The sequence below is a fragment of the Lepidochelys kempii genome, chromosome 6, assembly GCF_965140285.1.
Source record: "Lepidochelys kempii isolate rLepKem1 chromosome 6, rLepKem1.hap1, whole genome shotgun sequence".
NCBI classification, from domain to species: domain Eukaryota; kingdom Metazoa; phylum Chordata; order Testudines; family Cheloniidae; genus Lepidochelys; species Lepidochelys kempii.
In genome coordinates, this window is record NC_136385.1 from 5,022,658 (window position 1) to 5,093,618 (window position 70,961).

At 47.2% G+C, this 70,961-nt stretch overlaps 2 protein-coding genes across 6 annotated transcripts in view; one reads left to right on the plus strand and one right to left on the minus strand.

Annotated features, from left to right (window-relative positions):
* The window catches only part of LOC140912351 (apoptosis-associated speck-like protein containing a CARD), a 5,501-nt gene extending 4,857 nt beyond the window's left edge, over window positions 1-644 (minus strand). For both annotated transcript variants that reach the window (XM_073346605.2, XM_073346603.2), the window contains exon 1: window positions 324-644. In XM_073346605.2, the coding sequence (XP_073202706.1) occupies window positions 324-600 (277 nt within the window). In that variant the 5' untranslated portion in view covers window positions 601-644. The remainder of the gene's footprint in view (window positions 1-323) is intronic.
* A 16,232-nt stretch (window positions 645-16,876) lies between these two features.
* LOC140912346 (NACHT, LRR and PYD domains-containing protein 1b allele 2) lies at window positions 16,877-56,901 on the plus strand. 4 transcript variants are annotated; one of them, XR_013635889.1, is made up of 13 exons: window positions 16,877-17,195; window positions 20,463-20,534; window positions 20,987-21,055; window positions 23,628-23,684; window positions 24,615-24,691; window positions 26,559-26,623; window positions 30,631-30,854; window positions 32,286-32,536; window positions 35,993-36,121; window positions 37,371-37,512; window positions 38,505-38,546; window positions 39,400-39,821; window positions 56,714-56,901. XR_013635889.1 is itself a non-coding variant. In XM_073346588.2 (12 exons), the coding sequence occupies exons 1-12, from the start codon at window positions 16,961-16,963 to the stop codon at window positions 39,654-39,656; spliced, it is 1,620 nt and encodes a 539-aa protein (XP_073202689.1). In that variant the 5' UTR covers window positions 16,877-16,960; the 3' UTR covers window positions 39,657-41,690. The 4 variants fall into 4 exon arrangements, 3 of the variants coding, with proteins under 3 accessions (XP_073202689.1, XP_073202692.1, XP_078709230.1); XM_073346588.2 differs by lacking the exon at window positions 56,714-56,901 and having other exon boundaries at window positions 39,400-41,690; XM_073346591.2 differs by lacking the exon at window positions 56,714-56,901 and having other exon boundaries at window positions 20,475-20,534; window positions 39,400-41,690.
* Window positions 56,902-70,961: the final 14,060 nt, after the last annotated feature.

Genomic DNA, 70,961 nt, shown 5'->3' on the forward strand with positions numbered 1-70,961 from the left:
TGCAGGGAGGGGAGAAACAGAGAATAGAGGCAGGACTTACAAAGAGAGAGCGATGCAGTCAGGGGCAGAAGATAGAGAGTAGAGATCATCCTGCAAACTTGGTGTTTCTGTCATTTTCTCTTAGCTGGGGTAAAGCTCCATTTCCTAGCTAGCCTCCTACACGTGAGTAGGAGGGAGAGCTCAGGGGCAGGCTCAGTGGGGCTTCCCTAATAATAATACTGCGCTCTTCTATACAACTTATCATCCATAGATCTCAAAGCACTTTACAAAGGAGTTCAGTATCATTATCCCCGTTAATGCTCTCTCCCTGCCCCGATCCTTACCAGTCCCTGTTGCCTTGCGGAATCTGTCTGCCAGGTCCCGCTCATTGATGTCTGTCAGGAGCTTCACAGTCACCTCCACCGCATACTCCTCCCGATAGTAGCTGATCAGCTTGTCGCACACATCCAGGACATCAGCTTTCTCCAGCCAGCCCCGTGGGATGTTGCTGTAGCCCTCCTTCACTGGGAACACATTCAGCTTGGCCTTGAACCTCTTAAATGCGTCCTGCCCCAGCTCCTCCAGGGTGTCCACGAGGTGATCCCGCACCGTCTTCCCCATCCTGTCTCCTCAGCAGCTGAGCAAAACTGCCAGGGGGGCAGGAACAGGGCTGAGGGAGCAGTTCTTTGCCTTGAGAAGCGATTGGTGCTCAGAAATGGGGCGGGCCGCAGGCAGCCGGATCTGCTTGCTAAAAATGGTCCTGGCTCTTTCTCTGCTTTGTCCTCATTTCCTGGGAATGATTTTTGTCCCAGGGTGCCGATCTAAACCAAGGTTTCAGAGTAGCAGCCGTGTTAGTCTGTATCCGCAAAAAGAACAGGAGTCCTTGTGGCACCTTAGAGACTAACATATTTATTTGAGCATAAGCTTTCGTGAGCTACAGCTCACTTCATTGGATGCAAGTAACAACAAAACACACTCGCTTCTTGGCTGTAACAGATACATGCAGAATCGAAACTCCGGTGCACCTTAGATCCCCAGCCAGCATGAGAAGAGGGTGGTGCATTTGTAAAGCATGTTATCTGCTCCCTTCAGGAGAGCCCCTGCTTGTGCTGCCCTTTGACAGAGGGAGGAAAAGTTGAAAGAACGAGGCATGTTTAGCCCAGAGAAGAGGAGGACTGAGGGGGAACATAATCTTCAAATACGTAAGGGTTGTTATAAAGAGGCCGGTGATCATCTGTTCTCCATGTCCACTGAAAATAGGACAAGAAAGTGGCTTAGTTTCCAGCAAGGGAGTTTCAGGTTCGATGTTAGGAAACACTGTTTTTTTAATGTAACCCTTCTACCCCTCAGAGTTGGCAGCAACAAGGGCTGGGTTCAATATCTAGGGGATCCATTCCAATAACACAATGCAAACCGGCTCGAGCCCCCACCCAGTGACCTGGGACAAATAGATACCACCCCTGCTGGGCGCCTCCAAGAGGCAATACTTCCCCTCTTGCAAGCACATAGTCTGAGTGTAGCAAAAAGCCTTTTAATAACAAAGAGAAACAATGTGGCATTATGTTGGGGAAACACCACCAACAGGATTCATAACACAACCCATGAGCAAAAAAACCCACCCCAAGCAAATTGGGGAATGTCCTTTCCCTTTGGTTCTTGAGTCCAGCAACCCCAAATCACGCAAAGTCCCAAAAGTCCAATGACCGAAAAGTCTCTGTCCCTGGTCAGGGCAGCCCCAGAGTTCAAAAGTTTATCTACAGAGCTTTACCTCCCAACCTGGGTGGAGATGGGGGTGGAGGTAAGAGGCACCGTACATGATCTGAAGCTGACCGCCCCACAGCTCCATAGGCCTTCGCTCAGCTCTGCTCCGCCAGCCGCCCCACGAACTGCTTCGCTCAGCTCTGCGGCCCACATGCAGCTCCTGCCGTCCCATGAACTGCTCCACATCCCACCAGCAGCTCCCGCTGTCCTATGAACTGCTCCACCAGCCTGTCCACAAGGCACTCCAGCCGTCCCGCAAACTGCTCCACAATATATCTTCAGGCTCCCCCACTACTTAACACAACACTCAGTGATTTCAGCTCTTAGTCAGTTCAACTCTTTGGTGAATTCAGCTTGTAGCAGGGAAGCCTCAGTGCTGGTGCACCATTAGCCCAAAGTGAGCTCAGCAGCCTGTAACTAGACTCCTAATGGAATCAAAATTAGCTCTGATATTCCACAGTGGAGAGAGGAGGAAGTGCAATTAGCATGCAAGGCCCTCACCAAGAGGCCCATGCCACCAAGTATTAATACTTGTCCCCAGCCTCTCTCCAGTCACAGAGTTTTGGAACCCATGACCCTTGCCTAGCGAGTGCCACTTAGTTGATGGTGAGTCCCTCCATCATAACAAAAGGCCAAGTACAGTTCCAAGCACAGTTCCCATAATAACAATTTATTCTTCCCGCCCCAATGACAGAGACACTGGGGATCCCACAGCAGCCAAAGTGACCATTTGGGCAGCTATGGCCTCATTCTAGGCGGGGTGGGCGTGCCTATGCAAATGAGATCGGCCCCTGAAGTTCTTTTCCACAACTTGCCACACCTCACCACCAGATGTCAGGGTGGAGCTCATCCTGACACTGCTTACATCAATTCTCTGGATAGTTAAGCTCTGGAAGCAGGGCCGGCTCTAGGCACCAGCCAAGCCAGCAGGTGCCTGGGGTGGCACATTTCCAGGGGCGGCGTTCCGGCCACCCTTTTTTTTCGGGGCAGTAGTGCTCTCGGAGCTGCGCCACTTCGATGGGGCGAGGGCGCCGCGCCCCCGGCCGCAGCAGGAAGGGGAAGCCCCAGCCCCGGGATGCTGAGCTCCCAGGGCCCCGCCGCCCCCTGGGGAGGAGAGGTCGAGTCCTGCCGGGGAGCCGGGGCTGCGCTGCCTTGTGCCCAGGGCTGGTGCAATCACTAGGCGGTCGCCTAGGGTGCCAAGTGGTTGCGGGCGGCCAAAAGCGCGCTCTGGGGCGGCGGTGGAGCGGAGGTGAGCTGGAGCAAGGGGGCGTGGGGAGGGCCGCCTGCAGCAAGTAATGGGGGGGGGGGTGTGGCATGCAGGGGAACCGCTCCCCGCCCCAGCTCACCTCCGCGCCGCCTCCTCCCCTGAGCACGCCACCCCGCTCTGCTTCTTTCCCTCCCAGGCTTGCGGCACCAATCAACTGATTGGCGCCGCAAGCCTGGGAGGCGGGAGAAGTGGTGTGCTCAGGGAGGGGGTGGAGCAGAGGTGAGCTGGGGCGGGGAGCTGCCGCACGGCTCCCGGGGCCAAGGGGGAGAGAGGGGGTGGTGGGGAGCACCTGCGGGGGGGCCTCAGGGCGGAGGGTGGGGCAGGGAGCTGCCGCAGGGCTGGGGGGGGAGGCGGGCGTAAGGTGGAAGTTTCGCCTTGGGCGCGAAACATCCTTGCACCGGCCCTGCTTGTGCCACCCCATATATCCGGGCTTCTCTGCGCAGGGAGGGGGGGAAAGCCCCTGCAGGCGCTGGGAGAAGATAACATCACGCCCTCCACTTCCAGCGCCGCCTGCGAGCCCCAGCCCCACCTGAGCTTGGGGCGGCAAAAACCCTCGAGCCGGCCCTGACTGGAAGAGGTTACCTGGGGAAGTTGTAGAATCCCCATCCCCAGGAGGTTTTTAAGACAAACAGGGGTGGTCCAGACTCGAGGGTTACTTGGTCCTGCCTCTGCACGGGGGTCATGGGGGGACAACTCTAGGAGCTCTTGAGGTCCCTTCCAGTCCTTCATTACTATGATTTCACTTAAAAAATGTTTGGGTTTTTTGGTTCAAAACAACTTTAGGTGTTTTTTTTTTAAAATTGTTTTTGATTTTTAAAAATGGTTGAAGCTGAAATGAAACATTTCAATGTTGTCAAAACACAATGTTTCCCTTGACCCAATATGGATTTTTTTCCCCAACGTTTCGGTTTCCCAGGAGTTTCACTTTTGCTTTCACCGGAATTTTTCCCTCCCAATTTTTTCAGAATTGCCCGTGAATTGACAAATCCATTATTGGCCCAGGTCCTGACATAATCAAATATTATGGATGGAAAAACAAAGGCAAATAAAATACAGAACCAAGAAAATAAAGAGGAAAAAGAATGAATAAATCATAAAGTCACAAAATAAAACTCCCCAAAAGCAAAACAAACAAATACTCACTCCTGTGAAGAGGCCCCCATGGCTGGAGCTTTATGCCTGTGTACTCTGGATATGTCTACATTTTGAGCTGGGGGTGTGATTCCCAGCTCGAGGAGACTTTCTGAAGTCACCAGGGTGTTAGCGGTCTGGCCTAGCAGGCTGAAGTCTGTGTCGTTGCCCAGACAACTTCCTAGGGCAACCCCTGGGATTAAGTAGGAGCACTTGGCCCATCAGAGGTCCTCAGGGTACTGCCACTCTGGGTTTCTTGGTCGGTACTTCCTGCAGTGCCTACTTCCCACAGTGCTCCCCAGCTGTGCCTCTGCAGACCTGGGTTCTAGTCCCTGAATACTTATATTTACCCCCTATCTTCCCCCCTACATGCCCCTTCAGGGGCATCCCTCCTCTGGGGGGTGCCAGGCTGGCTTTAGTTGGGTGATTCTTGTTGAAACTTTTCTACCAGGTCTGGGGCGTGGAGATTCGTAGCAGGTTTCCAGGAGTGTTCTTTAAGACTATAGCCCTGCCAGTTGACTAGGCAGTACAGTCTCCCCTTCCGCCGTTTAGTGTCGAGGATTGCGTGGACAATAGATTTCTCATGTCCTTGGATCTGGATTGGCAGAGGCGGGAAAGGGGTCCTCTGTATAAGGCTTCAGGAGGGATACGTGGAAAACAGGCTGTACCTTAAGAGATTGAGGGAGCTGCAGTTTGAAGGTGACCTGGTTGATTTGCTGACAGATCCGGCAGGGTCCGAGAAACTGGTGGCCTGGCTTACGGGATGGCCTGTTCATACGGAGGTGCTTTGCGGCAAGCCAAACTGTATGGCCTATTGCGAAAGCTGGACCTTCCTGGTGTTGACAGTCTGCTTGTCGCTTATAGTCCCTTTTCACATAGTTGCCAACTTCCCTTCTGCCTGGTGGGTGCTCGACCGCCACCCCACCCCTGGCCCCGCCCCTGCACTGCCTCTTCCCGCCCCTGCACTGCCCTCACCCCGCCCCCATTCCACCCCCTTCCCAGTAGCGTAGGTGGGGGGGAGCGGGGCAGGAGCTGCTCCCCCACCCAGCACAAGTGGTGCCTTTTTAATTTGTGGTGCCTTTTTAATCTTTACTCAGTTTGGCGGCGCCCCGGGTGTTCGGCGGCGGTTCAGGCGAAGTGCCTCTGAAGACCCGGAGCGCCGCCTGACCTGGCACTGAACGCCCGGAGCGCCGCTGGGTGAGTATAAATGGGTGGCGCCCTTATTATCTCCGCTCCCCCTGTTTTCTCCGCCTGGCTATGCTGGGAAAGTCCTAAGTGCTGCCAAACAGCTGTTAGGTGGTGTGTGTGGGGGGGGGAAGAGCTTGGAGGGGGGAGGAGGCGGGGCAGGAGGAGCTTGGCTGCCGATGGGTGTGGAGCACCCGCTAATTTTTCCCCGTGGGTGCTCCAGCCCCGGAGCACCCACGGAGTCGGCGCCTGGGCCTTTTCATATCTTTGAGGTGGTCTTTAAGTTCTTCCTGAATATGGTGAATTTATTGGACCCAGTCAGCGGTTGTTGGGTTTGGGGAGGCTGCTGGCAAAGCTGGGTGGAAGTGAGGGTGGAAACCGTAACTGGCAAAGAAGGAACTCTGCCCTGTGCAGGTGTGGTCGGCATTTTTATTAGAGAACTCGGCATACAAAAAGAGGGAGAACCAGTTGACTTGATGGTAGTTGACAAAGCACCTCAGGTATTGCCCTATTACTTGGTTCACCCTCTCCGTCTGCCCACCTGTCGGGGGGTGGTATGCAGAGGTGGGGTAAAAGCATTAATGTCCATTAGCTGGAGTGTTTCTTGCCAGAAGTGTGAGACAAAGTGTGGGCTACGGTCTGAGGTGATATGGTCTGGAAGCCCATGCTGTAGGCAGACCACATGAATCACTAGGAGCCCAGCTGTTGTTTCAGCAGAGGGCAGTCTGTTACAGGAGACAAAGTGTGCCATTTTGGTTAGTTGGTCTAAACCAGTCAAGACCGTTGTGTGGCCATCGAGTCAGGAAGTTCTATTATGAAGTCCAGGGTCTGGACGGGGTCTCCAGGGGACCTAGGGGACTGAGAGGCTTAGCACATGGCATCTTGGTGTATGCACACAGGTCACAGGAGTTAATGTAACCCTGGACATCGGCTGCGAGAAGAAATAGGAAGCCGTGTGGAAGGTCTTGAGGAGTCCCAAGTGGCCTGTCAGCTGAGTGTCATGGCGGAGATAAAGCGCTTCTAGCAGGGGGCACCCTGGTGGCACGTATATGCATCCATTGAGGAAGGCGATTCCATCCCGTGTGGTGCATTGCATCTTGGTTCTGGCGGTCATTTGCTCAGGCTGTTCCGTCACCTCCTGGGCTAATGGATTGCCTTGTGAAGCAGACCAGATTAGATCAGATTAGGTCTGGTGTGTTGTGGTACTGAGGAAGTTGTGAGGTTTTAGTAGATAGGGTAGTTCTTGGCTAGGCTCCTTGCCTTTCCCATTCCTGGTTCCTGGGTGATAAGTGATAAAGTCAAATCGAGAGAAGAATAATGCCCCCCCAGAGCTATCTTTGGTTCAAGGCTCATGCCTTCCGCAGGTATTAAAGGTTCTTTGGATCTGGTTCTTTGGCCAGGTTCTCCTGGATGCATTCATGAAGAGCTGCCAGTCCAGGCTGAGACATCACATAGGTAAGGGACCTTCACCCTGGGTTCAGATCTAGGGGGCAGTCAGTCTCAGTGTGAAGGTAGTGCATCTGCGTTCTTCCTTTCAAAAACATCCGTGTAATCCCAATACTTTTCAGGGAGATGGGGATTCAGGCTTGGGAGTGATTGCTTCTGACTAGCTGTTGTCAGTGGAGGCCCCTCAACAGTGCAGTTGTTTCTGATAGGCCACAGGAGCCTGGGACCAAAAGGTTGAGGCCAGCTGCACACTAGGCAGACCCTTTGGCAGTATTCAAAGGGAAAGTTGATCCTCTTTTCTCTCCAACAGATGCAAGGGACGTGCTTCTCCAGCCACGTGGCCCCAAGAATTTGGGGGAAATGTGGGGAATGGATTACGCTGAACCTCCCGACGGCTCCAGATTACAGCCTCAAGGGGTACTGTTTCCTGAGACACTGGCCCCGGGGACAGGAGGCACCCATCTATCATTTCTATGAGAACTGAAGTGGGATTTAAGTGGAGGGGGTTCATAGTGCTCGAGCGGCTTTAGCATCTATGAAGTGATCAGTAGCCCTAGAATTGATCAGGGCCCACTGGGCTTGGCCCCATTTATCGTGCGTAACTCTGTTTATACTTGGAAGTGTGGGGAGGACCCACATGTCCTGGATGGGGTTTCTTTTGAGGGCTGGGGGGGTAGTTCCAGAGCATGGTGTCCAGGCTGGTTCCCCCTGCATGCCCTGGGCTTGCTCATTTCCCAATTCCTCATGGGCCAAGGTTCGCAATGGGCACATGGCAAGGGAGTGTCCTGATGCTCCACTACAAAAACCTAGATTATTGCTCCATTGCTGTTCCTTTTCTTCTTGGGTCAGGTGTCCGTGGCCCCGGTCAACCTGCATTGGTTTGTGGTTAGCCTTGGTCTTTGATGTGAGGTGTGGCTGAAAGATAGCAGGGTGCCCCTACTCTCCTCCTTTCGCTCACAGCTGGTTGTCGGTGAGGAGAGAGAAGAGTGATAAATGCATCCAAGCAGGTTGGAGGGTCTCAGTGTGGGGCTAACTCGTCTTTACTTCCTCACTAAGCCCGTGCCAAAAAATGATGCCGTTGGGCTTCCTTGTTCCACTCAACATCATTGGTGGGTCGCCAAAACTGGGCAGCATGCCAGGCTGCTGGCCCTGGAGCCTTTGTCGAGCGCTTCCCCTGAGCGAGTGTGATGCGGGCTGTCGGATTGCAGAAAGCGTTCGCAGAAAGGCAAAGTTCCAGTCCGTTAACACCAGGCGGCCTCGTTCCAGCAGTGGGGAGGCCCAGTCCAGTGCTTCTCCAGTAAGCAAACTGATCACTCGTCCCACCTCCGCTGGCTTGGTGGGATATGCTCGAGGGTGGAGCAGGAAAAGGAGACCACATTGGCTGAGGAAACCCCGCAACTTCTGGCAGTTCCCATCAAAACGTTTGGGTAGTGATACTGCGGGGCTCAGTTCAGCGAGCAGGGGCCCAACGTGGGCCCAGAGCATGGCATTTTCCTCCCAGGACCGTGCCAGCTGTTTGTGCCGTGTCTGACTTTCTGCAAGGAGCCATGCCTCTTGGGACTGCAGCAGACGGTTCTCAGTTTGGAGTTACACAACCTGCTCCTGGGGGTCCAGTACCCTATGGGGGCCGGTCGGTGGTGGTAGACCCAGCCCTTCCACTTCTGGGAGCCCCTTACCAGGGATATGGGGCTGGGAAAACCGTAAGGGATGGGGCCATAGGTGGTCTGGCCTAGCTGTCACAGCTGGGCTGAGGTCTGCCCACCGGGGACGGGAGTCACCGGGCAGTAGTTGGAGGAATCACAAGGCCAGGTCCTGTGAACAAGAGGCAGGGTCAGAATTAGGCTGGTGTCAGAGACCAGAGATCAGGAGATGAGGTGGAGTCTGGCATTGCAGCAAGCTAAAGTCTGTGTGATTGCCTAGTCAACTTCCTGGAGTTAAGTAGGAGCACTTGGCCAATCAGAGGGCCACAGGGGGGGTCTCTTGCGCAGAGGGTCACTCTGGTACTCTTGCACAGTACTTCCTGTGGCGTTTAAAAGTGCTCCCTGGCTGCAAATCTGCAAGGTCTCCCAATAGCACTGTGGGAATATCAGCCCCCGTCTCCCTCTCCTCCCCCCAGCTTTGCAGATCCTGCTTCTAGTCCCTAGGTCCTTGCAATAGCTCTGATTCAAGTGTAGCCACATCAGTCTGAGTGGCAGTGGGACTGGCCACTCAGTATGTGCCTGTCTGAGACATTATGCATGCCGCTTACTTGCCGTGCTATGACGACACTGTATTCTTAGTGCATTAGCTCAATGAAAGCTCACATGGGGTTTGTCTCCTCAACCTGGGAATTACATCTCCAGCTCAAAACATAGGCGTACCCTGTGTGTGGATGCAGAGGTCTGTCCATATTGATCCCTTTGCAGGATGCAAACTGGAGTCTCCCAATGCATCCAGTTGCCTCAGTATCTGTCTTCTGGATTGTCAGAGGTCTGGGCAGGGGCTATTTTTACCCTTGAGACTTTTAGAGGGCCAGATCTGAACAAATAATATTGATTTGTTGCTCTTATATAGCACTTTACCTCTGTAAAGTACAATTGATATGTATTGATTAAGAGTAACATTACTTATTTCATTTTACAGATGAGTAAACTGAGGACAGGGAAGGGACTTTCCCAAGGTCACACACACACACAGAGTTACCAATAGGGCTAGGAAGAGACACCCAGGAGTCCTGACTCCCAGCCCCCCTGCTCTAACCCAGTAGACCCCACTCCCCTCCCAGAGCTTGGGATAGAACCCGGGAGTTCTGACTCCTCAACCCCACTCACCTTCTAAAGATGGGAATAGAACTTAGGAGTCCTCACTGCCCATTCACAATAATAATAATAATTGTCAAGGTTCCTCCCCCACTCTGAACTCTAGGGTACAGATGTGGGGACCTGCATGAAAACCTCCTAAGCTTACTTTCACCAGCTTAGGTTAAAACTTCCCCAAGGTACAAACTATTTTACCCTTTGCCCTTGGACTTCCACTGCCACCACCAAACTCTAAGTGGGTTTACTGGGAAACGTAGTTTGGACATGTCTTTCCCCCCCAAAATCCTCCCAACCCTTGCACCCCACTTCCTGGGAAAGGTTTGGTAAAAATCCTCACCAATTTGCATAGGTGACCACAGACCCATACCCTTGGATCTGAGAACAATGAAAAAGCATTCAGTTTTCTTACAAGAAGACTTTTAATAAGAGTAAAAAAGAATCACCTCTGTAAAATCAGGATGGTAGATACCTTACAGGGTAATTAGATTCAAAGCATAGAGAATCCCTCTAGGCAAAACCTTACGTTACAAAAAAGACACACAGACAGGAATAGTCATTCTATTCAGCACAGTTCTTTTCTCAGCCATTTAAAGAAATCATAATCTAACACATACCTAGCTAGATTACTTACTAAAGTTCTAAGACTCCATTCCTGTTCTGTCCCTGGCAAAAGCAGCATACAGACAGACATAGACCCTTTGTTTCTCTCCCTCCTCCCAGCTTTTGAAAGTATCTTGTCTCCTCATTGGTCATTTTGGTCAGGTGCCAGCGAGGTTGCCTTTAGCTTCTTCACCCTTTACAGGTGAGAGGATTTTTCCTCTGGCCAGGAGGGATTTTAAAGGGGTTTACCCTTTCCTTTATATTTATGACAATAATAATTAATAATAACCAGAGGGGATCAGAGAAAGAGAATGAGTGTGCATACACACATACTGACCGGGACATTAAGATTGCAAAAGTGAAATTAAGGTAATTCATATAAATAAGAGTCAGAATAAAGCAAAGTTAAAGAATAACTTTGACTCTGTCCCTTTGTGAGCCTGCACTATGATACAGGGCAAAATCTGAAGGTTATTTTGTTCTTAGTAAGTAAGTGTAAATCCAGAGTGACTGCACTGAATTCAGTGGCATCCAAGCTGGATTCTGATTGCAGTGACCCCCGTGTAACTCTGGAGTCTCAAACCCGTTTTCATTTAGTGTTGGTGTAAGGGATATATGGAACAGAAGACAATAATAAAAAAAAAAGTTCACATCATGTGAGACACTATCTATGGACCCACAAACCAGCCATTCAGTAGCAGAGCCAGAAATAGAACCCAGGAATCCTGAGCCCCCCTCCAGGGCTTTAACGATGAGGAACTCTCCCTCAGCTTAGCAGGCACTGAAATTGAATGAAAATAATGCTTTGTTTGCATAACGGCAAGACACGCGGTTAATTTACTTCCCTCTACAAAGGGAAACCATTATTTTGAAATCCAGCCCGTCAAATCCTGTGGCACCTTTGGCATGGCAGATGGGGCGAAGGAGCCTGCTAAGCTGGCAACACCGGCGGGGCACAGCAGAGAGAACCTCTGGCTAAATCTCTGCAGTTAGCCCCCCGGAGTCCTGCTCAGGCCCCAGCTCCCTCCCACCTGTCTGTGCCTCTTCATTACACTCAAGGGCCCAGTCCCTCAACTTTCAGACACCCGCCATGCACACGGATTCGCTGCCTCCCTGGAAGCAGTGCCCCCCGGTTCACTAGCTTCACCTCAGTTCAGCGCTCTCCTTAGCCGACAGCGCTCAGGTGTCTCTAGTAAAACCAAATCGTTTATTTGATAAAGATTCAAATAGACGCAAGTATAAGGCGTACAAACGTATGGTTACAGATCAAAGAAAAATATAAAATGCAATCTGGCAAGTGCCTTTCTCGTGCACCGTGCTTGTCCAGTCGAGAGAGCTGGGAGACGCTCATGCTGGCAATGCGCTGCCTCCCTCGTGGGTGCTGTCTTGTGCCTTTCTTTCTCCTATTATACCATTCCTGACCTTTTGTCTCTTTCCATAAACAGGGTGTCTCCTTAACTTCAGTTTGCCCCTATTCAGGGTCTTTTTCCTGGGCTCTTTTGTGCTGAGTCAAGGCCCAACCCTTCCCCTTGTCGACGCAATCACCTGGTCTAACCCTATTCCGCTGCACTGCACGCTGAAGCATCAGGAATGGAGTCCTGGTTCCCAGTTCCCAGTCTGGTCTAACTCACTAGATCGGCTCCTTCCCAGAGCTGGGAATGGAGTTTCATAACTCCACCCCGTCCTCTCCCTGAACGGAGGTAGAACCCGCAATCCAGTGTGACTTTTCCAGCTCCTTCAGCCCAGTAGGCCCCACTCCCCTCGCAGAGACAAGAACCACGTCACGTCCTAATTCCAGATGAGTCACCTGGCTGCGTGAGGGTATGATTTCTCTACAAACACCGCAACGGCACTGCTCTAGACATCAGTGTGGACACACACGACAGCGACGGCAGAGGGTCTCCTTTGGTTGTAGTTAATCCACTTCCCTGAGAGGCGGTCGTTACGCTGATGAAAGAATTCTTCCATCTGCCTAGCGCTGCCGACACCGGGGCTTAGGTCAGCGTAACGGTATTGCTCAGAGAAGTGGATTTTTCATATTCCTGAGTGACATCGTTGGGTCGACTTAACTTCTTCGTGCAGACCTGGCCTGAGTCCATCACCTGACATCAAGGACTGTTAAAATCTTCTGCCCCTTGACACTCCTGGGTAACCTGTCCTGGTGAATGTTTGTGTAGTGACAGTGGGTGGCAGCAGGACTCCTGCAGCTCTGACTGGGAGAGGAGTACGGTTAGAGCTGGGGGGGGGGGGCAGGGGGAGTCAGGACTCCTGGGTTCTATTTCCTGCTCTGGGGAGAGGAAGGGTGTTTAGTGGTTACAGCAGCCAGCTAGAAAATAGAAATTGCCAAATCAACATACCCCCCTACCCCCAGTTCTCACACCTCCCTACTGAAACCCCACACCCAAGACTTCCTCAAATGTTCAGAGATGGACTTTGCAGTGTGAGCTGAATATAAATGGATTCCTTCAAACCAAGCTGAGCAGGAGTGAATTCCAAAGTCATAGGTTCCCCTCAGAGATTGCTCTGCTGGCAGCTCGGTCTCTTTAACACCTCTACCCGTCACAACGGTGGCCAGTTCACACAGGGTTTTAATAACAGACATTATATTCATCTGCCGTGAGGAGGACATGGTGGAAATGAGGCCTCCCGCTGGGAAAAATGAAGATCACCAGCTCAATGTAATGCATTTAGACTGCATTGCTGGCTACTAGTGTATTAATATTTTTGCCTTTTGATCTAAGGGACTTGCTGCCTATCAATCTTAAGGATTTACAATACCCCAGTTTCCATAGTGTCTGAGCACTTCCTAATCCGTTCATCCTCAGGTAGGGAAGCACAGCTTTCCCCATTTTACAAATGGGAACTGGGGCCCAGAGAGACTAAGTGACATGCCCAAGGTCAGACAGGGAGTCGGTGTCAAAGCAGGGAACTGAACCCAGGTTTTCCAAGTCCCAGACTGGACTGGGAGCAGGAATTGAAGCCCAGAAAGACAGTTGAGGAGTCCTAAAGTTTTTCCGCCTTTCTTAGGGGCTCTCAGCCAAGCCGCTACTGCGGCACACAGGCAGCAGGCTGCCACTGACAGGGTTCCCAGACCTACCTAGTGGGAGCTGCTCAGATGTCATGAAGTTTGACCAATGAGCTACCTTTCTGGTCACACATGGGCGGAGTTAATTCATTCCCCCGCTCCAGTTTACTGGGCCTGCTGCTTCTCAGACTGTCCAGTTGTGTCCTGGGTTGTGCTTTGCTCAGGGTTTTTCATACCGCTGCCCGATATTTCCTTGAAACACAGGTGCTCTCTATTGGCAAAATCTTCAGTCGGGGTTGCTCAGGTGTTCTGCTCTCTTGCATTGCTTTGCCAGCTTCTTTCCTGGAGCGTCCATGTTATGACTCACCCTCTCCTTCGCCTTTGATGGCCTGCAGGGATCGCTTTTTTTGTCCTGCTGAATCAAAGCATCAGGCAGTTTCTGCTGAGCTAGAGTTTGCCCTCATGGCCTCAGGACATCAGCTGTCTCATCTCCAGCTGGAGTGCCATTTCAGATTTTGGTAGGGGCAGGGGCAACTTTAACCATGATTCCAGGGACCACTTAGAAATTAGCTGACAGGAGCAAGGTGTCTAATTTCTATATTTTTCAAAAAGAGAATGAAATAAATATTAGACCCACTCAGCTCTAACAGGAGTTCTCACATCTTGTGTCAACTCACTTAAGGGACACTGGTTAGGTTTAAAATTTTAATGTGTACTCTGACTTTGTTACTAACGCTTGAAGACAACAATTGAAACAACTGTAGAAAAATCTAGATGACTTTCTATCCCTTTTTTGCAGTTCACCAAGCGTGGAACAGATCACTGAACTTTGGAATCAACCTACTAGGGCAAGGCCCTGTGAGTTTATACTGCACCTGCCTCAGGCTCTCGGGGTGTTACCCCACTGCGAATAATAGACGAGAAACTGACCTTATAAAGGAGAGAAACCGACACTTTCGAGTCACCTTTACAGTATTGCCAACCCCAAATGTTCAAAACCATGAATCAGGCCCATCAAAATTCATGAGATTTGCTTTGAAATCATGAGATTATGTAAAAATAAGCTTTGCAGTTAATAGCTTTGCCGTTCTTTTTATTTGCCTTCTGCTCTTTGAGCTTGGGGGTCTCATTTTGAAGCTTTCTCCACAGCCACGAGGGCTAGAAACTTTGTTTTTCTTTACGACCGAAGGCTGAGCTCACACATCCACCTGACTCCAGGAGCTGGGGCTTGAAGGAAAACAATCAGTGTCATGAGACTCATGACAAAATCACGAGAGTTGCCAACACCGCTTTGACTTCTGTTTAAAGGCTAGTTACTTTCCGGCAGGCTCTTAAACACAACACGCCAGTGATTGAGTTGCGGTTCTCACAGGAGAATATTTAAAACCAAGCACCAAGAAAAGTCCACATTTTAAAGTTGAGGGAAAAATGGAGACTTCTGCGGGTAGTTCAGGGCCACAGTATGCAGGAAAGGAAAATAAACAGGCACAGGAGATCTGGGCCGCTCTTTGTCGTGAAAGAAAGTTGGAGGGTTGAATCTTCTAGTTCTTAATCAAGTAAAACTTCTGTTGCCATCAGCGCCTCCACTCACAGATATTAACATGTACTCAATAACTATACACTTCATACTTAAATATCTGAGCCATCTTCTCCAGGACAAATCGGTGAGATATTGTGAGGCACTCAGATGCTAGGGTGATGGGACCACATAAGTATCCCAGGTAGAGTGGGAACCTCTCTGTACCACTGCTGGCCCTTCCCTGGGTTTTGGCCCCTTCTTTTCACTTATCCCCCTCAAATCTTCCTCTTTTCAGAATATAACCTTGGCTCTTCTGAGTCCCCTGCATTCTCTCTCCAACATCCCCACCCCTTGCAGAGGGATTCCTGTTTTACAGGCAATTACCAGCCCTTTCTGATCTTAAATCACCCTGCCTCTGTTTGGAAACAAAATACTGACTCCCTGCCCCTGGAGCACCTGTCCTCTGCAGAATTCACGTTAACGCCCATGCTGCAGTTAGGAGCTCTGACTCGGCTCATACCTCCTGTATGAAAGTCACCTGCCTGTACCCCAAATGGTGCCCCTACAGATAGCTTGCAATTCCTCTCTTGTTAGGCATTCCTGATGCAACAAGAAACTGTTCAAAAATACCCGACTTTCTAGAGATGTTACGGGAAACACTGACTAACCACTGCCCTACAACTCTCCAGTTACAAGCTCTCTGCTTTAATTCCCCTCCCACTGCTAGGTCTTCCTTTCAGGCAGCGGTGGCTTCTCTCGCCCCGCACAGCCCTTTCCCCAATCTCCAAAATGCGGCTGTTTCTGGCTTTGGGTTTGCAGCCCTGTTTCACTGCAGAGGCATGTCCCAAGGGACTTATTTTGTCTCCCTATACAAGCTGGAGGGGGATTTCATCCCAGATTCTCAAAGGTGCTAAACTCCCACGCAAATCAGTGGGAATTAGGTGCCTCAAACCTTTGCGGATCTGGGCCTTCCTCTGTCTTCTTCCTGCTCAGCCTTTTCTGGGGGCTGCTTGGGTGCTCAAAGGTGAGGACCACAAACCCTCACACTGCAGAGGACTCTCACTTCATCTCTCCTCCTTTATTCCTTTTCCATTGCCTCTCTCTGTCGGGAGAGATGGGGTCCATTCAGTTCCAACCGCCGGTCGTGTTGTGACGCAGGCAGGAACAAGGGGCACAGAGATCAGAGCTTTATTACAGGCAGCCTGGTACTGAGTTAGTATAGTTAACTCTTTCAGTGCCTTACAACCCCCCCCCCCCACCATTGCACCCTGTGAATCCACACACTAGCTAATTCTCTCCAGTGTCTCCCTGAGTGTAGCTTAGTGCTCAGCGACAGAGACAGCAACAGAGCTGGTGGGGTGGCCCATCGTTTTTAAAAGTTCTCCAAAACAGAGACAAATGTGGTGCTAGGAAGCAGGACTTCTTGGGTTCGAAGACCAGCTCTGTTACTGACGTGCAGTGTGACCTCGGTCACTTCCCCTCGCTCTCTACCTCAGTTTCCCCATTTGCAAAATGAGGTTAATGATATTGATCTACCTCAAAGGGGTGTAGTGTGGGCCAATTAACTCGGTAACTTATGCAGAGTGTTTAAAAAATATGCAGTTGTCACGAATCTGATCTCAGTGACCCTGGTGTAAATCCAGAGCGACCCCGCTGAAGTCAATGGAAGCAGGGCCCGATTCTGATCTCAGTTACTCCAGTGTAAATCTGGAGTGACTCCACTAAAGGTAATAGTCATGACCTGATTATGGTTTCAGTTACCCAGCTGCGAATCCAGAGTGACTCTAATGCAGTCAGTACAGTCAGGGCTGGATTCTGATCTCAGTGATCCTGGTGTAAATCCAGAGTGAATCCTCCGCTGAGGTTAGAATGTGTCCCACAGTCTGCTGATTAAATCCCCGTATCTATAACGGCACAGTCAGTTAAACAGCCGTGATCCAAACCAGGCATATTTGGGAGAGAGAGAGAGAGAAACACTACACTGATCTCTGGACAGGGGATGTCAGATGTGAGTACAGTGACAGGCAATACAGAGGCGAAATTGCCACCTAACCAGCACCCTGATTGGACAGAGTGATCTCACTAAAAGAGCAGGAATCAGGAAGTGTTGGAGGGTGTGTGGTGTAATGGGGCGGTCTCCTGCAGCCTGAGTCCTTCCCACTTCTCAGGGGGCAACAATCTCTTTGCTTCCCGTGGCACTCAGCACTGAACTGCAGTTTCCTGACTCTCTCTGCTGACCAGGAAGCTGCATGGAGGCCCCTGGGAGAAGGGACCTGCTGAGGAAGCTGAAAGCCCTGGGCAAGGAGGAGTTGGAGGGGTTCAAGGATAAGCTGAGTGAAGTCCTGCTGGAGAGGGGATCTGAGCCCATCCCCGTAACACCAGCTGACCCAGCAGCCCTAACCGACCTGCTGCTCAGACACTGCAGAGGGGACTCAAAAGTGGTTCTGAAAGTCCTGGAAGATGTGGAAGCCAGACTCCGGAAAGGTAAATCGAGAGCTGTCTCGATTGCTCTTCACTTGAGTTACAACACATGCACATACATCTTCTACAGGGTTAGCTGATAGGCCCCCGTGGCCCAGGTGCAGTGGTTTATGGGCAAACATCCCAGACAGACATGCCAAACCCACACAAAACAAATGCAGAAATTTGGCTTGTTTTTGGCTTAATTGGCTGGTGAGTTGCTTGTTAGCTGGTTTTTGGCTTGTAACTTGTTGCTTGTGGCTTCTTCTTTTTTGATTGGCTCCCAGCAAGCAGGAGCAAGGGGGGGAGAGAGTCGGGGTGCACAGTGGGCCCACCCCAGTCTCAGACTGCACCCTGGGGGGATCTAGTCACATAGAGTGTTGGGGTTCTTAGGGATTGGCTTGTTTTGGCCTTGTTTTGAAATGGGATTAGCTTGATTTTTGGCTTATTGTGAAAGTCGGGGTGCTTATTTACCGCGTAAAAGTTGGCACCTGTGATTCCAGAGTGCCCTGGGCCTGGCTGACTTTTTTTTTGCATGGCCTTATGGGAGAACTTGTCTGTGTAAAGGCAGAGAGTGGGAGAGCTGTGGATGGAAAGGTCAAATGAGTAACAGCTCCCATGATCCAGCCTTCTTCTGCCTATTCCAGAATTCCACTTTCCCATGATGCTTGTGAGTATGGGTTATTCACTTGAGAGCAGGGGTGCTGCCCAAACCCTGATGGAGATTGGGGGCGGGGCAGTTGTGCTGGGCCCTGGACAGACACGCTGAGAGACAGTCCCTGCCCCAGAGAATTTCCTATCTAAACAGACAGGGCAGAGAATGGGAGGTTAATAATGGGGATCAGAGGCCCAGACAGTCAGTGACTTTCCCCAAATTTCACATGGGTCTGTGGCCAAACTGCAAATGTAACCCAGATTTCGAGGGCCCTTTGCTAGTTCCTTAACCACAAAACCAGCCTGCTGTCCTATCAGGATAGGGGCCCTGCATGCAGGGTGGATTTGATTTAAATCACTAGTCAGGAAGATTCCATTTAATCATGGCTTTCTACACAAAAGTGCATTCTGGTTGGTTGTTATAACCTTAATACATATTCTTCACAACTCAGAGATAGGTGTAGGTTTCATTTTTAGAAGGTACACACTGTACATTTTTTAAGTGATTTATTTTGAAAACTTTTCAGATGAGTTTTACAGCCATATGAGAAAATGAATGATTGTTTGGTTATTTCATTTACCAAAGGTAATTGAAGCAGATATTTATGAAGTCATTGGGAGGTGAACTATCTCCAATTCAACAGGTTAATCAATATTTGGAGGATTTTTTTGCCATGCTGTATTAGGAGGAGAACACCATCAGACAGACATTTAAATTGTTTTATTTAACTAAAACAACAAAGTTAAGTATTCTGGATTTTTTTCTTCAACATCAGACATATAATATTTTAACAAAACAAGCATATGTCCCTCGCTTCTCACATTTCTCTCCAGACTTCTTCTCCTTGTCCAGATCTATTCTGCCCCCAACAATCTTCTATTCATTGAACTTCTTGAAACTTTGCACTTTTAGAGAGAGGTAAGGGATTGACTGTGTGTACACAAATTTGCAGAGGGACAATAAAGTTGAGGTCTGTTATTTCTCACCTCTATATATTTATTTATTTAAAAACATTTTTGCCATTAACAAGCATGTTACCCCTGGAGATACAAATCCACAGTTTGAGAACTGCAAAACTAAGCATCTCTAACGGTATCTTCCAGACTGAGCCCTGAGTCTCAGTGGGTAGATAGAAAGAGTAACCTAAATAATCTCTACAGAAGCCCCTGGAACCCCATAAGATTGGTTCCCTAATCCATGAACCATTGGAACTCATTTACAAAACTTTTCTAAAACATTATATGAATATATTGTCTCATACTATAAAATAAAAATTTATCATCCCTATTCCATGATAAAATACATTATAGCTCAAAGATAGTTTTAATTGAAATATCTTTAGATAGGTTTTTTCTTCAGAAAGCATTTTATCAAAAACATCCGATTTTTTTAAATTTTATTTTTTTAAAATCATTGATTTTTATCCACCCTGCCTGCATGTATAGGAGTATTTCCTCTTTTGTAGCAAATGTTATACAAGTGAGATTTCAGTTCTCAGTGGCTGACACTCTAACTCTCATTTTGCTCAGTCCTGATTCAGACGAATCCGAGTGGAACTTAGTAAAGGGAAGCTACTGGTCTAGTGGATTGTGGGGGCTGAGGGTCAATGGAACTAGAGTATAGCCTGCCAAAATTATATGACCACAGTGAGCTGTAGCTCACAAAATCTTATGCTCAAATTAATTTGTTAGGTGCCACAAGTACTCCTTTTCTTTTTGCAAATGTTTTAAAGATTCCTTCCTTTAGCTCATTCCTCCTTATCTTAAGCTTTTGTTTCCTTCTGCTCTTAAAGCTTGAAGTGCCCTGTCTTGCTTTGTGTTGTAATTGACACCTCTGCTCAGGTGACAGATGAAGTGAGCTGTAGCTCAGGAAAGCTCATGCTCAAATAAATTTGTTACTTTCTAAGGTGCCACAAGTCCTCCTTTTCTTTTTGAGAAACTATCTGCTGTATCATCATCAGCAGTGTAAACAGCTATTATCCATGTGAATGGAGAACTGATTTGACAGCACCAGGCAGCAAGGAAGTTTCCCTTCTTTCTCCTTGCAGAGCCTTGGAAACATAACTGATATAAACCAACTACTAGGGGCAGACTTGATCTAGTGTTGTTCCTAAAGATCTCAGGTTATTCTGGTCCTGTGTGGAAAAATAGTTTTTTTTGGGTGGGGGGGAGGTTGCTGAAAAATTCTGAAAAATCGGGGCTGGGGGATTCCTTTTGCATCAAACTGAAAATTTAATACATTAATGGCAACCCCAAAAATGTAAAAATGTTCATTTTAGGTTTGTTTTGACTTGAAACTTTGTTTCACTTTTGGCTGTTTTAAAGCGTTTTTTGATTGCTTAAAAAAAAAAATTAAAGGACGCTGGAAACAAAAAGTTTTGTTTTGAAGTGAAAAATCAAAATGTTTCCAATATGTCAACGTGAAATATTTCAGATTTCTTTGGAGTTTCTTTTTAAAGGTTTTTTTTCTAAATGAACAAGTCAGCCAAACTGATACCAATTCACAGAACATTTTGGTGTGGCCTGAAGCTGAATATATATATATTTTTGGGGGGGCCGACAAAAAGTCATATGAAAATTTTTTATCCATCTCTAGTCCTGGCCTGTTTTTACCTTTCAAGTTCACTCTCTCCTAAGTCTCTCCCACAGCTTCCAGCCACCCACAAGAAGCGCAGAAGCCATCCTCTTGCACTAAAGCAGGAGATTCAGGTGAGTTGTGCTGAGCACACGAAAATCTGGCCCTGTGGTCTGTTGTATCTCTTTATCCCAAGCTCACGGTGGAGGTACCGGAGTATCTTACAGAGCTGTGTGTCTGTCATGTAATGCTAATCTTTGGCTGTCTCCCTCTCTGTCTGTCTGGGTGTCGGGGGGCTAGAAGAGCGTCACTCCAGGGTTTCAGAGTAGCAGCCGTGTTAGTCTGTATCCGCAAAAAGAAAAGGAGTACTTGTGGCACCTTAGAGACGAACAAATTTATTTACTGTATGCATACGATGAAGTGAGCTGTAGCTCACGAAAGCTCATGCTCTAATAAATTTGTTCGTCTCTAAGGTGCCACAAGTACTCCTTTTCTTACTCCAGGGTTAGTGCGCTCTCCCTGATCTGGGAAGCCAACTCTCTAGTACCTCTCCATGGAGAACTCCTCTTCTCTCTCTTATCTTTAGGACCAAAGAGCCACTTCATGCATTCAGGCGATGAGATTCCCCCTGGTGAAGGAGGGACGCTAGCATCTGGTGAGTTGAGAATCGCTCAGGGTGATGACAGGGGCCCTGGGGGAAATTCACTGCTGTGATGGACCATGACAGCCTCAGGGCTGTATGTCGGACCTAAGTCATTGCGGGGGTTTGGGCCTGTTTGTTTTTCCCCTCAGGGAGGGGCCACATGGGGGTTGTTGTCTGATTTTAGGAGGTTAATATTATTAATTTGGATAGTATGGGTTATAGGCTCGCTAATCAATCTGATCAGAAGATAACAAGGTTCTTGTCCCAGAATCTGGCTACACAGAATATGCACAGGACCCTCGGGGGCATGACAAGACGCTCACACCGAGACCAATATAGTCTTAAAGACTTTTACTGAGATAAAAAGGAATTATAATCAAATAGTAATCAAATGGTAAAATAACCAGAGTTACAAATGTGATACTATTATTTTAAATATACATATGATATTATATACTATAAAGTTTTTGATTAATATACTCACACCGTTCCTGGATGACCTGGTTATAAGAGACCAAGGACCAGCCTCGCCTCGGGTTCTTCAATTCTTTTGAGTGGGAGGTGCAGATCTTAGCTCCACCTTCTTTTAAGAGCTATTGAAGCTGACTTAGAATTTCACTTAACTAACAGACTAATAAACTAAGAAAGATGCCTGAAGCTTAGATTCGTAGACACTTAGATTATATTAGATAATGGTGTATTGTAGCATGGTGTGTCATCCCTTTTATAGGACATGGGTGCTTGAGCCCTCCTATGTCCAAACTTAGTTTCCTCACCCACCAAAATGTTGGGGTACACTTACTCCATGGGCTGATATGTGTGTACGTATTGATGACATTTACGTACATATTAATGACATTAGATCATTCACACCTTTGTTATTTTTGTTCTCCTGGTTATTTCGGTTCTTTCCTTGTGGTGTACCTGTTTACAGAGGGCATGAACTTCGGAAAGCCCCTATGCCCCCCTGCTTCAACGCATCCTTTATCTATCTAAGTTAAAGGTCGCTACCATATATGGACCTTATGCTTTAACTTATCACTATCTATCTAGGTGAAAGCATACATATGTCTGGGACCTAACTTTGCCTTCGCATAACATATAGGGTGTGGCCTGTAGGTCTCTTGTGTTACAGCCAAACTACTTTAATATACATCTATAAACTTATTATTATAAAACAAACAATCAAAACTATAAGAAAGGAGATACAGGCAAGCAAGGTAGCCTTATAGGCTACAGGGTTGATAGAGGAAAGCAAAACCTGGGGTTGGCTTCCTGGAGTAGGTGCTAAATTTCATTCCCCTTTTCCTTCCAAAACATGCAACTTAAAGAGCATTTCAGTGTTGGGTGGATGATCTCTGTGTGGAATGGCTGCTATCCAGCTGATATGCCCCACCCCAGAGGTGGCTACGTTTCAGTGTATGGGTGAATAATATTTTCTGCATGCACAAGAATCATAGTTCCTTCACATATACATATAGACTGGCCTCATCTGGAATACGGTTTTACTGCATGTTCACTTTCTTTTTTCTTACTGTAACAGGTTGGTGAGAGACCCTCACAAGAAATAAACACTTCAGGTCAGCTTCTGATCTCCGTTACCCCAGTGTAAATCTGGCTTTGGCTCCAGTGAGATCAAGATAGTTATTCTGGATTTACACCAGGATAAGTGAGATCAGAAGCTGCCCCTAACCTCATTAATTTCAGCCGAGTCCCTCTGGATTTACACCAGGGTTGCTGAGATCAGAATCTCTCCCTAACCCAATTGACTTCAGTGGGGTGGCTCCAGATTTAGCCAGATTCATAATGCCTTTATATAAATCAATGGTGTGGCCTCACTGGGGATACTTTGTGCAGTCCTGGACACCCCATCTCCAAAGGGATATTGCAGGAGTAGAGGGGGGGTCACAGGCAGGTGATAACAATGATCAGGGAGCTGGGAAAACTCTCCTATGGAGAGAGATTGAAAAGACTGGGATTGTTACATTAGAAAGGAATTGAATAAGAGGGGACATGATAAAAATATGTAAAATAACAAAGGGCATGGAGAAGAGAGATCAGGAGCTTCAGTTCTCCTCTCCTCCTAACACAAGAACAAGGGGCCATTCGATGACATTGGAAGATGGCCAATTCAAAACCGATGAAATGAAATCCTTTCCATATAAGGTGTAATTAGCTGGTGGAACTTACTGCCACAGGAAGTCACTGAGGCCAAGAATTTAACAAGATTCAAGAAGGGATTTAAGATCTCTTCATATGGATCACAAGAATATCCCGAGTTAGCATAATTCCTAATGATATATATTTTGTAGGGGATATTGAGCCTCCTGCTTCAGGGTTTAAGCCAGTCTCTATTAGAGCCCAGGATGAGACTATGTGGGAGACAGATTATCCAACATCTGCGACTACAGGGTTCCTACCCCTGCCTCTGGAGGTGCACCTGATGCTGGCCACTGCCAGAGGACACTAGGCTAGATGAATCCTGTGTTCTTACCTGTGAGAAGCACTCTGGGCCAAAAGGTGCTAGGGACCTGCGTTAGATATTCATATTGATTTATTCATACTGTAATTCCACACTCCCCAGCGATTGCCTTCATGAAGAGGCATCTTTCCTTCACTGGCTCCAAGGCTGAAGCTGCAGGTGAGTGAGGCTGAAATTGACCGGGCGAAGTGGGGTAATTTGAGGGGCCTGAGTGCATAGAATCCAGATGCTGCCTTGGCCTGCTGCGTGGACCATCCGCACAACGTCCCCCTTTAGCCGCGCTGGATTTAATCTGTTGATTGCTGGCACCGTCATCAGGCTGCCTTTCTTCCCTGCACTGATTGGCTGTTGGTTCCAATCTCTCCCTCACGCTCTCTTCCCCTCCACATCTGCTCCTCACCAGGGGTGAAAGTAACTTAAAGGACTTACCGGTACTCCGGAGTCCTGAGCAGGGGCGCGTGGCCTCAACCGGAAGAGGCGGGGCCGGGCCCTTTAAATCAAGATTTAAAGGCCTCAGGGCTCCGGCTGTGCCTGGGAGCCCTGGGGCCTTTAAATCACCCCAGAGCTACCAGCTGCAGAGGCGGCTGGGAGCTCAGGGGCGATTTAAAGGGCCCCGAGCTGTGGCCACTGCTACCGCAGCGGATCTCCGGGCCCTTTAAATCACCGCCGGAGCCCTGCCGCCGCTACCCCAGCAGCTCTGGAAGCGCTTTAAAGGGCCAGGGGTTCCGGCGGCTGCAGGAAGCCCCGGGCCCTTTAAAGCGCCAGCTTGGGGAAGCCGGTCAGGTCCCGTCACGGCGTACTGGCTCTTGACCGGTATGCCGGACCGGACCGGACCAGCTTGCTTTTACCTCTGCTCCTCACACCCTCCTCCATCACCCGCTCCCCTGTTACCTTTCCCTTTGTCTCTTTGTTTAGCTAATCTCTACCTACATTTTTTTTTTTTAATTTTTAATATCCTCCAGGCTGCAGAATCTGCCTCTGCTCTGGTCTCATTTGCTTTTCACCAACCCCAAAAAACCCCAATGGCACTGAAAAACTAATCCCCTGCAGAATGTGTTACTTGAAATAATATCTCCCTGTCTGCTGCAGGAAAACAAAGCAGGAAGGAGGATCCCACTGGGGACAGCTGGGGAACGGACAAATGCAAACTGTGTCCCAGGGAGGAGGTAAGGGATTAGGTGTAATTTTTTCCCCTTGCTCATTGTCCGTCAGTCTTTTTCCCTTCTCTGTGGTTTCTGGCTGTGATTTCACCCTCGGAGCTGAGCCAGGGGTATTCTAACACCTCCACTGTTTAGATCAGAGAAAGTTTATTTAGGCGGGATTGTGCCTGGTGGGCCAGTCAGGTGATGGCAAATGGAGGAATCGGAAACTATTTAAGGATATGTCTTCACGGCAGAAATTCTTAATTACTGTTATTTATTAGGTGTATTACGGTAGCCTGTAGGAGCCGGGGTTATGAACCAGGACCCCATTGTGCTGGACTCTGTATGTTATTTATTAGGTGTATTACGGTAGAGCTCCAGCCATGGACCACAGAACAAAGAGCGTTCAACTCGGGTTAAAATAGCAGCGTAGATATGGCCACTCAGCTTTAGATTCAGATCAGCAGCTCACGTTCAACCCTGGCTGCCCTGTAGGCTTCAACGCGAGCTACTAACCTGATTTAAAAGCCGAGGTACTGTGTGTTTGCCGCTGTTTTTACCTGTCGGCTAACCCAAGTTAATACAACACCTTGTCTTTGCAAGGAAGACGTGTTCCCCGTGTGCCTTTGTCAGTGTCTGTCTGTTGGGGTACGTCTACACAGCAGCTGGGCGGTGTGATTTTCAGCTCGGTGGACGGACGCATACTGGCTCTGCTTCAGCTCATGCCCCAAAATGGTCATGTGGCCGCGGATCTTGGGCGAGATTGTATTCGGGCTAGCCTGTGTTGCCACAGTGTTACTTTTTAGGCCCCCGCTGCTGTGTAGACTTAGCCTGAGCCTGTAATATCATAGATTCACAGATTTTTTTTAAGGCCAGAGAGGACCATTCTGATCATCTAGTCTGACCTCCTGCATAACCCAGGCCAGAGACCCTAACCCAGTAATTCCTGCATCAAGCCCATAACTTCTGTTTGCACTAGAGTGTAGCTTTTAGAAGACATCCAGTCTTGAGGGAAAGATTGCAGTTGATGGAGAATTCACCACACCCCCTAGGTCAGTAGTTATTCCAGTGGCCTTATGTATAGTCTGAATTTGTCCAGCTTCAGGTTCCAGCCACTGGATCTCATTGTGCCTTTGTCTGCTAGATGATCAGAATGTAGACTGGGGAGAGCGGGGTTGGAAACCCGCTGTCCCCTTCAAGCACGTCTAAAGGGATCATGTCAGTTGCATTTATTAAATGCTGGGTTTCAGATCTCTCTCATAATGCATCATCAGAATGGGCAGTGCACACACCATTTCCCTTCATCTTTTGGTGTCTGCTGTGCTATTTGTAACAGAGCCTGTTTTTACATCAGGAGTCTGGCCAAATGCAGGTCAGAGGCCAAATCAGTTGTTTACATGCAGCTCTTCTTAGCTTCAGTGGGAGATATTCATGTAACTAAGGGAATAGCTGAGCCCTGGATTGAATGACTGAATCGATCCGGAGTAGTCCCATCTCTCCTGGCAGAGGTGTTTATCTCACCCACCTCAGTGCAGCCGGTAGCTTAGAGAGACGATTCATGACTCTACAGAACCTCTCTTCCTGCAATCCAGAGTGTGATCACACCTGACAGTTGTCAGAGAGGATCCCACCTCAACTAGCTAAAGATAACCAGGCATCGTAGTTGTGACCTGGGGCATCTTGGTCACCTGGGAAGCATCCGACCGTGGAGCTGGAATTCAGCTGATCACTGAGTCCTCTCTGCCAAATGCACTGCAAGGGTCCCAGGCCACAGCAACAGCTCCCAGCTGAATACTAGGCTACAGTAGACAAGATTCCCTCCTCAGAGGGAAGAGCTCTGAAGTGGGAAATCCCCAGTGATGCTGAGTTAATGCCAGTTCCTGTGTTTTAGGATCCTCCAGAAGAAATACACCCTGAGACTGTTCGGGGCACAGATGGGAACCAGGAGACGTACAGGTGAGGACTGGGGCTGGGAGGTTGAAGTCACCCCCTCTGCAGGCGTCTCTGTCTGTGTGCACAGGCCAGCTCCTATCGCACCTGAGACCTTCTCCACACTAGAGAATTTCACAATAAAATTCTCACTGGTGCTAAACCCCATTTATTTGCCCCCGTGGGAACGGTGACCTAGACAAGGTTCTTCTGGCTTTCGGTGTGTCAATTAAATAAGCAGTGAAATTATCGAGGGATACATGGCAATAACCACAGGAATCGTGACCGTGATTGTGAAAGGCTCAGGCAGATTAGAGAAGCTACAAAGGCAGAAAACGCAATAATAATGGGGGATTTCAACTACCCCCTTACTGACTGGGTACGTCACCTCAGCACAGGAGGCTGAGATAAAATTTCTAGACCCCGTAAATGACTGCTTCGTGGGACCGACCGGGGGAGAGGCAATTCTTGATTAAGTCCTAAGCGGCGCACAGGATGTGGTCCAAGAGGCTAATATAGCTGAACTGCTCGGTAATAGCAACCATAATATAATTATGTAATTAAATTTAACATCCTTGTAGGGGGAGAAATGCCAGAGAAACCCACCACACTAGCAGTTAACTTCAAAAAGGGGAACTACACAAAAATGAGGAAGCTTGTTAAATTAAAAGGAATAAGGGTAAAATGCCTACAAGTTGCATGGAGATTATGTTAAAAACACAATAATAGAGGCTCAAACTAAATGTATACCCCCAAATAATAAAAGTAAAAAAACCCCAAACAAAGAAACAAACAAAACCCAGAGGACCAAAAATGCCACCATTTGTAAACAGCAGAGTAAAAGTGATGGTTAGAGGCAAAATGGCATCCTTTAAAAACTGGAAGTTAAATCCTTCTGAGGAAACTAAAAAGTCTGGCAAGTCAAGTGTAAAAGTATAATAAAGCAGGCCAAGAAAGTTTTTGTGTCCTTAGCTAGTTGCTCTTCAAATTCTAACAGCAAAATTGTTTTTAAGTACATCAGAAGCAGGAAGCCTGCCAAACCGTCAGTGGGATCCCTGGATGACCGAGGTGCTAAAAGAGCACTCAAGGAAGACAAGTCTGTTGCAGAGAAGCTAAATGAATTCTTTGCATTGGTTTTTACTACAGAGGATGTGGGGGAGGCACTCACCTCACAGCTGTTCTTTTTGGGTGACAAATCTGAAATACCGTCCCAAATTGATGTGTCAATAGAAGAGGGTTTAGAACAAGCTGAAATCTAAGCAGTATTAAGTCACTGGGACCAGGCTGTATTCATGCAAGAGTTCTGAAGGAACTCAAATATGAAACTGCAGAACTACTAACTGTGATATGTAATCTATCGCCAAAATCTGCCTCTACCAGAGGATAGCTAATGTAACACCTACTTCTAAAAAAGGCTCCAGAGGTGATCCTGGCAATTACAGGCTGGTAAGCCTAACTTCAGTACTAGGCAAATTGATTGAAACTATAGTAAAGAGCAGAATTATCAGATACATAGATGAACATGATATGTTGGGGAAGAGTCAACATGGGGAATCACGCCTCACCAATCAGTTAGAATTCTTTGAGGGTGTCAACAAGCACGTGGACAAGGATGATCCAGTCAATATAGTGTTCTTGGACTTTCAGAAAACCTTAGACAAGGTCTCTCACCAAAAGCTCTTGAGCAAATTAAGAAGTCATGGGATAACAGGGAAAGAGCTCTCATGGATCAGTAACTGGTTAAAAGACGGGAAACAAAGAGTAGGAATAAATGATCAGTTTTCGCAATGGAGAGATAAATGGTGGGGTTCCACAAGGATCTGTACTGGGTCCTGTACTGTTCAGTATATTCATAAATGATCTGGAAAAGGGGGGGTGAACAGTGAGGTGGCAAAATTTGCAGATGATACAAAATTACTTAAGATAAGTCCAAAGGTGACTGCGAAGTTACAAAGGGATCTCACTTGACTGGATGACAAAATGAGAGATGAAATTCAATGTTGATAAGTGCAAAGCAATGCACATTGGAAAACATAATCCCAGCAATACATACAAAATGAAGGGGTCTAAATCAGCTGTTACCACTCAAGAAAGAGATCTTGAAGTCAGTGTGTGTAGTTCCCTGAAAACATCTGCTCAGTGTGCTATGGCAGTCAAAAAAGCTAACTGAATGGTAGTAACCACTGGGAAAGGAATAGATAATAAAACAGAAAATATCACAATGCCACTATATAAATCCATGGTAGGCCCACACCTTGAATATTGCATGCAGTTCTTGTTGCATCATGTCAAAAAAGATATATTAGAATTCAAAAAGGTATGGAAAAGGGCTACGAAAATGATGAGGAGTTTGGAACAGTTTCCATATGAGGAGAGATTAAGAAGACTGGGCTTGTTCACCTTAGAAAAGAGATGACTAAGTGGGGATATAATAGATGTCTGTAAAATCCTGAATGGTGTGGTGAAAGTGTTATTTACCCCTTTACATAACGCAAGAACCAAGCGTCACTCAATGAAAGTGATAGGCAGCAGGCTTCAAACAAACAAAAGGAAACTTCTTCACACAACGCACAGTCAACCTGTGGAACTTGTTGCCAGGGGATGTTGTGAAGCCCAAAAGTATAACTGGGGTAAAAAAAAATCAGATAATTTTGTGGAGGATAGGTCTGTCAATGGCTATTAGCCAAGAGAGTCAGGGACACAGCCCTGCTCTGAATGTCCCTAAACCTCCAACTGCCCAAAGCGGGGACTGGGTGCTGGGATGGATCATTTGCAATTGCCCCTGTTCTGTTCATTGCCTCTGGTACAGGTCACTATCAGAAGACAGGACGCTAGGCTAGATGGACCGTTGGTCTGGCCCAGTATGTCCGTTCTTATGTTCTTGTAGTGGTTCCTCCTTGTCAACCTTGGAGGGAGGCCACTCCGCCTTGCTATGCCACCTAGCGGCCGATAGCCAACTGACAAGGGATTAGTGTGATAAGGGTCAGAAAAGAGTCTAGGGCCTGGCTCCTTTGGCAGGGCAGCAGAGCGGGCAGTCTTTTAGCCCAGCTCCCTGGCTGGGGCAGACAGCAAACAATCAGGCTCAAGCCCTCTGGGTGGAGCAGAGCAGTAGCAATCTACAGTAAACACAGACAAGCCATCCGGCCTAAATTGAGTAGGCTGCCACCCCGGGGTGGGGTTGGCAGTAGGGGGACCCGGGCCCACTCTACTGCACTGGGTCCCAGTCCAGCACCCTACCAGTGGCGAGTGGTCCCTCCAGTGGGTCAGCAGGGGTTCTACTGAAACATGCTGACTGTCGGCATGCAACACAGCCAGACTTATGTCTGGTTTCAGAGTAGCAGCCGTGTTAGTCTGTATCCGCAAAAAGAAAAGGAGGACTTGTGGCACCTTAGAGACTAACAAATTTATTTGATCTTAAGCTTTCCAATGAAGTGAGCTGTAGCTCATGAAAGCTTATGCTCTAATAAATTTCTTAGTCTCTAAGGTGCCACAAGTCCTCCTTTTCTTTTTGCAGACTAATGTCTGGTTTCCCTGGGCTACTTCCTACCCCTACCTGTTCGTAGGGCTCAATTGCTTGCAGATCCTCAATCTCCTTGGGGTACTCGGCAGCCGGCAGTTCCGGCGGCTCCTGGGGTTATTCCTCCAGTGGCAATCCTGGCGACTCCTCAGGGTATTCAGCCAACGGCAGCCACCGCAGTTTTCCCTCCCTCAGTGTCCTGCTCCAAGGGCAGGGGTTGGCACAGCTTGGTCCCTGGTCCCGGGCCCAGCAGCAAGTCCGACTCCTTCCCTGGCTCCGGCCAACTGAGCTGGAGGCCCCGGTTCTTATGCTTCCTGTTCTGCCCCTCTGTTTCTGGCATGAGGGGGCGGCCCGGCCTGGCTCTGCCCACCAGAGGATGGGGAGTGTTTCCCCCTGTCAGCCTTGGAGGGAGGCCACTCTGCCTCGCTACAGTTCTTATGAGAGCAACCGAGTTAGTCCAGGAAATGTGGGCTGGTTCCATCTTTTCTTTTATTTTTTCCCTCCCCGCACTGTGCAGGGTTCACCTCCCCGGGGCAGGCTCATTCCGTTGCTCTGAAACCGAACTGGGGTTTGAGGCGAGGGCAGCCGTTACTGTCCAATACAGATACGGCTTCTGGGATCAGCATCTGAGTGTGTGGAGCACTCCTAAATGGATGATCGCTGGCCCTCTGTTCAGCATCCAGGCAGAACCGGCCGGGGCCGTGGCAGCCATTCACCTCCCGCACTTCCTGTGTCTCAGAGGTACGGTAGCCAAGGGCAATAACTGAACTTGACACCTTAACGAGAACTGGGAGGTGGAGCCCAAACCATGTGCCCCAGACAGAACTGTTCGCCTCCCTCTTTTCATGTGTTTCAGAGGCAAGGTAGGAAAGTAATAATTGTAATCCCAATCATACCTATCGCAAATATAGGTGTATTAATATTAATTGGCCATTCCTCACAGCTAGAGCGGGGCAAAATTCTGTGCATTAACCTTTGTAGATTTGGCAACACCAAAAAGTTTCACTAATCTTTATCCCTCCCCCCCGAATTATTTTTTTTTTGTGCTGGGGGGAGCCCAAAACAAAAAATTATGAAAAAAATTGAAATGATTTATTTTAACATTTTTGAAAATAATTTTTTTTGGTTTTTCATGTGTTTTTTTTTGTTTGTTTCTAAATTTCCTTTCATTTTATTTTTAAAAGTTCAAAATCCTTTAAAAATGGTCGAAACTGAAACAAAATGTTTCATTCCATCCGAAACAATTTTTTTTTTACTTTCAAAATTTCAACAAACTAAAATATATGTTTTTCGCCCACCTTTAATCACAATGCATAATCGCTATCATGACGAGGGTCACAGTTGTGACCCTATCAGACACTATCAGAAATATTACTGCAATCCCAATGGCTATGTTAATCATATTTACAACCATAGTTGCAGTCCTAATCAATCACAATTATAATCAAATAATAATCACACCCATAATTATAATCTTAACTGAAACAACAGCTGTAATCAGAATTTTAGTAATTATTGCAATCTGAACGGAAATGACAGCTATAATTACAATTACAGTCATTGCCACAATCTTAATTGAAATTTCAGTCCTGATCACTGTCACAATTGCTGTCTGAATCAGGATTATATTGATTGTTACAATTTTAATTTTTATTGTAACATATTTACACTGATGGCAACAAATTTGACTAGTACCATGGTTGTGATCATGATCATGAATGTGGTACTGAGCACTATTAATACGGGGCTTTTCATCCATAGATCTTTGAGTCATTTACCAAGGCAGATTGGAGTAGAAAGACTGGACTGTGAGTTTTGATTTAGCCCTTGGAGTGTAGATTCTACAGGGCTCTTCTTCCATTTCAGGGATCTGTACATACGGACCGTGCTACACTTGACAGCAGCTGCTTGGCTGTCCAGGAGTAAATACAAACCCAGGCTAGCAGGAGCTAAGGGAGCAGGCTGGGAGCTCCCAGGGAGCGGGGTGAGACCGAGCAGAGGGAAGGGGGGACATTTGGCGCCAGCATCAGAATCCAAGCAGCCCCCAGAGCTGCTTCCGTAGAGGGGGCAGGAATAGGTGTTTGCAGAATTCAGGTGGATACGTGGCCTCTCTGACAGCAAGAAATCACAACAAGCTAATGGAGCATCATTTGCTTTGTGTCCTATTGACAGGGGCTGACACCTCCCGGATGCAAATCGCCCATTTCATCGAGGAGGGGATGACCCTGGAGAAGCCAATGCAAGTGAGGCCGTTCCATGCTGTGCTGGAGAACCCCAGCTTCTCCCTGTATGGAGTGGTCTGGGGGAATCGCTCCAAACCACCAATTCTGATCCACTCCATTGTACTGCTCTACTGGGCACTCAAGATGGCAAAGACGACTCTTCACCTCTACATCATCCCTAACGACCACTCCCGGTTCAAGGTAACTGAGAATCAGCTACAACCTACAAGCAGTGTGAGCCACCCTGTAGCAGAGAGCATGGAATAATTCACAAGGCATGCAACTGGTGTGATAGCTGTGCACTGAAACATGTTTCTAAAGACCAATTTCTGCCACTGTGCATTTCACTCCAACAATTCCCTGCTCTAACACTAGTGTGCTGGCTGACCTTGGGCAAGTCACTTCCCCACTCTGTGCCTCAATTTCCCCGTATTTTTAAAATGGGGATCATGATGTAGACTTCCCTGTGTAATGCACTTTGAGATCTACTGATGAAAACCATTATATAAGAGTTAGGTATTATTTTTAATAATATTTTGTTACGTCACCCAGAAAATGACCTAATAGATTATCAGTGAAAAAATATAAGTTGCTTATGCACCTTCTGTTTTGGTCCCAGATTTATTGTGTTCAGATAACCTTAAACTAGACACTTCAAACTTGGCTTGTTCTGTAGATCTCACTGAGACCGAAGCATCAAGCCGATTTTGAAATAAACCAGTTCAGGAGCTTTAAAAATGATAACTGTCTAATGGCAAATGATGATGAAAAATTAATAAATGTGGACTTCTGGGTTGGTGTTCTTGTTTCAGCAGCCTGGGTTATCCAGAAGTTCTTGCTGATCCTTTGTAGTATAATCTTATAGGTTCAGAAACGGAGTCCCAGGCGTGGTGGAACTTCTGCGTGGACTGTGAGGCTGCTGGTATCCTCATGGAGAATCTGGAGCTGTATGTTGGCTATGTCTACCTTTCCATGTCCTACTACTTTGATAGTCATGAAATGGCCTAGAGGCCCACAGCTCAGTTCTTGAAGAAGCAGTCCCATGAGCAGGGGGAGCATGCAGAAAAGTTCCTGAAATGCCAGAACAACCAATTGTGCTGCAAGCCATCAAGAAGCCAGAGCAGGGTGAGTGGGGGAAGAGAGTGGAGGCCCTTCATGGTTCGCTGCAGCTGGAGAAGTCTGGGAACATGTCCTGCTACTCCTCAGTGTCTGAATACCCGGATGAGCAAGTGAAGATTATCAGGCGTCAGGGAGTACCCTGATTTGTGAGGCATCAACCTGTTGTCAGGCTTCCTGGGAGTACCCTGATTTGTGAGGCATCTCACTACAATGTGCCCTTAGCATGAGGAAGTCTTGTCTGTGCCTGCCAGGGTCAGCTCCCCAATTCCACGAGCAACACAAGCACTGCCTTTCAGGCCTATATGGGCCACACGCTCTCTCTGCAGGTTAGCTATAAGCACACTCCACCCTTCGAGCCCTCCAAGCATTCTCCTGGAATGTCCGGCCCCTGTTCCAATGAAACACTTGCAGTATTCAGATTTGCTGCTCCCAAAGAAGCAGTACGCACCAGCTTACCAGTTCCACCTCAGATCACCGCTCCACTTAATGCACGGCGCTGAGATATGTCCATAGTGAAAACGAGTACAAGTTTATTTAGCAAAGTAGAGAGATTTGAGAAGTATCAAGTAAAAGAATTGGAGACAGATGGTTACATGTGAAGCAAAATCATCGCCTGCCTTCTAGAGCCTAGACTTAATTAATAAGATACTTTGCTGTTCGTTGAAGTTTAGCTCACCCAAAGTCTTCGCAGCATTCTCCTGCCAGTTTGTCTGTGACCCTGCTTTTATACGACCAAACACCCTCACCATTCCCCTCCTCAGTGAAGTATCCATGCTGTACCTCTGTACCCCTCTTTATACTCCCAAAATCTGTTGTCTTTACTCGTAAACAGTCTACCCCCCCAGCTGTTTTTTGTTTTTCCCCTCAGCTTTCCTCTCTTGCTGCATTTGCAATTTCTGATTAACATCAGGCTCAGTAATGCACATAGGCCTCCACTGTGAAGCCGACTAGACAGAGAGAGAGAGAAACCTGACATGAGTATGTTTATTACCTTCTGGTGACCTGCCTTAACTCGCATATCTTAAGAAGAGAACTTTCAGTACAGATGCTTAATTCCTGAAGCATTGTCCATGCATACATTGCCTGACGATTATGATGACCAATGGGCTTCTGGCTCTTGGTAAACTAAATAGGCATACATCTGACCCAAAGGATTCCTGGAAAACTCTATGCACCTGCTGTGTCTTCTGCCAGTTGGCACCAAGAGGTTCCCAGGTCACACTTGGGAGTGTTCCAGAATGGCATGGAAGAGCACCTGTTTGGCAAGCACATACTGGAGGAGAGCAGCCAGTCTCTCCGTTAGGAAGTTTTGTCCATCGGAGAGACTATGACACACCAGTAAGCTCTTGTTCCTCTGCATATGGTTTGCTGAGAAAATGATGATCTGCAGTGGGAAATTTCTGATCAGAAAAAGAGGTGTGCCCTGGGGTGGCTGGCCTTTTAAGAGGAGATGGATCTCAGCCCCATCTCAGCGCCTCTCCCCAAATGGGGAAAATGAAGATACTCATGATGTGGGTCATGTGACTCAAGTAGGCCTCTGGTGTAGGTAAGGTAGTGGCATGGGAATGAACCGGAGGTTTGTCTGCTGGTGTCTCCAAGCCACAGAGAAGACCAGCCCAGGGAGCGTTTTGGATCTTTTCCTGGGGGCAGCAAAGACTCTAGCTAAAAAGGGCTGGAAGTGGCTGCGCCATGAAGAGCAGAGTTGGGACTGTAATGTGTAAATGTTTAAGCGTGAGGGTATCTAACCCCTGGGACAACTTACCAAGGGCTGTAGTGGATTCTTTCTCACTGGATGGAGAGGGTGATGTTTATCTAAAAGATCTGCTCTCGGTCAAGCAGTGTAGTTGTAGCCATGTTGGTCCCAGGATACTAGAGAGACCTGGCGGGTGAGGTCATATCTTTTGTCCAGTAAAAGATATTACCTCACCCACCTTGTCTGCTCTAGTTCAAACAGGAATGATTTTAGGGCAGTTCTGTGTATTGCAGGCCACAGGAGGTCAGACTAGATGATCAAAGTGATCCCTTGTGGCCTTGGAAGCTATGAATCTGTGCAATAAACCAGCTCCAAGCAGGGGTGTTAGTGGCCATGAGGAAGAAGCAGTGGAGTTCTTGAAGAGAGGGAACTGAAGGTGGGGTGCCTACAGGGCCACCCCGTGCCATGAAGGCATGTTCTGGGGGTGGTGTCCCTGTTCACAAGGGGAAATGAGCTCCTTGGGACAGGGATTGTCTTTGTACAGCACCTGGCACAATGGGGTCCTGGCCCATGATTGGGGTTCCTGGGTGCTACAATAATACAAATAATTAATCCTAACAATATATGAAATTAATGGATGCAAACTATTCCCCCAGTTCATTATAAAACTAACCTTTACCCGAGAGGAGTCTGCCCTCTTAATGCAAGATACAGCTTTTCTCGGTGTTAGTAACAAAGACCCTTCTTTCGGAGGGCAGCTGTGTGGGAGGGAAAAGGGAACTTGGCAGCCGCTGTTGTGTTTTCTCTGTGTAGCTCCAATAAAGGATGGTGCTTGTATGTTACAGGCCGTTGATGATTATGAAAAGAAGTGCCCATCAAGGCTGGTGTCGACATCTCTTCAGACCCATAAGCCCCTGACCTTTGATTCTCATTATGTTGTGTCCAGTCAATCAAACATAGAGGTGACACCCAAGGTAAGTGAGATGATCCTCTTTTCTTCCATAGAGGCCGGAAAAACATCCTGGTTCTCTGTCCTGATGGGGAGTGGTTAGAGCGGAGGACTGGGAGTTAAAACTCTTGGATTTTGTTCCTGCACCTAATAGGGGATTATGTTATAACGAGTCAGAATAGGGCGCGCTGTGAGTCAGGACTCCCATCTAGTCCCAGCTGTTGATGATAATTTGTCTAGTCAATTGCTTGACCAGGCTTGGTTCATTATTTCGCTATGAAATATACTCAAGAGACTAAATAAACCACGTCAATCAGGCTTATTAGTATGGTACAGGGAAAAGGCTCTGTACGACCCCAGTCTTCGAGGAGCCGGTCTGCGCAGCGATGTTACGTTCACCTGACACAGAAGATGTGCTCCTCAAAGTTACACATTTCAGCTGGTATTGTTTATGTGATCTGACAGTCTACACATCTCTTTAGAGCTCACTAAAGTCCAACCCATCAGTTTGTTCCAGTCCCCTAACTTCTTTTGTTCCTTTCTTTTCTTGGTTTTGGATAGCGTTCCAGGTACTGGTCGGTAAAGGTCCTTCCCTAGCTTATATTAAGACAAGAAACAAGGGTATCTTGATCCTGACAAGTTTCCTATCTGTTTGTGCCAAATGCTTACTTCAGCTACTGCAAGGTGTTATGGGACACGTAGCATAAGTGAACACGATTATGGTATAGACCAGTTTAGGCTACATCACTGTTGCAATATTTTTGCTAATGTTATTGGTGTGTAATGCATACTAATATATATGGTATGGATAATACATATTATTATGATTTTTTTTTATGCTAGCCAGCATATATTAGTCAACACCGCTCTGGAAGAGGAGTGAGGCCTACTGTTTAGAGCAGGGGAGCCTGGGAGTCAGGACTCCTGGCTTCTTTCCCCAGCCCAGGGGGGAGTAGGGTCTATGGGGTTACAGCAGGGGCCCTGGGAGCCCAGACTTGTGGGTTCTATTGTCAGCTGTGGAAGAGGAGTGGGGTCTAGTGGGTTAGAGAAGGAGATTTGGACTCAGGACCTCTGGGTTCTATTCCCAGCGCTGCCATTGTCTGCTGTGTGGACTTTGTGCCTCAGTTTCCCCAAACACAGGACTGGCTGGAGAATGTTTTTGCAATTTAAAAATCTTCTTTGACCTGCTCTAACAAACATACCTTATCCCCTTTCTGAGCCTTGCTGGCTCAAGAGGGGGTTGCCCTGAATGCAATTCATTTGTTTTCAATCAGGAGCTGGAGTTTTGTAACATCCAAGCAGAGTGTCTGCAGTCGTTTATGGAAATCTACACCAAGGACATTCAGGGGGGACTGGAGTTCAGCTTGGTAGAGAAAATCAACAAGGGGCCCATCTGGGAGGCACATGTGAGACCAGGTAGGCTCAGCTCAGCAGGAGATCACGGCAAGGGGAGAGGTTTGTGCCTGGTGCCCCAATCTACTTCTGCTGATAGCTAGTTCAAAACCTTGGAATAGGATCTTAGTTTTTCACCTTCCTCTGTAGCATGGGGCACGGGTCACTTGCTGGAGGAGTCTCTGCACTTTGAAGTCTTTAAACCACGATTTGAGGACTTCAATAGCTCAGACATAGGTTAGGGGTTTGTTACAGGAGTGGGTGGGTGAGATTCTGTGGCCTGCGTTGTGCAGGAGGTCAGACTAGACCAGGGGTCTTAAACACGCGGTCCGTGGAGTTATTTTCTGAGGCCCGCCAGCTCCCCGTGGCACCTCCGCCCCCCCAGCCCCCTGCCTCAGGTTCCCCGTTCCTGGCCAATGGGAGCTTCGGGGGAGGTGCCTGGAGGAGTGGCCAGGGCAACACGGAGATCCCTGTGCCCCCGCCCCTCCCTCAGGTCCCGGCCACTTCCCAGAGCAGCGTGGGGCAGGGCAGGCAGGCGGGAGCCTGCCCTGCCCCTGGTGCACGCCAGGCCAGACCCGCCCCCTGAACCCGTCCTGCAGCCGAACCCCCTGCCCTGAGCCCCCTGTTGCACCCCACACCCCTCTGGCACCCCGACCCCCTGCCCTGAGCCCCCTGCCGCACCCTGCACCCCTCCTGCACCCCCTGGGGTCAGGGAGGGGACGGAGTTGGGGTGGGGATTTCAGGGAAGGGGTTGGAATGGGGGCAGGGAAGAGGTGGGGCAGGGGCGGGGCCTCACGGAAGGGGTGGAGTGGGGGCAGGGCCGGGGCAGCGGGCGGGTGGGGGTGGTCAGTGGTGCGGCCCTCGGGCCAATGTACTCGTCCTCATGTAGCCCTCATGGTCCTTTGAGTTTGAGACCCCTAGACTAGATGATCATAATGGTCCCTTCTGAACTTAAAGTCTATGATTCTTTGGATCCATCTCCTGTCTGACTTCCCATTTTTCTCTCTCTCTTCCAGAGGATGTGACGCTTTCTGTGTCATCTGCCCAAACTCAAACAGGTCAGTAGAAATGTACTCCAGCTCCAGTACCTGGAGAGAGTCCAGCGAAGGGCAACAAAAATGATTAGGGGTCTGGAACACATGAGTTATGAGGAGAGGCTGAGGGAGCTGGGATTGTTTAGTCTGCAGAAGAGAAGAATGAGGGGGGATTTGATAGCAGCCTTCAACTACCTGAAAGGGGGTTCCAAAGAGGATGGATCTAGACTGTTCTCAGTGGTAGCAGATGACAGAACAAGGAGTAATGGTCTCAAGTTGCAGTGGGGGAGGTTTAGGTTGGTTATTAGGAAAAACTTTTTCACTAGGAGGGTGGTGAAACACTGGAATGCGTTGCCTAGGGAGGTGGTGGAATCTCCTTCCTTAGAAGTTTTTAAGGTCAGGCTTGACAAAGCCCTGGCTGGGATGATTTAATTGGGTATGGGTCCTGCTTTTGAGCAGGGGTTTGGACTAGATGACCTCCTGAGGTCCCTTCCAACCCTGATATTCTATGATTCTATACCTACGGCCATTTCTTCCCTCAGACAGAGCCCTCCAGTGAGAAGACCAGAAAACAGAGCGTTAAACCCCATCTAGTCCGTGGGTTGTGTGGCATAAATGTGCAGCTGTTAAACAGCTGTCAAGATCCACAAGAGAGGTGGCTACACTTCAGCGCTGGAAGAGGCATCTCTGCTCAGTGCTGCTATGTGGCTACCAACTGTTGCACCCCACTCTAGAAATGGCTGCATGTTAGCACTGGGTGAGAGGTCCCTCTATATCTAGCTGCAAGACTAAATAAGGTGACATTCATTTGGGAAATGTAAGATTATTAAAAGACAGCATGATAAACCTCAGTTCCTTCTCTCTCTCCCCTTCCTAGATGAGCATTTTGTCAACCAGCACCGAGAACAGTTGATCCAGCGAGTGATGGCAGTGGATAGCATCCTGGATTCGTTGTATGGCCCCGTTCTGGACCTGGAGCAAATCCAGAGCATCAGAGCAGAGAGATCCAGCGTGGAGAAGATGAGGAAGCTGTACGAGCTAGTGCCTAAATGGGACAAGGACTGCAAGGACCGGCTCTACCAGGCACTGAAGGAGAAGCACAGACCTCTAGTGGAAGAGCTTGAGGGGATATAGATTGTCCCTTGGGGGCAGCAACCTTCTAGTGCGGGGACAGGATGTGGTTGAAGATCTCCTCCCAATTCCAAATGACCAGCCCAACAGCCAGAGTCCATCACCCGGCTGACTCTGTTACGGGTTGAGGTCCTCTGCTTCTTAACACACCCAGCTTATTGTGCTAAGGTGAATATTTGTCTCATGATGAGAACAGCTAGGGTGTGGGAGTTGGGATTCCTGGATAGTGTTCCCGGCTCTGGAAGGTGAGTGGGGTTTAATGTTTGGTGAGGGGGCAGGGCTGGGAGTCAGGTTGCCTGGGTTCTATTTCCTGAGCCGAACTCGGGGGAGTGAATTCCAAAGTCAAGGTTCCCTCATGGAAAATGCTCCCCTGGCTACTCACTTATTTAGTCTCCACTTCTTCAGCTGTCTGGTCTGCTGTGCTTCGGAGTCACCTTTGAGACTTCCATGGGGGTCTGCGTAGGCAAAAGTATCCACCCGAACAGATCCAACTACCAAAGAGCTCAAGTGCATTCACTGATCGCAGGGTAATGTACAGAAATGATATTAAATCTCTCCTGTGGGGTGGGTGTGCTGAGAATCAGACCCCCAGTTTGGGGAGATTAAAGTCCTCTAAGGTCCCCAGTTATTTCCAGTGGTCTGTAGCTAAGGAAATGTGAGTGAGCCATTTCTGATGCCACCTTTGCTGCTGTCAACTAGAATGACTAGTACTTTGCATCGACCCTCCCAGCTGGAATATCAGTACTTTGCACTGACTGAACACCTGGAGTCCAAAGGACTCCCTGTGCTTTTGCAGTTTTGTATCCAGAGAGTGGAAAACCCACTCTATGTAAGTGCCAAGGGGGTCTGAACTGATTGAACAAACTTTCCAGACAACAAGCCTCTCTCTCAAAGGTGTCACATTAGCACTGGGGGACTGGAGGCCTCATGGTACTGCAAATAGAGTAGAGCGAATGATGGATTTTCTGGCTTGGGGGCTGAACCAAAAAATCCAAACAAAAAAAAACCTGTTCGATTTGAACAGAAAACAGTTTCTTTCCTTCTGTTGTTGAATCGAAAATAATTATTTTAGAAGCGGCCGAAACATTATGAGTCAATGTGAAACCATTTTTGTTTGTTTTAGTCTATTCGGCTATTTCAGGTGTTTTCCATGTTGGTTTTGAATTGGTCAAATTTGAAATCAGAACACCTGTTTCTGATTCAAAAAGTCTAATCAATTTTTTTTCCAACCGAAACTATTCATCGAATTTGACGGGGGTATAGGGCTTTTCTTCACATGGCCAATAATCTTTCTCACCTGAGCAATCACACTGACATCAACCGCTCGTTTTTTCCAACTTCCACATTCTTGGAAGGCAAAAGTTGGGCACCCTGGAGCATCAACAATCTCAACACCATCCTTAGCAGTATATATTTGTCTGGTGAAATCGATGCCTGGGCTGGATGGCATGTAGTGAATGAGATGGGAATTTCATGGATCATCAATGTTAAGGCCAGGAGAGACCATTGTGATCATGTAGTCTGACTTTTGTGTTCACAGGCTGGTGGTTTGCCTCTGGTGACAAGAAGTATAAGGTCCATTGTTTTCAATGAATGGCTTATGTATGATTGTGTTCTACTCCAGGGAAAAGTGCTATCCCAGCTCCTCCAGGAACTAAAATCAGTGGTTGTTGATTAAGGCAAGCCAGCCAGGTTGTAACCCCACCCACAAGGTTCCACCTCGCAGGGGAGGCTCACAAGTACTGGTTCAAATAGGTTCTCCGGAGACCAACAGACAAAGAAAGGGCTTTTGGATAAATAGCCTGAGTTTAAACAGACTCAGGGCCTTCTTCCTGATCCAGCAAACAGACAGGACCTTCTGTCCAAGCCAGACTCCAGTCCTTGCAGAAGGGTTGGAAGGGCTTGATCTGCTAGGGCCCCATAAAACAGATGAGTGGCCTCTGGTAAGCTTTTAGTGTGCGTGTAGGTTCTTGTATTGTTTTGATATGTTTTCTCTGTAATGTTTTCACCTTAAGAATAAATGTGCTCGCTCAGAAAGAGCGGTGTGATAACATAACTGCGGGCAATGCATGGGCGTAGCCTCTGGAGAGATAGCAAAGCGTGGACACTGGCCTTTTAAGCAGTGTGCTTGCTGGGAATAGCCTGAACACCCTGACCAGGGTGGGGTGATGGTGGGCGGGGGGAGGGAGACATGGGTCTCTGCCCAAAAGAGATGATGGTGGGGGCCTAGAGTGGATGCCCTTGGTGGACCATGAGGGGGTAGCAGAGGTGCAGGTGCCCTGAACTGTAACAGGGGATTTAGGATTATCTCAGGTACCACTTGGTACCATCTCAGTGATTCTGGCTTCCACAGTACAGATGGCACTGGTGCAGATCATCATGGTGCCCGCGATCTTGGTACCACCCAATCCCATACTGATAAACAACAGGGCCAATCTTGTTAATGCTCCAGGAGAGGACCTTGCCACTGGGATCTCTCTCTTCAGTGCTGGAGGCCCCCTCTATTCACTTCTACTAAAGTGCTCCCATCGGTACTGACCCGAATACCTTCTTCTCTGCCAGCATTGCGAAGAACTCACTCCATTCAGGCTCCACGTTCTCCTACAGGGACAGCTCCACCGTTTCATGAGGAATATTCCTTTCCCTTCATGTTGTCTCCCTTGTGCACGGGAGGAGCTCCCCATAGACACTCACAAACTTACCTCATTATCCTCCTTCAAAACCCTCCTTAAAACTCTCCTTTGTCATGATGCTTACATAAAACTTGACAGCAGCTAGGCTGCTGTGCTCAAGTCGCTCCCCATAACACTTTCCAGTATTTCTCCAGGATTGTTTCCTTGTACTTCCCCATCTGTCTGTCGGTATCCACCTGTTGTCTCTTGTCTTGTACTTTAGATCACAAGCTCTTTGGGGGCAGGGACTATCTTTCTGTTCTGTTTGTACAGCAATGGGCCATGACTGGGGCTATCAGACAGTGTGGTGATACAAACAGTAAATTATGATCCGAATGTCCACACTTTGCCTCTCAGTCTGGCTTCTCAGACGTACTCCCAGAATGTTGACTCCCTGTCTAGTCCCCCTTTTCTTGGGATGGTGGGCCCAGATACTCTAGGCCCCCAGAGCAGTGCTGACCCCCCAAGTCCCCCAGTAGTTTAAGCTAGGTCAGAAGAGACCATGGGATCATATAGTCAGATTTTTTTAGAACAAACATCCAATCTTGTTTTAAGAGTGGAGAATCCACTATGATAGTTGGTAAATTGTTCCAATGGCTAATTACTCTCAATGTTTAAAATGTACACCTTATTTCCTTCTGAATTCGTCTAGTTTCAGCTTCCAGCCACTGGATCATGTTAGACTTTTCTCTGCTAGATTGAAGAGCCCGTTATTAAATATTTGTTACCCATGTGGGTGTGACGGGTTCGGTCACAGAGACCCCCTTGGGACTGTCAGCTGATGTGCTGAAACTACCTCTGAGTCCATTTTCCCTGTCAGCTTGGGACTCCAGGACCCTGTCTTGTGGAGCCAGACATGCAAGCCTGCTGCAACACAGACCCAGGGTCTGAACCACATCTCCAAAGCTTCAGGCTTTTACTGAAAACCACTCAGCAGGTACTCCTGTCTCCAGCACTCAGACACCCAGCTCCCAATGGGATCCAAACCCCAAATAAATCTGTTTTACTCTGTATAAAGCTTATACAGGGTAAGCTCATAAATTGTCTGCCCTCTATAACACTGATAGAGAGAGATGCACAGCTGTTTGCTCCCTCAGGGATTAATCACTTACTCTGGGTTAATTAATAAACAAAAGTGATTTTATTAAGCATAAAAAGTAGGATTTAAGTGGTTCCAAGTAATAACAGACGGAACAAAGTAAGTTACCAAACAAAATAAAACAAAACACGCAAGTCTAAGCCTAATACATTTAAGAAACTGAATACAGGTAAATCTCACCCTCAGAGTTGTTCCAATAAGCTTCTTTCACAGACTAGACTCCTTCTTAGTCTGGGCCCAGTCCTTTCCCTTGGTACAGTTCTTGTCAGTTCCAGCTCAGGTGGTAACTAGGGGTTTCTCATGACTGGCAGCCCCCACTCCCCGTTCTGCTCCACCCCTTTTATAGCTTTGACCAAAGGCGGGAATCCTTTGTCTCTCTGGGTTTCCACCCCTCCTCCTAAATGGAAAAGCACCAGGTTTAAGATGGATTTCAGTATCAGGTGACATGGTCACATGTCACTGTAAGACCTCATTTTTCATTACCCACAGGCTGGCCCCGAGGTCCACAAGAAGGCTTGCAGGTAAATAAATCATCTACAACCAATTGTCCTAGTCAATGGGAGCCATCAAGATTCTAAACCACCATTAATGATCTAAACTTTGCATAATTTCATAGGACTTCAGAGTAATACTTCATATTTCTAGCTTTAGATAAAAGAATGATACATACATACAAATAGGATAAACACACTCAGTAGATTATAAGCTTTGTAATGATACCTTACAAGACACCTTTTGCATGAAGCATATTCCAGTTACATTATATTCACGCTCATTAGCATATTTCCATAAAACATATGGAATTCAACATCACAGTAAGTACTTATAGACGGTAATCAAGTCAGCCTTAACCTTCTGTTTGTTAAGCTAAATAGATTGAGCTGCTTGAGTGTCACAGTATAAGACAGGTTTTCTAATTTGTTAATCATTCTTGTGGCTCTTCTCTGATCCCCCCAATTTTTCAATATTCTTTTTGAACTGTGAACACCAGAAGTGGACACAGGATTCCAGTGGCAGTCACATCAGTGCCAAATACAGAGGTAAAGTAACCTCTCTGCTCCTACTCGAGTAGAAAAGTTCCTGGAGACTCATTCTGGGTTGATCTAAAAACACTATTTTTTGAAAATTTTGGCAAATCAAAAAGTTAAAACATTTTTGGGAGTTGAATGAAACATTTAATTCAAAACAAAATCTTTCATTTTGATTTTAAGCTCCCCCTTCTCTTTTTAAGTATTTCCTTTTCAAAATAAGGATGGGGGTAGGAATGACTGAAAGGGTTTTAACACCACTCATCCAGTTTGTTAAACATCCACCCAGTCAACCAGATCCAGTCCACTTGTATGTGTGTAAGCTGCTCCTGGTATAATTTTACTGACTGTACACAATCAAAGATTTCCTTTAATAAAAAAATACATGTCCAGCCTTCCTGATCATGAAGCAACTCCTCCCAGTCTGACTCGAGTGTGGCTGATACACTGATGGCTACCTGAGTCATAGATGTTTAGGGCCAGAAGGGACTATTAAATCATGCAGTCTGATTTCCTGTATAACACAGGGCAGATCATTTCAGCCAGTTACTTCTGTATGGACCCTAAAAACTTGCATTTTATGTTTGCAGACTGAGTGGAACAGTGACTGAGATGTGTCAGCTGCTTTGCCCCCATCAATCATAGAAATGCAGGGCTGGAAAGGACCCTGAGAGGTCTTCTAGTCCAGCCCAGCCTCCTGTACTGCAGCAGGACCAAGTAAACCTAGCACATCCCTGACAGGTGTTTGTCCAACCTGTTCTTAAAAAGCTCCAGTGATGGGGATTCCACAACCTCCCGATGTAACCTGGGCCAGTGCTTACCTATCCTCTGTGTAAGAAAGGTTTCAGAGGAGCAGCCGTGTTAGTCTGTATTCGCAAAAAGAAAAGGAGGACTTGTGGCACCTTAGAGACTAACCAATTTATATGAGCATAAGCTTTCATGAGCTACAGCTCACTTCATCGGATGCATCTGATGCAGTGAGCTGTAGCTCACGAAAGCTTATGCTCAAATAAATTGGTTAGTCTCTAAGGTGCCACAAGTCCTCCTTTTCTTTTAGTGTAAGAAAGTTTTTCCTAACATCTAACCTAAGTCTCTCTTGCTGCAGATTAAGTCAATTACTTCTTGTCCTACACTCAGCTGACCTGGAGAACGACTGATCATCGTCCTCTTTAACAACCTTTTAAAAACTGTTATCATGCCCCCTGCCTTCTCTTCTCTAGACTAAACGGGCCCAATTCTTTCAACCTTTCCCCACAGATCAGGTTTTCTAGGGCCTGGTCTACATTTCAAATTTAGGTTGATGTAGCCACGGCACTCAGGGTGTGAAAAATCTATACCCCTGAGCTCTGTATCTATGCCAACTTAACCCCCAGGTGTGGTCGCAACTAGGTGTACAGAAAAATGTATCCGTCAACTTAGCTACCATTGATCAGGGAGAGGGTGTTCCTACACCCAGGGAAAAATGCCTTCCATCGCTGTTGGCTGCATCTACACTAGGGAGTTATGCTTGCATAGCTATGCCAATACAGTAGACATGGCCTGAAACTCTTATTTCAGTTGCTCTCCTCTGGACTATCTCTCCAATCTGTCCACATCTTTCTTGAAGTGCGGCACCCAGAACTGGACACAATACTCCAGCTGAGGCCTCACCAGCCCCAAGTAGAGCAGAACATTTATCCCTGTGCCTCATTGGAGTGCGGGTTTGGACGTTTACTGATGACCCTTCAAAGAGGCCAGGAGCAGAGCCCTTGGCTGATGGGACTCAGGAGTGGCTGCCGGTGAGACAGAGACAGAGATTCAGAACAAGTGAAGATGGAGAAAACAGAGAGAGGAGGATGGGGAAGGAAGAGAAAACAAGAGGCAGAGTCGATTTCCCCACTGAGCGACACTGAATGTGATAAGTCACCTTGAAAACAATCAGTGATACTCACCAAAACATTAGAGGCTACATGCAGGCCAGAGTCTCCTTGTGGTCTCTGTGCACACCTGCACCTGACTCCAGGAGGAGCTCTGCTGTGAGCAGAGAGCTGTGTGCAGTCCTAATCTATATCCTGGCCAACAACCCATGATCAGATATGGACTTTGGCCGTTCTGCAGAAGGAATCTCGTTTGTCAGGCTATTTGTCAGAGGTTTCCCATCCCAGAACTTCCTGATTCCTCTGGGCACAATTCTTGCTACTCGCTTCAGCCACAGGTGCAGATTCCTGCCTCTGATACCCAGGGCCGTGTGATCAGCTATTGTCCGAGGAGCCAGCATGGAGAGGTTGAGGAGAGATCTCCTGCTGGAGACACTGGAGCAGCTGGAGGAGGAGACGCTCCAGAGATTCGAGGACAAACTGGGTGAAATCGAACTGAAGGAAGGATATGGACGCATCCCCTTAGCGAGACTGACACATGTGGATCCCCCAGCCCCTGCCGACCTGCTGCTCAGCTCCTACGGGGAGGACTATGGCATGGAGGTGGCTGCAGGGGCTCTGAGAGCTGTCAGCCAGGGAGACCTGGCAGAGAGACTCATTGTCCCGCCGAGAGCTGGTAAGGAATGAGCTGGGGAGGGGAGATTAGATCTCAAGGGAATCCCAGTGCCTCTGTTGTTTCTCTTTCATTTTGCTGTGCTGGGAATGAACTAGAGATGGGACCGTCCTGATCAGAAGCATTAGAAATTCCAGGAATTTGCTGTCGAGGTCGATGTCTGTCTGTCTGTCTTTTCCCATCAATATGTCTCTCTGTCTAAACATTCGGGGGGAAAGTGTACATGATTATTTCCCAGGCTTATAACACATATCCAAAGAGCAGGGAGTTTTCAGTGGTCCAGGACTTTTGTCTAATAGTGAGAAGGAGGCTGAGACTGCAAATCCATGCTTCTCTGCGGCTGGCTGAGATCACAGTCCCACGGTGCTGGCCATTGCACAGGGGCATATAATAAGACCGTTCCTGCCCTGACGAGCTCACAGAGTAAATGGACCAGGCAGGCAAAGGAAAGAGGATTATCCCAGATGCGAAAACGAGGCACTGAAGCTGGGATTTTTAAAGCCACCTCAGGGATAAAGGCAGCCAGTTCCCGCCCCTTTTAACACGGTTTAAATGTCCTAGGCACATGGAAAATCTCAACCTGAGATCAAGTGATGTGCCTGTCACAATTCATGGCAATTGCACTTGTACTCCCCCGCCAAGGTCCTCCAAGGATGCCAGCTCCCAGGCTTCCAATTCCCCAGCCATCACCTCTCTTGGAAGGAGAAACACATCTCTCTTTCCCTCCAGCCAAGGTATTTCCAGGCTGCCCACCTCCCTGCCTACATTGTGAGTTCCCCAGTAAGCCCGGCTGCCTAAGCAGGCCTGCTTTGCTTTCTCCTCAGAGGCCTTGAGCAGCGTGACTGCCCACAGTTAAGTTACCACACAGCTCTTTCTAAGCAAGTCCATTTATTTTCAAGGTGAACACATTATGGGGGGGGAAACTTCCCAAAGACCATCCCCTGGCTCCAACAAGAGCTCTGGTAGGAGTCAGTCCTTCAGCCCCCCCCTACCCCCCCATGAGGGGATTTTCTCTCTTTACAAGTTCATAACCCTTTTTGCTTAAAACAAGCACCCACATGAATGTGAGAGTCACTCCCTTATGCAGTTTGGGCCTCAGATCCTGGGGCTCTGGGAACAGGTAATCAGCAGGCAATGGGTTTCCCCTCAGGGCACAGCTTCAGAAGGATGGATCCAGAGGTGGGCATTTGCATTCCCTTCCTCCCAAGCATCTCCTAGACAACTCACTCAACTAAAAAAATTATTATTGTCTGACCCATTGTGTAAAAGAGTCTTCTGACAATCATAACACTTCCCAGAGTTTACGCTGGGCCTGTCTCCCTCTTAGAGATGTTCCATAAAATCCCACAATGACGCATAAACTTTGCATTTATTACAAGAGACTCCAAAGTGGCTTGCACTTAATTCAGTAAGGTTTGTTCAGGATGGGGCAGGACATTGCAATCTCTGTCACAATGCCCAAGTGCCCCCCAGGGAAGCCTGGAAGAGCTGGCACACCAGTGCCTTAAACATGAGTGGTTCCTTCATCTTCCAGCTCCATTCCTGACCTGGTGCTGAAAAGTCACAGTAGGGTTACACAATAAAATGGTCATGTGTTTCCTGGTGTCAGTATGATTCAATGGCTAAGGCCCCAGGCCTGGAACTCAGGAAACCTCTGGTCAAATCTCAGCTCTGCCACTGACTTACTGGGTGACCTTGGGCAAGTTACTTCTGTTTCTTTGTGTCCGCTTCCCACCCTGTGTTGGTCTTGTCTAGTCAGCCTGTAAATGCGGGAGAGGGGTTCTTTCTCACTACAGGTACATCTTAAGTGTAGGTAGCATACCCAGGCTAGCTTTCATCTTGCTGTCATGGGTAACTCTAGTCATGAAGATATGGTGGCAAGGATTTCAGTGTGAAATGGCACTCTGAGTACTGAGGAACAGCTCAGGGCACCTGTGCCTAAGATCTCATGATTTATTTGGGAAATTTATGCTTTTTTGGGGCACCAAAATTGGAGAAACTGAGGCCTGGCTCAGGGTGCCTGTGGCCCAAGATCCCAGATGGTATTGGAGTCCAGAATTGGTGGCGAGCCCATGCTGACGCATCTTCACTGCTGTGGTAACCCATGCTAGCTAGGCGGGTATGCCTACCCATGCTACAATCCTGCCTTGACTTTGCAGTGAATACATAGCTTATGTGTAGGGCCCTACCAAATTCACGGCCGTGGAAAACGCGTCATGAAATCTTATCTCCTGCATAAAATCTGGCTATTGCGTGTGTGTGGGGGCTCCTACTGTGTGCTGGGCTCCGGCTGCTAGACCTGGCCAGGGTGAGAAGGGATGGGGACATCCTCTTTTGCATGGGCTGCTTGTGGGGCTGGGTCAGACCCACCTGTGGGAATCTGCCTTGGCTGCAGGAAGCGCCCGGGCTGCGCTGCCTTCAGAACCCAGATCTGAAGGTAGTACAGAAATAAGGGTATGCCACCCTCACTTCTGCAATGCCTTCAGAGCTGGGCTCTCGGCCAGCAGCCTCTGCTCTCCGGCCTCCCACTGCTGAAGGCGGCGCCCCCGCCAGCAGGAGCTCAGAAGTAAGAGTGGCGATCCCCATGGTTACAACACTGTGAAATTTCAAGTGTAAATCCCCAAAACCGTGAAATTGACTATTTAGAAAATCCCATGACTGTGAAACTGACCGGAAGGGACCATGAGTTTTGTAGGGCCCTGCCTAGATGTCTGGGCCCCAAGGGCCTGGCGCTGCACTGATCTTAGTGAGGTCTCGCGGTGTTACTGGAGTGTAAATGCTGACCAAAGAGGACACGTGCTAGAAATCGTGTTAGTAGAGTTCGGCAAGAAAAAGAGGCATCGAAACCAGTCACCAAAGTCCAAGATGCTGGAATTAGTAAGCGAGTGATATTGCACCGCCCGCACAAGGGAACCTAGGCAGTGTCTATATCCTAGGCAAATGCAGACACCAGAGCCCCATGGACGCTGCTTCCCTAGGGGCTATTGTACACATAGGGCTCATTGCCTAGAGACCGCAGCAAGCGGGCGGGCTCCACTGTGTTAGGCACTGGCCGTACACAGAGTAAGGCCATGGCTACACTGTAGTGTAGCTACTAACTGCATGGACAGAAGGGGTTTTCCCGTCGCTATGGTTACTCCATCTCTGAGAGGCGGTAGCTAGTTTGAGGGAAGAATTGTCCCATTGACCTAGCTGCGACTCCACTGGGGTTAGGTTTTCCTAACTCTGATACTCAGGACATGGCATTTTTCATAGCCCTGAGTGACATAAGTTAGGTTGATCTAATTTTTAAGTGTAGACCAGTTCCTGCCCTGAAGAGTTTACAGTGTAAACAGGCCACACAGACCTTTGTGGAGTGAAGGATCGTCCTCTCCCTTTTACAGACACAGCGAGGTGAGGAGATTTTCCTCAAATCTATGGGAGAGCTGGGAATTGAGCCCAGGGCTCCTAAATTAACCAACTTTCTACATCCCACAAGAGGTTTGAAATGTAACTTGCCCCATAGCTGGTTGAATAGCAGAGCCTGGGGAGAGAATCAGCCCCTTTTAGTGACCCCCTGCTGAGATGGATGCTAGCATCAATTTCATTAGGGCCCTACCCTGGGACTGTGAAGACACCCCGGTGGCCATTTTGGGAGAGAACAAAACAGCCAGCTGCTTTGTGCCAGGTCCCCAGGCATGGAGTGTCTGTCCAGCACCGCTTCCTCTCCATAATCAAGGTGACAATCAGGGTTCCCATTATAAGGCTGATTTTATTAGTTGTTCTGTGCCCCCATGGTGCATTCAACATCACTCAGTGGAGAAATAGTCTTATGTGTAGAGTAATATCACAGACATGATAGTCTCCCTTTCCCACTGTTGTTAGCTGTTTGGCTGCATGTGTGTGTTTGGGAAATTTATGATTATTTTCAGTTGTTTATTGTTTTAGTTTTAATTTTGGGGTGTGTGTGTGAGATAGCACACTTTTTGTGAATGGCATGTGCACTAAACTGGAGAGGTGGTGTTTTTACGTTATATGTTTGCTTGTTTTGTGATATTCTTTGTCTTTGTAATTGGGTATGCACTCAATATGTTTTTTACTATGTGGATTTTTGCTCCCGTGTTTCATGGAAAAGTTACAAGCCCGTCCCCGACTCGGATGCTTAAGTGGGGGTGGGGGGGCAGACATCTATTGTCATGGGTTGCTGAAAAATGCATTCTGAGTCTCGGGGCGGGCTGTTCTATGCCACCTGATTGCTAACCACAGGATTATTTAATTCAGAAGCCAAAACAGTTACTTTAGTAACCTTTGTTATAGCCTTGTATGTATTTTGATTTTTTGCTAATTATGCATTCCTGCACCTGCGCTCATAACTTTTTAAAAAAGATTTTGATTTTTTTGCTTGAGCACTTTAGGCAACACCCATTTTCTTCTTTTGTTTGTTTTTTTGCTTTTATTTTACAACCTCTCCAACCTGGGCCTTGGCCACGGGGAGAGTATTTTAGTTCCTTTGTTTTTTTACTTCCTTAACTGTGTTTGCAACTTATTTACGGGGGTCCCTTTCTGTTGTTTGAGAGCAGTATTTATTTTTTTAATTCAGTTATATCAAGGCATATTTCTACCTTTATTTTTATACCAGGCATTTTTGTATTTTGCAAATTCGGAGGCCGTGCTTGTAACACTATTTGCTTTAGCTTCTTAAGATCCATTTTTCCTGCTGTTAACATAATATATGTTTGAATTTTGTTCGCCAGGAGCTTTTTTTTGGCATTTTTGTGGGGTTTTTTTTAACGTGGCTAACGCACAAGATAGCTTGAAATGCTTTTGAGCCACACGTTTAACCATTCGAGTCACATTATTATTAAAGCCAATAGTGTGACTATTTAATGGTCCTAGCAAAGTTTGCACTAGCATTGGCTTTTGTACAATGTTAATTGCCACTGCGTTTAACAATTGTGAACATTTGTGTAACCATGCCAAACACTTATTAAAATTTTCAGATGGGGTGGGGCAGGAGGTTGACTGACCGCTTTTACTAGGGCAGTTAATTTATTGATTTTTAAGGCACTGAGTCTGGCTGTTACCCACCTCAAGCTAGTGGTTTAAGGCACAATAGTTTCCCTTTTTTCAAGATTACTACAGAGCTATGGCCCTTTTAAGGTGTTTTTTAATAGTTTTAATCCACTTTGAGTTATTTGTGGAGTGACATCAAGGGTGAATTGAGGTATTGGTGAGGTGCCGTGCTTCATTTTCAGTGTTGGGCTTCCCCCCTCTCCTTTACCCGGTGTTCCCGCTTTAACAGGAATTGATTTAGGTTTTGGTGAAGGTTTTTTCAAAACCTGGTTCTTATTATAAGGTGGTGGTTGCAAAGCAGTAGCCCCTGCCTATGGGCCATTGGATGGTGGCCGACCTGGGTTATCTTATGTGTTCCCAATGCCGCATCCATTCCAAGTTCCATCTTTTAATTTGGTGTGGGCCACCTGTTTTTATTTTTGTCCCCATTCTTCAGGCACTATAAAAGCACTTGAAGTCTGGTGTTGGGTAACAGGGGAAACCACCCTTTTATCTTTTTTTGCAGGTTTTTTACAGCTATTTCCAATTTTTTATTCTCCTGTTTTATCTGTTCGAGCATATCATGGACTGCCTGCTGCCCTGCTAAAAGACCTTGAGCTTTCCAGTGCTCAATAGACTGGGATGCTTCTTCCAAAGCCTGGGTTACCTCTTCTATTTCCCTGTTTTTTCCCATTACTTGCCTGGCCAGTAGTGTGGCATGTTGTTTAAGCCATTTTACAGCCATGACCATTGTGATGGGTTCGGTCACAGAGATCCCCTTGGGACTTTCACCTGATGTTCTGAAATTACCTCTGAGCCCGTTTTCCCTGCCAGCCTGGGCCTCCAGAACCCTGCCTTGTTGAGCCAGACACGCTAGCTTGCTGCAACACAGACTCAGGGTCTGGGCCATACCCCCAAAGCTGCAGATTTTAACTAAAACAATTTAGCAGGTTACCCGTCTCCAGCACCCAGACACTCAGCTCCCAATTGGATCCAAACCCCAAATAAATCCATTTTATACAGGGTAAATTCATAAATTGTTTGCCCTCTATATCACTGATAGAGAGATATGCACAGCTGTTTGCTCCCCCAGGTATTAATCACCTAGTCTGGGTTTAATAATAAACAAAAGTGATTTTATTAAGGATAAAAAGTAGGATTTAAGTGGTTTCAAGTAATAACAGACAGAACAAAGTAAGTCACCAATCAAAATAAAGCAAAAACATGCAAGTCTAAGCATAATACATTAAGAAACTGATTACAGGTAATATCTCACCCTCAGAGATGTTCCAATAAGTTTCTTTCACAGACTAGGCTCCTTCCTAGTCTGGGCCCAATCCTTTCCCCTGGTACAGTCCTTGTTGGTTCCAGCAGACATCTTAGGTGGTAAGTAGGGGTCTTCTCATGACTGGCAGCCGCCTTTGTCCTGCTCCACCCCCTTTTATAGCTTTGGCACAAGGCGGGAATCTTTTGTCTCTCTGGGTTCCCACCCCTCCTTCTAAATGGAAAAGTACCAGATTTAAGATGGATTCCAGTATCATGTGACATGGTCACATGTCACTCTAAGACCCCTAGTCTCCTTTCTTCCTGGGTTGGCCCACAGTACACAGGAAGGCTTTTAGGTAAATAAACCATTTGTAACCAGTTTTCCTAGTTAATGGGAACCATCAAGATTTTAGTGCCTTGCATAATGACAGGTTTCAGAGTAGCAGCCATGTTAGTCTGTATCTGCAAAAAGAATAGAGTACCTGTGGCACCTTAGAAACTAACAAATTTATTTGAGCATAAGCTTTCACGAGTTACAGCTCACTTCATCGAATGCATAGAATGGAACATATAGTAAGAAGATCTATATATATACACACACACATATATAGAGAACATGAAAAGGTGGAAGTAGCCATACCAACTGTAAGAGGCTAATTAATTAAAATGAGCTATTATCAGCAGGAGAAAAAAACCCTTACATTTAAAACATCGCCCAGATGACTGGTCACTGGGGCAAGGTGGGTTGCTGGAGAATGGTGTGGTGGAATGATAAGGGGTCTGGGGTTTTCCTTGGAGTGTAGTTGGGGCCTTGGGCTGCCCTCGGTGGTAGGTTGTGGTCTGAGGGTGTCACTTCTGGTATCCCCCCAAACTGAGACCAGGGTTGTTCCTCTCTGTTACCTCCACCCATTCGGTTCCAATTTTCCTCGCCTCTCTGGTGGTCTGGGACTGCTCGTATTGATCAGCATAAGAAGCAAGACTTTCTGCTGAGTCCATTTTCTTATCCCATAAACACTGTTTTACATCAGTCATAGTCAGGAACTGCTCCTGTATCATCAAATCACCCATTCCTTCAAAGCTAGTTATACCCCTTCCTTTGACCCATTTATCGAACAGATCCTTCATCTGGCTTACATAAGACACATTACTTAGTCCAGCCCCTCTCTTAAGGGCTCTAAATTTTACTCTGTAGGTTTCAGGTGTAACCTGAAACTGTTTCAAAACCAAGTCCTTAAATTTATCATAGTTTGAAGCATCATCAATGGGCATCTTATTGAATATGTCCAGAGCTCTGCCAGTCAATTTTGCTACCAATGTGGTCATCTTGTGCTCATCAGGAATTGCATGGAGTGTGCAGAATCTCTCAAAGGTGAGAAAATATTCAGCAATTTCATTGGATTCATCATACTGTGGACATAGTCACTCCCATTTGTGGATTTTTGGGGAAGTGGAGCCAGCAGCTGAAGGATTTTGTCTCTTCAACTCCATAACAGCCTGTTCATGTTTCTGGTCCTCCATAGCTCTCTTGAGGGCAGCCTCCTGTGCATTTATTTCTAGTTGTTTTAATTCCATTAGTCTCTCATGTTCATTTTCTTTCTCTTATGCTTCCAGTCTAGCCAGCTCTGGTTTATTAGCTTCTTTACTGGTAATCATTTTTCTGCTTTCTTGTGCTTAACTCTAGCTATACCTGAGAGTTAGGGGGAAAAATAACTTGTGAATTTCCCTGCAGGAGGTTAACTACCCTGCCTTTAGGCAGAGAAGAACTCCAGCTGCTCTCAGCTCAAAACCTCTCCCTGCTTCCAAGCAGCCAAAAGGAGACTGAGAGAGAGAGAAAAGTTTAGTTTAAACCCTCTGTGCTTCTGGTTCAAAATTATCCCACTGCTCTGCCACCATGTTAGGGTTCCCTCCCAACTCTGAACTTTAGGGTACAGACATGGGGACCCGCATGAAAGACCCCCAAGCTTATTTCTACCAGCTTAGGTTAAAAACTCCCCAGGCACAAATTCTCCCTTGTACCTTGGGTTTAAGTAACGCTGCCACCACCAAGTGATTTAACAAAGAACCAGGGGAAAGGACTACTTGGAGTTCCTCTTCCCCCAGCAATCACCCCAAGCCCTTACACCCCCTTTCCTGGGGCGGCTTGAGAATAATATCCTATTCAATTGGTTACAAAATGATCAAAGACCCAAACCCCTGGGTCTTTGAACAATGGAAAAATCAGTCAGGTTCTTAAAAGAAGGATTTTATTAAAAAAAAAAAGGTAAAAATCATCTCTGTAAAATCAGGATGGAAAATACTTTACAGGGTATTCAGATTCAAAACACAGAGGATTCCCCTGTGGGAAAAACGTTAAAGGTACAGAAAAGAGGAATAAACCTCTCTCTTAGCACAGGAAAAATTCACAAGAAAAACAAAAGATAAACTAATCCGCCTTGCCTGGCTCACCTATACTGGTTGCAATATTGGACACTTGGATTGGGAGGGGTTGGAGAAGATGGATTTCTGTCTGGCCCATCTCAGTCTCAAGAGAGAACAACCACACAAAAACAAGAGCACAAACAAAACCTTCCCCCATCCCAAGATTTGAAAGTATCTTCTTTCAGGTGCCAACCAGGCTATTTGAGCTTCTTAACCCCCTACAGGTAAGGAGGAATCCTAGGCTACCCTTAGCTGTATGTTTATGACACCATGTCTGGATAGACATGATCAACCTACCTGCCCAACCAGCTGCTGTAGGCAGTGGAAACCCCTCCTCTCCATCCAAGGCTGTAGCTGGGGTGCAGCATGCATGTAGAGGGTTGGGGAGAAAAGGTCCTGGGTTGTGGTGGGTCGCTCTGTGGCTGGTTCATCTTGCTGGTTGTAAACAGCAGCTTCTAGTTGTTGTAGTTTGCTGCTGCTCCAGCTTTCCAACCCCACACCCTGTTTACTCATTGGCCCTGTGGTGGAGTGACCCCCATCACCTGCAAGGCAAGGGGAAGAACCCCAATTAGGCATGCTCCACACCTGGAAGGTGATTAATGAATTGCCTCCTGGCTGGAGAAGGCACAACTAGGCTTTGTGAGGGGCTGGGGGAAGTCCATTGCGGAGGAGAGACCCAGGAGAGCGGAGCTAAAGTGAGTTCTCTCTCCCTGGAGGATGGGCTAGTAACTTGGGGTTGGCTGTGGCCGGAGAGTAGAGTTACAGAAGTAAGGTTAGGAGTCTGTGGTGGGGCTCTAGAGTGGAGGGGAGTCCAGAACTAGAGGCTGTGAGGATCAGGGAATCAGACAGAGGGCCGTGATGGGGTGGAAGGCAAGTTTTAGTGGTACTTGGACTCCCAGCAGAGGAAAACCGGGGGAGGGGGGCAACACCCTGACAAGAGGGAGGAACTGAAGTCAAACCCAAGAGGGGCAAGAGATCTTTTTGTTTATACCAATCGGGATTTTGTTACCTTGGCAGTGAACTGAAACGATACATGACTTGACCGGAGGGCTGAGCCACAGAAGACCCCAGTGAGGGCATTGCGGGGAAGACACCAGCTGGAACTGGTCATCACGATCAAGAATGTGGCAACCAGAGAGGGTGTGAGACAAGAGGTCAGGCATGTCCGGGCCTGAGGGATTGCCCTACAGGTAAGGCCATTTCCTTATGGGGCCAAACCCTCCCAGGTGGTCTTCAGCCAAGCCCATGTCCTTGTTTTAGAGTGGTGTGTCCTCCCTGCCATCAAGGTTTAGATGCCTATATTTAGGCCCTACCAAATTCACGGTCAATTTCATGGCCATTTTTGTTTGTTTTAGTCTATTCGGCTATTTCAGGTGTTTTCCATGTTGGTTTTGAATTGGTCAAATTTGAAATCAGAACACCTGTTTCTGATTCAAAAAGTCTAATCAATTTTTTTTCCAACCGAAACTATTCATCGAATTTGACGGGGGTATAGGGCTTTTCTTCACATGGCCAATAATCTTTCTCACCTGAGCAATCACACTGACATCAACCGCTCGTTTTTTCCAACTTCCACATTCTTGGAAGGCAAAAGTTGGGCACCCTGGAGCATCAACAATCTCAACACCATCCTTAGCAGTATATATTTGTCTGGTGAAATCGATGCCTGGGCTGGATGGCATGTAGTGAATGAGATGGGAATTTCATGGATCATCAATGTTAAGGCCAGGAGAGACCATTGTGATCATGTAGTCTGACTTTTGTGTTCACAGGCTGGTGGTTTGCCTCTGGTGACAAGAAGTATAAGGTCCATTGTTTTCAATGAATGGCTTATGTATGATTGTGTTCTACTCCAGGGAAAAGTGCTATCCCAGCTCCTCCAGGAACTAAAATCAGTGGTTGTTGATTAAGGCAAGCCAGCCAGGTTGTAACCCCACCCACAAGGTTCCACCTCGCAGGGGAGGCTCACAAGTACTGGTTCAAATAGGTTCTCCGGAGACCAACAGACAAAGAAAGGGCTTTTGGATAAATAGCCTGAGTTTAAACAGACTCAGGGCCTTCTTCCTGATCCAGCAAACAGACAGGACCTTCTGTCCAAGCCAGACTCCAGTCCTTGCAGAAGGGTTGGAAGGGCTTGATCTGCTAGGGCCCCATAAAACAGATGAGTGGCCTCTGGTAAGCTTTTAGTGTGCGTGTAGGTTCTTGTATTGTTTTGATATGTTTTCTCTGTAATGTTTTCACCTTAAGAATAAATGTGCTCGCTCAGAAAGAGCGGTGTGATAACATAACTGCGGGCAATGCATGGGCGTAGCCTCTGGAGAGATAGCAAAGCGTGGACACTGGCCTTTTAAGCAGTGTGCTTGCTGGGAATAGCCTGAACACCCTGACCAGGGTGGGGTGATGGTGGGCGGGGGGAGGGAGACATGGGTCTCTGCCCAAAAGAGATGATGGTGGGGGCCTAGAGTGGATGCCCTTGGTGGACCATGAGGGGGTAGCAGAGGTGCAGGTGCCCTGAACTGTAACAGGGGATTTAGGATTATCTCAGGTACCACTTGGTACCATCTCAGTGATTCTGGCTTCCACAGTACAGATGGCACTGGTGCAGATCATCATGGTGCCCGCGATCTTGGTACCACCCAATCCCATACTGATAAACAACAGGGCCAATCTTGTTAATGCTCCAGGAGAGGACCTTGCCACTGGGATCTCTCTCTTCAGTGCTGGAGGCCCCCTCTATTCACTTCTACTAAAGTGCTCCCATCGGTACTGACCCGAATACCTTCTTCTCTGCCAGCATTGCGAAGAACTCACTCCATTCAGGCTCCACGTTCTCCTACAGGGACAGCTCCACCGTTTCATGAGGAATATTCCTTTCCCTTCATGTTGTCTCCCTTGTGCACGGGAGGAGCTCCCCATAGACACTCACAAACTTACCTCATTATCCTCCTTCAAAACCCTCCTTAAAACTCTCCTTTGTCATGATGCACTCTGAGATAGCGCGTGCAGCTAGGCTGCTGTGCTCAAGTCGCTCCCCATAACACTTTCCAGTATTTCTCCAGGATTGTTTCCTTGTACTTCCCCATCTGTCTGTCGGTATCCACCTGTTGTCTCTTGTCTTGTACTTTAGATCACAAGCTCTTTGGGGGCAGGGACTATCTTTCTGTTCTGTTTGTACAGCAATGGGCCATGACTGGGGCTATCAGACAGTGTGGTGATACAAACAGTAAATTATGATCCGAATGTCCACACTTTGCCTCTCAGTCTGGCTTCTCAGACGTACTCCCAGAATGTTGACTCCCTGTCTAGTCCCCCTTTTCTTGGGATGGTGGGCCCAGATACTCTAGGCCCCCAGAGCAGTGCTGACCCCCCAAGTCCCCCAGTAGTTTAAGCTAGGTCAGAAGAGACCATGGGATCATATAGTCAGATTTTTTTAGAACAAACATCCAATCTTGTTTTAAGAGTGGAGAATCCACTATGATAGTTGGTAAATTGTTCCAATGGCTAATTACTCTCAATGTTTAAAATGTACACCTTATTTCCTTCTGAATTCGTCTAGTTTCAGCTTCCAGCCACTGGATCATGTTAGACTTTTCTCTGCTAGATTGAAGAGCCCGTTATTAAATATTTGTTACCCATGTGGGTGTGACGGGTTCGGTCACAGAGACCCCCTTGGGACTGTCAGCTGATGTGCTGAAACTACCTCTGAGTCCATTTTCCCTGTCAGCTTGGGACTCCAGGACCCTGTCTTGTGGAGCCAGACATGCAAGCCTGCTGCAACACAGACCCAGGGTCTGAACCACATCTCCAAAGCTTCAGGCTTTTACTGAAAACCACTCAGCAGGTACTCCTGTCTCCAGCACTCAGACACCCAGCTCCCAATGGGATCCAAACCCCAAATAAATCTGTTTTACTCTGTATAAAGCTTATACAGGGTAAGCTCATAAATTGTCTGCCCTCTATAACACTGATAGAGAGAGATGCACAGCTGTTTGCTCCCTCAGGGATTAATCACTTACTCTGGGTTAATTAATAAACAAAAGTGATTTTATTAAGCATAAAAAGTAGGATTTAAGTGGTTCCAAGTAATAACAGACGGAACAAAGTAAGTTACCAAACAAAATAAAACAAAACACGCAAGTCTAAGCCTAATACATTTAAGAAACTGAATACAGGTAAATCTCACCCTCAGAGTTGTTCCAATAAGCTTCTTTCACAGACTAGACTCCTTCTTAGTCTGGGCCCAGTCCTTTCCCTTGGTACAGTTCTTGTCAGTTCCAGCTCAGGTGGTAACTAGGGGTTTCTCATGACTGGCAGCCCCCACTCCCCGTTCTGCTCCACCCCTTTTATAGCTTTGACCAAAGGCGGGAATCCTTTGTCTCTCTGGGTTTCCACCCCTCCTCCTAAATGGAAAAGCACCAGGTTTAAGATGGATTTCAGTATCAGGTGACATGGTCACATGTCACTGTAAGACCTCATTTTTCATTACCCACAGGCTGGCCCCGAGGTCCACAAGAAGGCTTGCAGGTAAATAAATCATCTACAACCAATTGTCCTAGTCAATGGGAGCCATCAAGATTCTAAACCACCATTAATGATCTAAACTTTGCATAATTTCATAGGACTTCAGAGTAATACTTCATATTTCTAGCTTTAGATAAAAGAATGATACATACATACAAATAGGATAAACACACTCAGTAGATTATAAGCTTTGTAATGATACCTTACAAGACACCTTTTGCATGAAGCATATTCCAGTTACATTATATTCACGCTCATTAGCATATTTCCATAAAACATATGGAATTCAACATCACAGTAAGTACTTATAGACGGTAATCAAGTCAGCCTTAACCTTCTGTTTGTTAAGCTAAATAGATTGAGCTGCTTGAGTGTCACAGTATAAGACAGGTTTTCTAATTTGTTAATCATTCTTGTGGCTCTTCTCTGATCCCCCCAATTTTTCAATATTCTTTTTGAACTGTGAACACCAGAAGTGGACACAGGATTCCAGTGGCAGTCACATCAGTGCCAAATACAGAGGTAAAGTAACCTCTCTGCTCCTACTCGAGTAGAAAAGTTCCTGGAGACTCATTCTGGGTTGATCTAAAAACACTATTTTTTGAAAATTTTGGCAAATCAAAAAGTTAAAACATTTTTGGGAGTTGAATGAAACATTTAATTCAAAACAAAATCTTTCATTTTGATTTTAAGCTCCCCCTTCTCTTTTTAAGTATTTCCTTTTCAAAATAAGGATGGGGGTAGGAATGACTGAAAGGGTTTTAACACCACTCATCCAGTTTGTTAAACATCCACCCAGTCAACCAGATCCAGTCCACTTGTATGTGTGTAAGCTGCTCCTGGTATAATTTTACTGACTGTACACAATCAAAGATTTCCTTTAATAAAAAAATACATGTCCAGCCTTCCTGATCATGAAGCAACTCCTCCCAGTCTGACTCGAGTGTGGCTGATACACTGATGGCTACCTGAGTCATAGATGTTTAGGGCCAGAAGGGACTATTAAATCATGCAGTCTGATTTCCTGTATAACACAGGGCAGATCATTTCAGCCAGTTACTTCTGTATGGACCCTAAAAACTTGCATTTTATGTTTGCAGACTGAGTGGAACAGTGACTGAGATGTGTCAGCTGCTTTGCCCCCATCAATCATAGAAATGCAGGGCTGGAAAGGACCCTGAGAGGTCTTCTAGTCCAGCCCAGCCTCCTGTACTGCAGCAGGACCAAGTAAACCTAGCACATCCCTGACAGGTGTTTGTCCAACCTGTTCTTAAAAAGCTCCAGTGATGGGGATTCCACAACCTCCCGATGTAACCTGGGCCAGTGCTTACCTATCCTCTGTGTAAGAAAGGTTTCAGAGGAGCAGCCGTGTTAGTCTGTATTCGCAAAAAGAAAAGGAGGACTTGTGGCACCTTAGAGACTAACCAATTTATATGAGCATAAGCTTTCATGAGCTACAGCTCACTTCATCGGATGCATCTGATGCAGTGAGCTGTAGCTCACGAAAGCTTATGCTCAAATAAATTGGTTAGTCTCTAAGGTGCCACAAGTCCTCCTTTTCTTTTAGTGTAAGAAAGTTTTTCCTAACATCTAACCTAAGTCTCTCTTGCTGCAGATTAAGTCAATTACTTCTTGTCCTACACTCAGCTGACCTGGAGAACGACTGATCATCGTCCTCTTTAACAACCTTTTAAAAACTGTTATCATGCCCCCTGCCTTCTCTTCTCTAGACTAAACGGGCCCAATTCTTTCAACCTTTCCCCACAGATCAGGTTTTCTAGGGCCTGGTCTACATTTCAAATTTAGGTTGATGTAGCCACGGCACTCAGGGTGTGAAAAATCTATACCCCTGAGCTCTGTATCTATGCCAACTTAACCCCCAGGTGTGGTCGCAACTAGGTGTACAGAAAAATGTATCCGTCAACTTAGCTACCATTGATCAGGGAGAGGGTGTTCCTACACCCAGGGAAAAATGCCTTCCATCGCTGTTGGCTGCATCTACACTAGGGAGTTATGCTTGCATAGCTATGCCAATACAGTAGACATGGCCTGAAACTCTTATTTCAGTTGCTCTCCTCTGGACTATCTCTCCAATCTGTCCACATCTTTCTTGAAGTGCGGCACCCAGAACTGGACACAATACTCCAGCTGAGGCCTCACCAGCCCCAAGTAGAGCAGAACATTTATCCCTGTGCCTCATTGGAGTGCGGGTTTGGACGTTTACTGATGACCCTTCAAAGAGGCCAGGAGCAGAGCCCTTGGCTGATGGGACTCAGGAGTGGCTGCCGGTGAGACAGAGACAGAGATTCAGAACAAGTGAAGATGGAGAAAACAGAGAGAGGAGGATGGGGAAGGAAGAGAAAACAAGAGGCAGAGTCGATTTCCCCACTGAGCGACACTGAATGTGATAAGTCACCTTGAAAACAATCAGTGATACTCACCAAAACATTAGAGGCTACATGCAGGCCAGAGTCTCCTTGTGGTCTCTGTGCACACCTGCACCTGACTCCAGGAGGAGCTCTGCTGTGAGCAGAGAGCTGTGTGCAGTCCTAATCTATATCCTGGCCAACAACCCATGATCAGATATGGACTTTGGCCGTTCTGCAGAAGGAATCTCGTTTGTCAGGCTATTTGTCAGAGGTTTCCCATCCCAGAACTTCCTGATTCCTCTGGGCACAATTCTTGCTACTCGCTTCAGCCACAGGTGCAGATTCCTGCCTCTGATACCCAGGGCCGTGTGATCAGCTATTGTCCGAGGAGCCAGCATGGAGAGGTTGAGGAGAGATCTCCTGCTGGAGACACTGGAGCAGCTGGAGGAGGAGACGCTCCAGAGATTCGAGGACAAACTGGGTGAAATCGAACTGAAGGAAGGATATGGACGCATCCCCTTAGCGAGACTGACACATGTGGATCCCCCAGCCCCTGCCGACCTGCTGCTCAGCTCCTACGGGGAGGACTATGGCATGGAGGTGGCTGCAGGGGCTCTGAGAGCTGTCAGCCAGGGAGACCTGGCAGAGAGACTCATTGTCCCGCCGAGAGCTGGTAAGGAATGAGCTGGGGAGGGGAGATTAGATCTCAAGGGAATCCCAGTGCCTCTGTTGTTTCTCTTTCATTTTGCTGTGCTGGGAATGAACTAGAGATGGGACCGTCCTGATCAGAAGCATTAGAAATTCCAGGAATTTGCTGTCGAGGTCGATGTCTGTCTGTCTGTCTTTTCCCATCAATATGTCTCTCTGTCTAAACATTCGGGGGGAAAGTGTACATGATTATTTCCCAGGCTTATAACACATATCCAAAGAGCAGGGAGTTTTCAGTGGTCCAGGACTTTTGTCTAATAGTGAGAAGGAGGCTGAGACTGCAAATCCATGCTTCTCTGCGGCTGGCTGAGATCACAGTCCCACGGTGCTGGCCATTGCACAGGGGCATATAATAAGACCGTTCCTGCCCTGACGAGCTCACAGAGTAAATGGACCAGGCAGGCAAAGGAAAGAGGATTATCCCAGATGCGAAAACGAGGCACTGAAGCTGGGATTTTTAAAGCCACCTCAGGGATAAAGGCAGCCAGTTCCCGCCCCTTTTAACACGGTTTAAATGTCCTAGGCACATGGAAAATCTCAACCTGAGATCAAGTGATGTGCCTGTCACAATTCATGGCAATTGCACTTGTACTCCCCCGCCAAGGTCCTCCAAGGATGCCAGCTCCCAGGCTTCCAATTCCCCAGCCATCACCTCTCTTGGAAGGAGAAACACATCTCTCTTTCCCTCCAGCCAAGGTATTTCCAGGCTGCCCACCTCCCTGCCTACATTGTGAGTTCCCCAGTAAGCCCGGCTGCCTAAGCAGGCCTGCTTTGCTTTCTCCTCAGAGGCCTTGAGCAGCGTGACTGCCCACAGTTAAGTTACCACACAGCTCTTTCTAAGCAAGTCCATTTATTTTCAAGGTGAACACATTATGGGGGGGGAAACTTCCCAAAGACCATCCCCTGGCTCCAACAAGAGCTCTGGTAGGAGTCAGTCCTTCAGCCCCCCCCTACCCCCCCATGAGGGGATTTTCTCTCTTTACAAGTTCATAACCCTTTTTGCTTAAAACAAGCACCCACATGAATGTGAGAGTCACTCCCTTATGCAGTTTGGGCCTCAGATCCTGGGGCTCTGGGAACAGGTAATCAGCAGGCAATGGGTTTCCCCTCAGGGCACAGCTTCAGAAGGATGGATCCAGAGGTGGGCATTTGCATTCCCTTCCTCCCAAGCATCTCCTAGACAACTCACTCAACTAAAAAAATTATTATTGTCTGACCCATTGTGTAAAAGAGTCTTCTGACAATCATAACACTTCCCAGAGTTTACGCTGGGCCTGTCTCCCTCTTAGAGATGTTCCATAAAATCCCACAATGACGCATAAACTTTGCATTTATTACAAGAGACTCCAAAGTGGCTTGCACTTAATTCAGTAAGGTTTGTTCAGGATGGGGCAGGACATTGCAATCTCTGTCACAATGCCCAAGTGCCCCCCAGGGAAGCCTGGAAGAGCTGGCACACCAGTGCCTTAAACATGAGTGGTTCCTTCATCTTCCAGCTCCATTCCTGACCTGGTGCTGAAAAGTCACAGTAGGGTTACACAATAAAATGGTCATGTGTTTCCTGGTGTCAGTATGATTCAATGGCTAAGGCCCCAGGCCTGGAACTCAGGAAACCTCTGGTCAAATCTCAGCTCTGCCACTGACTTACTGGGTGACCTTGGGCAAGTTACTTCTGTTTCTTTGTGTCCGCTTCCCACCCTGTGTTGGTCTTGTCTAGTCAGCCTGTAAATGCGGGAGAGGGGTTCTTTCTCACTACAGGTACATCTTAAGTGTAGGTAGCATACCCAGGCTAGCTTTCATCTTGCTGTCATGGGTAACTCTAGTCATGAAGATATGGTGGCAAGGATTTCAGTGTGAAATGGCACTCTGAGTACTGAGGAACAGCTCAGGGCACCTGTGCCTAAGATCTCATGATTTATTTGGGAAATTTATGCTTTTTTGGGGCACCAAAATTGGAGAAACTGAGGCCTGGCTCAGGGTGCCTGTGGCCCAAGATCCCAGATGGTATTGGAGTCCAGAATTGGTGGCGAGCCCATGCTGACGCATCTTCACTGCTGTGGTAACCCATGCTAGCTAGGCGGGTATGCCTACCCATGCTACAATCCTGCCTTGACTTTGCAGTGAATACATAGCTTATGTGTAGGGCCCTACCAAATTCACGGCCGTGGAAAACGCGTCATGAAATCTTATCTCCTGCATAAAATCTGGCTATTGCGTGTGTGTGGGGGCTCCTACTGTGTGCTGGGCTCCGGCTGCTAGACCTGGCCAGGGTGAGAAGGGATGGGGACATCCTCTTTTGCATGGGCTGCTTGTGGGGCTGGGTCAGACCCACCTGTGGGAATCTGCCTTGGCTGCAGGAAGCGCCCGGGCTGCGCTGCCTTCAGAACCCAGATCTGAAGGTAGTACAGAAATAAGGGTATGCCACCCTCACTTCTGCAATGCCTTCAGAGCTGGGCTCTCGGCCAGCAGCCTCTGCTCTCCGGCCTCCCACTGCTGAAGGCGGCGCCCCCGCCAGCAGGAGCTCAGAAGTAAGAGTGGCGATCCCCATGGTTACAACACTGTGAAATTTCAAGTGTAAATCCCCAAAACCGTGAAATTGACTATTTAGAAAATCCCATGACTGTGAAACTGACCGGAAGGGACCATGAGTTTTGTAGGGCCCTGCCTAGATGTCTGGGCCCCAAGGGCCTGGCGCTGCACTGATCTTAGTGAGGTCTCGCGGTGTTACTGGAGTGTAAATGCTGACCAAAGAGGACACGTGCTAGAAATCGTGTTAGTAGAGTTCGGCAAGAAAAAGAGGCATCGAAACCAGTCACCAAAGTCCAAGATGCTGGAATTAGTAAGCGAGTGATATTGCACCGCCCGCACAAGGGAACCTAGGCAGTGTCTATATCCTAGGCAAATGCAGACACCAGAGCCCCATGGACGCTGCTTCCCTAGGGGCTATTGTACACATAGGGCTCATTGCCTAGAGACCGCAGCAAGCGGGCGGGCTCCACTGTGTTAGGCACTGGCCGTACACAGAGTAAGGCCATGGCTACACTGTAGTGTAGCTACTAACTGCATGGACAGAAGGGGTTTTCCCGTCGCTATGGTTACTCCATCTCTGAGAGGCGGTAGCTAGTTTGAGGGAAGAATTGTCCCATTGACCTAGCTGCGACTCCACTGGGGTTAGGTTTTCCTAACTCTGATACTCAGGACATGGCATTTTTCATAGCCCTGAGTGACATAAGTTAGGTTGATCTAATTTTTAAGTGTAGACCAGTTCCTGCCCTGAAGAGTTTACAGTGTAAACAGGCCACACAGACCTTTGTGGAGTGAAGGATCGTCCTCTCCCTTTTACAGACACAGCGAGGTGAGGAGATTTTCCTCAAATCTATGGGAGAGCTGGGAATTGAGCCCAGGGCTCCTAAATTAACCAACTTTCTACATCCCACAAGAGGTTTGAAATGTAACTTGCCCCATAGCTGGTTGAATAGCAGAGCCTGGGGAGAGAATCAGCCCCTTTTAGTGACCCCCTGCTGAGATGGATGCTAGCATCAATTTCATTAGGGCCCTACCCTGGGACTGTGAAGACACCCCGGTGGCCATTTTGGGAGAGAACAAAACAGCCAGCTGCTTTGTGCCAGGTCCCCAGGCATGGAGTGTCTGTCCAGCACCGCTTCCTCTCCATAATCAAGGTGACAACCAGGGTTCCCATTATAAGGCTGATTTTATTAGTTGTTCTGTGCCCCCATGGTGCATTCAACATCACTCAGTGGAGAAATAGTCTTATGTGTAGAGTAATATCACAGACATGATAGTCTCCCTTTCCCACTGTTGTTAGCTGTTTGGCTGCATGTGTGTGTTTGGGAAATTTATGATTATTTTCAGTTGTTTATTGTTTTAGTTTTAATTTTGGGGTGTGTGTGTGAGATAGCACACTTTTTGTGAATGGCATGTGCACTAAACTGGAGAGGTGGTGTTTTTACGTTATATGTTTGCTTGTTTTGTGATATTCTTTGTCTTTGTAATTGGGTATGCACTCAATATGTTTTTTACTATGTGGATTTTTGCTCCCGTGTTTCATGGAAAAGTTACAAGCCCGTCCCCGACTCGGATGCTTAAGTGGGGGTGGGGGGGCAGACATCTATTGTCATGGGTTGCTGAAAAATGCATTCTGAGTCTCGGGGCGGGCTGTTCTATGCCACCTGATTGCTAACCACAGGATTATTTAATTCAGAAGCCAAAACAGTTACTTTAGTAACCTTTGTTATAGCCTTGTATGTATTTTGATTTTTTGCTAATTATGCATTCCTGCACCTGCGCTCATAACTTTTTAAAAAAGATTTTGATTTTTTTGCTTGAGCACTTTAGGCAACACCCATTTTCTTCTTTTGTTTGTTTTTTTGCTTTTATTTTACAACCTCTCCAACCTGGGCCTTGGCCACGGGGAGAGTATTTTAGTTCCTTTGTTTTTTTACTTCCTTAACTGTGTTTGCAACTTATTTACGGGGGTCCCTTTCTGTTGTTTGAGAGCAGTATTTATTTTTTTAATTCAGTTATATCAAGGCATATTTCTACCTTTATTTTTATACCAGGCATTTTTGTATTTTGCAAATTCGGAGGCCGTGCTTGTAACACTATTTGCTTTAGCTTCTTAAGATCCATTTTTCCTGCTGTTAACATAATATATGTTTGAATTTTGTTCGCCAGGAGCTTTTTTTTGGCATTTTTGTGGGGTTTTTTTTAACGTGGCTAACGCACAAGATAGCTTGAAATGCTTTTGAGCCACACGTTTAACCATTCGAGTCACATTATTATTAAAGCCAATAGTGTGACTATTTAATGGTCCTAGCAAAGTTTGCACTAGCATTGGCTTTTGTACAATGTTAATTGCCACTGCGTTTAACAATTGTGAACATTTGTGTAACCATGCCAAACACTTATTAAAATTTTCAGATGGGGTGGGGCAGGAGGTTGACTGACCGCTTTTACTAGGGCAGTTAATTTATTGATTTTTAAGGCACTGAGTCTGGCTGTTACCCACCTCAAGCTAGTGGTTTAAGGCACAATAGTTTCCCTTTTTTCAAGATTACTACAGAGCTATGGCCCTTTTAAGGTGTTTTTTAATAGTTTTAATCCACTTTGAGTTATTTGTGGAGTGACATCAAGGGTGAATTGAGGTATTGGTGAGGTGCCGTGCTTCATTTTCAGTGTTGGGCTTCCCCCCTCTCCTTTACCCGGTGTTCCCGCTTTAACAGGAATTGATTTAGGTTTTGGTGAAGGTTTTTTCAAAACCTGGTTCTTATTATAAGGTGGTGGTTGCAAAGCAGTAGCCCCTGCCTATGGGCCATTGGATGGTGGCCGACCTGGGTTATCTTATGTGTTCCCAATGCCGCATCCATTCCAAGTTCCATCTTTTAATTTGGTGTGGGCCACCTGTTTTTATTTTTGTCCCCATTCTTCAGGCACTATAAAAGCACTTGAAGTCTGGTGTTGGGTAACAGGGGAAACCACCCTTTTATCTTTTTTTGCAGGTTTTTTACAGCTATTTCCAATTTTTTATTCTCCTGTTTTATCTGTTCGAGCATATCATGGACTGCCTGCTGCCCTGCTAAAAGACCTTGAGCTTTCCAGTGCTCAATAGACTGGGATGCTTCTTCCAAAGCCTGGGTTACCTCTTCTATTTCCCTGTTTTTTCCCATTACTTGCCTGGCCAGTAGTGTGGCATGTTGTTTAAGCCATTTTACAGCCATGACCATTGTGATGGGTTCGGTCACAGAGATCCCCTTGGGACTTTCACCTGATGTTCTGAAATTACCTCTGAGCCCGTTTTCCCTGCCAGCCTGGGCCTCCAGAACCCTGCCTTGTTGAGCCAGACACGCTAGCTTGCTGCAACACAGACTCAGGGTCTGGGCCATACCCCCAAAGCTGCAGATTTTAACTAAAACAATTTAGCAGGTTACCCGTCTCCAGCACCCAGACACTCAGCTCCCAATTGGATCCAAACCCCAAATAAATCCATTTTATACAGGGTAAATTCATAAATTGTTTGCCCTCTATATCACTGATAGAGAGATATGCACAGCTGTTTGCTCCCCCAGGTATTAATCACCTAGTCTGGGTTTAATAATAAACAAAAGTGATTTTATTAAGGATAAAAAGTAGGATTTAAGTGGTTTCAAGTAATAACAGACAGAACAAAGTAAGTCACCAATCAAAATAAAGCAAAAACATGCAAGTCTAAGCATAATACATTAAGAAACTGATTACAGGTAATATCTCACCCTCAGAGATGTTCCAATAAGTTTCTTTCACAGACTAGGCTCCTTCCTAGTCTGGGCCCAATCCTTTCCCCTGGTACAGTCCTTGTTGGTTCCAGCAGACATCTTAGGTGGTAAGTAGGGGTCTTCTCATGACTGGCAGCCGCCTTTGTCCTGCTCCACCCCCTTTTATAGCTTTGGCACAAGGCGGGAATCTTTTGTCTCTCTGGGTTCCCACCCCTCCTTCTAAATGGAAAAGTACCAGATTTAAGATGGATTCCAGTATCATGTGACATGGTCACATGTCACTCTAAGACCCCTAGTCTCCTTTCTTCCTGGGTTGGCCCACAGTACACAGGAAGGCTTTTAGGTAAATAAACCATTTGTAACCAGTTTTCCTAGTTAATGGGAACCATCAAGATTTTAGTGCCTTGCATAATGACAGGTTTCAGAGTAGCAGCCATGTTAGTCTGTATCTGCAAAAAGAATAGAGTACCTGTGGCACCTTAGAAACTAACAAATTTATTTGAGCATAAGCTTTCACGAGTTACAGCTCACTTCATCGAATGCATAGAATGGAACATATAGTAAGAAGATCTATATATATACACACACACATATATAGAGAACATGAAAAGGTGGAAGTAGCCATACCAACTGTAAGAGGCTAATTAATTAAAATGAGCTATTATCAGCAGGAGAAAAAAACCCTTACATTTAAAACATCGCCCAGATGACTGGTCACTGGGGCAAGGTGGGTTGCTGGAGAATGGTGTGGTGGAATGATAAGGGGTCTGGGGTTTTCCTTGGAGTGTAGTTGGGGCCTTGGGCTGCCCTCGGTGGTAGGTTGTGGTCTGAGGGTGTCACTTCTGGTATCCCCCCAAACTGAGACCAGGGTTGTTCCTCTCTGTTACCTCCACCCATTCGGTTCCAATTTTCCTCGCCTCTCTGGTGGTCTGGGACTGCTCGTATTGATCAGCATAAGAAGCAAGACTTTCTGCTGAGTCCATTTTCTTATCCCATAAACACTGTTTTACATCAGTCATAGTCAGGAACTGCTCCTGTATCATCAAATCACCCATTCCTTCAAAGCTAGTTATACCCCTTCCTTTGACCCATTTATCGAACAGATCCTTCATCTGGCTTACATAAGACACATTACTTAGTCCAGCCCCTCTCTTAAGGGCTCTAAATTTTACTCTGTAGGTTTCAGGTGTAACCTGAAACTGTTTCAAAACCAAGTCCTTAAATTTATCATAGTTTGAAGCATCATCAATGGGCATCTTATTGAATATGTCCAGAGCTCTGCCAGTCAATTTTGCTACCAATGTGGTCATCTGTGCTCATCAGGAATTGCATGGAGTGTGCAGAATCTCTCAAAGGTGAGAAAATATTCAGCAATTTCATTGGATTCATCATACT

Bases quoted from the DNA above. Each gene is read 5' to 3' on its own strand.
- LOC140912346 (XM_073346588.2), top strand. From the start codon at position 16,961: ATGGAGGCCCCTGGGAGAAGGGACCTGCTGAGGAAGCTGAAAGCCCTG. The intron at 23,685-24,614 runs GTGAGTGAGGCT...TGTCTGCTGCAG, and splicing joins CTCCAAGGCTGAAGCTGCAG to GAAAACAAAGCAGGAAGGAG. The intron at 38,547-39,399 runs GTCAGTAGAAAT...TCCCCTTCCTAG, and splicing joins ATCTGCCCAAACTCAAACAG to ATGAGCATTTTGTCAACCAG.